We start from the raw sequence: 72,089 nt of genomic DNA on the forward strand, positions 1-72,089 counted from the left end.
GAGCCCTGCTAAGGTGGCCACTCTGTGCCTTTTCAAAAGTCATCCAATCCTAAAACATGAGATCAGCATTGCAAAAAATGTTCTGTGGTTCAGATTTAAACATCTGAGTTGCTAACCACCATTCTAGAAAGCTCCATGGAGCGCTTCCCCGCCACTTCCCTTCGCTCGCCCTAAGCTGGGCAGCTACCTGCCCTCCCCAGAATGACACTCTGGGGTGACCAAGCTAATAGAGCACCAGGCTCCCCACGGCCCACGGGTGAAAGGGAGATGGCTTGGAGGCAGAGACCCAGAATGAGGAAGTCACCCTTTTACAGATCACCTAAGGGAAAAGATAAACAGCAGTGATGAACAACCAAGACCTCGACATCCTCCATACTGACTCCTTAGCGACTCTGACACGATGCTTAAATAAGGGTATCCTGTGTCGCACTGTGTAAATCACACTCTGATTGATTGAAATAAAAGCCTTTGCCTGTGAGTGTTGCTTGGTAAATCTGTCTTAAATTAATGCCCCCCTCCCTTGTTTTTGTTACTTTGACTGTTTCGGGCCAGAGGTTCCATCCCCAGAGCAAACTGAAGCGGATTTGAAAATTCGACTGTCCTTGAAGTTTATCTGCTGGACTACATCTGTCTGGGTCGGTGAGTCGGGGTCTTACTGCAGCAGCCAGCCGGCATGTGCACGTGTTAAATGGAAAAGGACATCAGAGTCAACTTCTGTTTTTCTTTTTTTTTTGCCACATACTCTCAGAAAAATTGGGGAGACGTTCTCAAGTGCCTTTTTTTTTCAAATGGGACCTGAAGGTAAAACAGATCAGATTGTGTAACCAGGGGTCGATGCTCTGAGTGTCCGCAGGACGCGATGCAGCTGGGCTCTGCAGTGCGGTTCTGGCCCGGGCCTGTTTTCCATCCTCCTTTGACGGGATGCTGACTAATAACCCCTGGCACCGGGAGCCCCGGGCAGTACTGGGGTGGGAAAGGAGGAAGGGATTTACGGCCTTCCTCTCTGAATCTCTGCACTTTTTATGCGAGGAAGCAGGCGAGCCGATCAAGGCCAGTTCAGAGGACGGGGGACCCGCTCGATGTGCCCAGCCCCCCTATTTCCACACCCAGCTGTGACATTGCTTCATTTCGGCTGCCGGACTCCCTGTGGTGTCGGCCCGTTCGAGAGCTCCCGTTCAGAATCCGATGCCCCGCTGATGGCGACATCCACAGACCAAGCAGGTGTTAGAGCTGTTATTTCTAATTTCCGCCCCCCCCCCCCCCCCGACCCCTGTAATGGTACGACCCGGCTGACAGTGTGATCCAGGAGATGGGCCAATGGGAAACATGCCGTCCGAGAGAACAAGCCGCACTAATTACAGAGTGGGAAGTGATCGTTTCATGTGTGCTGCCAGCATTATTTAATAAAATGTCAATAGAGTCATTAATCCAATGTCTGACCCCACAATGCACTATGTTAATTCAGGTTGTACATTCATCTATCTTCCATATGCTGAACTAGTACAGGGTCAGAGTGAGTTTGGAGCCTATCCCAGGAAAGAACCCTGGATGGGATGCCAGTCCATCACACATCCTATGGCCAAGGGTGACCAGTTCACACTGGCACAAGTCCTGGTACCTAAAGCCAACACAGGGAGAGCTCCACACTTCGTGCTGGGAATCAAACCCACAACCACAGAGGTATGTGGTTACAGTACTAACCACAAAGACACCGCGATACCCCAGACTGTCCACGAGCGGCAAATAAAAAAGGAAAATACAGGATTGATGGTTTTCACAGCCTTTTATTTTACCTTCGCAGCTGACAGGCCAGAGCAGGAGGGGAAAACAGAAAAAGGCATTTCCCACAGCTAGCGCTGCAGGGAGGAAGCGTATCATCTGCGGAGCGGAGGCACCAGCGCTCTCCATAAGAGATTAATCTTCCCCCTCCGCCTTCCAAGCGCTCCGTCTCCATCTAAGGTTTCAGTCCCCGAAGGGGCGGCCTGTCCGCGGTCATCACCGGCGCCCCGCCAATGCGGCCTCCCCGGGCACCGCACATCGTTTCACCGAGGTGTCCCAGCCCTTCGTCTGAGTCATCCCTCGCATACTACACACAAAAACCATTAGCGTTACCCGACAGTGACTTTCTCCCATTAGTGAAAGTATATCAAAGACGCGAGAAAATTTGATGGCTGAACATTAGTCATTGTTCTATTAGCTATTATTCTACGACCAGCCGTTGTCGTGCCTGTTCACTGGGACCCAGCACCTGGCTTGATTCGGTTGAAGGCTGCGTATCTGATCTGACGCCCCCCCCCCCCCTGCACAAGATGCAGCCGTGATCCCGCAGCCCCACGTAGCAGCCCGGGTGGGCGCGTTAGGGGCAGGAGAGCCTGTGGCAAGCCCCCCCACTCACCGCCACTGGCGTGGCCCCGAATGAAACCAGCTGTGCGAGGAAGACAATGAGAGGGAACGGGCGATAGCTTGCGTGAAAATCTCACCACACATCTGTGTCCCATTTCGCCACAGCCTTTGTTGTTTGCCTTTTTAATGCAATAACAAGGGCGGACTCATTCCTCAGAGTGCTCGCTAGTCACCTTCACTCCCCTGTGCCCAGCACGGAGCCCCCGCACCACCCCCTCCACCCCCCCCCCCCACATACACACACACACACATTCATGTTTCTTTAGGGAGCATTTCCATTGACTCCAATGGTTACTGACTCCGAAACCTAACTTCCACATCTAAAAAACATCTCAAAAAATAAAGATGGTTTTATTACAAAATAATATAAAAATAAAATGCTGTGCCAATAATGTATATATGTCAATGTATATATGTTACTACTCACTGCATACAGTGATTGTTTTTACTTGCTTTACATTAAAAGCCGTTAAATAACAATAATAATAAGTTACAGTTTGGAGGCTGGTTTATCTGACAGCTGATTGGATGGCTGGTATCACATGAGCACAGATTGGGTTCATAAGCTATCAGCTACGATATGAAGACCTCATCCTTAGCCAGAGAGGTTGAGCTCTTCCCTAGGTATTGTGGCGATCCTCATCCACCTCGGCATGCCCCCCCCCACCCCTTACCAGCACCACCTTGACCTTTTTCCCCCATTCAGTGCGGCCCACAGAGTCCTTTCTTTTCGTTGTGCCTGGTTCTGGGAATCGAGGGTATGAAATGATGAAAATAAATATTGACTCAAGACACATCTTGGAACTAGACTATTGCCTTTGTTATTTCAGCAGGGTAACAGGGCCTAATTATTTCATTAACTGGTGTTTGTGTTTTGCAGTGCTGGCCCAGAGAGAGTACCAGTCAGGTCTGCCCCACTTGCTTGGTTTCTAATGACTGCGTCGACTTGTTATTACAGACATTCGAGGAAAGCACAGGCACTCGTGCTGTTTCATACGTCAAGCCTTGTTCGGTAATTAGCAGCAGAGGACGTGGGAGAATTTCCATTTGGGCGACCGTTCATGAATATGTTAATGAATGCTGGGAACGTTTAAAATTGATGTTGCCCGGGCCAATCCTGAAAAAATGCCAACAAGAGCGAACAGAAGGGAAATGACAGTGAGTTCAGGGTCTGCGCCCGTGTCCAGAAGGTTTTGGGTTCAGATCCCATGGCCGGCTGAGCAATCAACTACCATATTGGCTTTGAGTAAGGCCTTAACCGCAGCGCTCCCAGAATGCTGGTTGATCCTGCACTCTATCCCTAAATTTTCCTCAAAACATCTGGCAAAGAAAATGTAAAGCATCAATCTCAGCCCCCCAACAAATAATAGAGATGTAGTGATGGATTATTAACAATTGCTTTAGGTATATGTGGATGATACTATATTTCTGTGGGGTTAAGGTGACGGATAATTCCAAGTCCTGGTGATGAAATGAGTTCTTCCTACGTTATTCACCAAACGTGCCGTTTCATCATGAAAGAGTCACGCAGCAAACCAGTCGATTGGAACCTGACAACGGGCGGCACACAAAACAGACCAGTTACTTTGTTTACGCTGAGTTTAGAGACGTTCGCTCATCGCCCTTCTTCAAGCAGTAATCCGTCGGTGGAGGGTGCCTCCTGGCAGGGTACCCGCGCTCCCGTAGCCACACAAATATGACCATTGGGGCGGTGGGGGAGGCTGGCGTCAACGTGAGGTGAACATGAAAACCCGAGTGCAAACAGAGCTGCGTTTCAGAGACGGTGATGTTGCCCTGGGCGCTCGGCTTATGCCGTTTCACGGGGCACTGGGTTTGGACTAAGCGGATTCAAAGGAGAAGAGGAGGGGGAAAAGCAGACACAAATGAAAACAATGTGATCGCCTTATGAGCGCAGAGCTGCTTAGCGTGACGCGGGAGCGAGGAGCAGGGCGGAGCAGACTCCCACGCTGGAGAATGCCATTGTTTGCCTTTGAAGCGATGTGGTAATGAGCTCCCATTTAGCTGAAATTGCGTTCGTTTGGCAGATTATTAAAGAGACCCCCTCTGGAACCCTCCATTCCCTCCCTGGGCCGCCCATGAGCCCTATACACCCTGAGCAGTCGTAGGCGGAGGTCTTCCAGCAGCCAGGAGACCCAGGTTCGCATCGTACCCACAAGCTCCTGACGGCCCCTGCGGTCCAGGATCGCCCTGTCCTGCACTGCCCAGCCTCCTCATCTTCTCCCGCCTCTGCAGCTCCAGGGCTCCAAATTTGGGGTCGATAAGCCCGACTAGCTGGAAAAATTTATCAATTAGCTGCCATCCGAGCCTCCGGCCAGCAAAAGCGCTAACCGAAATGATCAGGAAAGTCCAGGAAGGACCTGATCCAGCTTTCCTCTGTGGGGCGCTCTCGGCACGATGCGCTTATTAGTGCCGAGGTGCCAGATCTTATCCTCTGCACATCTGCTACCTTTTAGCAGTGCCGGCGCTACATGGGGTCTTTACAGCACCGGCTTTCATCAGCGTCCTTGCTTAATAAAGCCGACTTTAAACAGACCGCTGCCAAGTAGGTGTAAACACGCACAAATGATTTTCCTTTTTTTTTTACCTTAAAGAACAGAAAATAGGTGACGAGGGTCTTGCCAAAACCAAACAAAAAAATGAAAACCTAATCATACAAGAAACAGCTGTTGATCAGACGATACGCCACAACGGTCTGGTAGATATGTTCAGTAGGCCTGGGGGGGTAGGTGGCTGCCCTCATGCTGGGCGAATCGCTTTCCGGGGGCGTTAATTTCAAGATGGAGCTGCACCCCCCCAGCCACCACCCGCCCCCCCACTGAGGGCTCTAAATGGGTACAAAGACCAAAAGTATGACTCAGCAGCCACGGGACAGAAAATGAGTGTGGCCTGGTCTTCAGAGGCTGGCTGCATCCTCAGCTCCTCCGGTGTCCCTCAGCAGTGTCAGTTACGCCCTAATACCCCCCCCACATCGGCACTGAATTGCCTGAGGATGCCTGCCACCAGGGGCTTGCTTTAATAACCCTCCCTGTCAGCATACTGTTAGTTTCCCCAGGAGAGGTTCCCCCATGCCCGGTTCCAGTCAGGCCTGCGGGGGCCGGCTCTTGGTACACAGCAAAGATGCTAGACAGGAGTTAGCCACTGATACCTCTTTCACACCAAGCCGGAGCTGGTGCCGGTGTGCGGCTGGAGCTCACATCGGGTCCACCGAAAACCATCTTGCATTCACATTGCACTTGGTGCTGAAAGGGTAGAACGATGACATCAGTGCTTGCGTGGTGCTGTGGGAGGGGAACTGTTCCAGAAGTGAAGACAAAAACGGAGGACTGTGCGAAAAGTGATGAACGCAAGACTTTTTTTGAATTTACTGCAAATGCTTCCATTATCTTTCAGCTTTATACGTTCATACGTTTTTGTTCCTGAGTTTAACCCAACACAGTTTATTCAAAATTTCTGAGAGTCCTGCATTCACATTTAAAAGTGATACGTGCCGAAGGCGATTTCTGTAAGTGTAAATGCGTTACTTACGTGCATTTGCTCTGCTATGACAAGGAATTACCGTGCATTTTCCTCGGAAGGCATCCGACATACACCACACGTAATTAAAGTTCATAGTCACCTTGCAAGAAAACACAACAATAACAACTTACCAGATTCCTCCACAGCGGTTCAATGTTCCAGTAACTTAGCAGTTTTGTTTCCAACAGAGTCCATATTATTTGTTTTTAGGATGGCCAGCACCATTTTTATTTAGCTCTCTTTTCAACTTAGTGTATTCTTTTTCATGTTTAAAAATTTGCTCTGTCATTCCAATAACCTCCAACTTCTCCAATTCAGTCCGCATTGCTTCATAACCTTTTGCTTTTTGCTTTGACGACTTTAACCTCGCCTCCTGACATCATGTACTTCCAACTCTGGCCCAGTAGTCCAGTCCAGGTTTATCGGCCACGCACCAATTATTTTGGGTGTGAATGTAACACCCGGGTCGGAATGTAGGCTCGGCATGGGCCTTGGCCCTGGTGTGAAAGGGCTATGGGTGTTAGCCATCAGGTATTAGTCACCAGGAATTATCTTTCAGGTGTTAGCCACCAGGCATTAGCTATTAGCCATTAGCCTCCAGGCATTAGCTATCAGGTGTTAGCCACCAGATCTTAGCCACCAGGCATTAGCTATTAGGCGTTAGCCTCCAGGCATTTGCTATTAGGTGTTAGCCTCCAGGCATTAGTTATCAGGTATTAGCCACCAGATCTTAGCCATCAGGCATTAGCTATTAGCCATTAGCCTCCAGGCATTAGCTATCAGGTGTTAGCCTCCAGGCATTAGTTATCAGGTGTTAGCCACCAGATCTTAGCCATCAGGCATTAGCTATTAGGTGTTAGCCTCCAGGCATTAGCTATCAGGTGAAAGCCACAGGGTGTGTCATAGTTGTCACCCAGGACTGAGAGGGAAGGCACGTTCAAAGCGTTCCTCCAAGCATTGGGTGAACGGCACATTGCCTTGGCGACTAGTGCAGCGTCGCCAGAAAGCATTAAGCCCGGGGCCCTGTCTTCTCTCCTCGGCTGCATTCAAGCTGGAGCGCCTCCGTCGGGGGGAGTGATAAATCACTGCTTTCCTGCAATTTGCCACGGGAGGCCGGCCGGCAAGTTGTTTAGTTAAAGGGTGGGGAGAGGGAGGCCGTGGAGGGAGCCGCTTCCTGCCAGGGCTCGGCCTCGCCGCATCGGGTTTCGCGCGCGCCCGGCACCATGCCCCACTGTTTATTTTCAGACCCCTCGCCCCACCTTGGGTGGGGACCCCCCCCCACCCTCTCTGTCTCTCTCTCCAGTATTTCATCTATGTCGGCAACCCCGCTCCAGCTATGGTGAACACCACAGTGGGAAAGCGGAGGAGTAGAGCCTTATCCCGTCAAAAGGCCGAAACACAAACCCCCTTCGCTGACACCCAGGTCAGCTCAGGCCCAATTAGCCTCAAGATCAATCCTGCAGGATCCAGTGAATTTGCTGCAGCACGAGATACATAGGATCCATGGAGGCACCATGGCTGGGTTCCCATCCAGGACTGTATGTTCTTTTAGCTTTCAATGGGAAACCTACTGGACTGAACTATGAGGCAGTAATATAATTATCATTCTAAGTGGGAAGTTTACAGGCAGAAATGTTAGTCTTGACATGATGCTGGTGTAAACAATTAGCACAGACACAGTTTATTAACTAATAATTTATTTTTTTTGTTGCTTACGATTAAAAAGTCGGTAGTTGTTGCACCGAATGGTGATGTACAGAGAGGAAATTAAAACAGGGATGCCGACAGGGGAGCGAGGTGGGACCACCCCCCCTTGGGGGTTGGAGGGGGCCGGGAAACCCCAGGTATACACAGTGCCGTATCAACGGTGTCGGGAAATCCAGGGCTGCCTGGTACCAAACAGTGGGTTCGGTATCTGTGAGGAAAAGTTCGAGACAAGTTAAGAAGAGGCGCCGAAACCAGCTGCCCCAACTTTAATCTCCGCCTCCTGCTCCCCCCCCCCCCACATCGACAGCAGCCTGGGCGCCCTACCTCTTCCTTTGTTAAGAGAAATGTTTGCTTTACAAAAAGAAATAAAAGTTAACATCGATACGTATTTACAACATCACAGACAAAAAGGGCAAAGACACGATGTACGATTTGGAGGAAAAGAAAACAACCTTAAAAATCGTAAGTGATTTGCCAAACACAGGCCACCCTGAAGCACCTACAACAACAGTACATCTGTTCTGCATATTCAATATCAGGGCATATTACAATTAACTGATCTTAAGCATGGTTGTTTCATTGTATTTCATTGTACTGCGTCTGCATCATATCTCACATACATAAGGGTAGGTAGATATATTCTAGATATCATCTTTCCACGCATATTGTCGATGCCGTAAGGTATGACGAGATCCAACGAAAGGTAAATAGGTGATTTCATTCCAAAACCGCAGATAATGAGCTCGGGTTAAGGTTCAAACTTCGCCAGACGATACACCAAGGGACTGCTTCCTTGATATGTCCGATAAGGGGGGGGGGGCACTATGTCATTCAAAGTGAAGACAAAAAAAAACCCCAAGCCAATTTGGAGCAAGACCCTTGGGCTACAGGGAGGTCGAAGAGACAAAGCGCATGTCCGTGCCGAGACGAGCTTCCAGGTGGCCTCGGAGCAGGAGACGCACATGGAGACGGAACTGAAACGCTGCCCATCTGATGTGCAGGAATACTGATGGATTTTCTTTTTGCCTTGTTGGGAGTAAAGGTGAGTCCTAAACAAAGACTGCCTACAATAGACAAAACATCAACCAGGCCTGGACTGTGCTTTCATCCATGTCCTGTAAACAATCCCTGCAAGGCTTTCCGTATTAAGGCCAGTTTCAACACAACCCAAAGGGTGAGTATTCATTGCACTCCGCTGTTATGTCACTTCTGATCCCATCGCCTGGTTTCCATTTTTTTATTTAGTCTTTTTCACATTTCAACCGTTTCTTTGATGACCTGTTATATGAACCCCAAAGTTTTAAATGTTTTTAGCTGAAGGTGCCCTGGCTGCAGAGCGCATGAATCACTTTGACCATAAAATAGTCCTGACATTCCCGTAATGTAAATTACATGTGAGAACTGCAAAGCCTGACAACTAATTTAATAGCTTCCTCTGCCCTGACATATTATGCAAACAGTATTCAAATCTGAATAAGCACGTCGGGTTTCTCTCTGTCACAATGTCATCTGTCTCTCATAATAATTTTCGAACCTTCTTTTTTTTCTTTTAAACAAGGCACGCACACCTGTGAGCATTCCCAGTATTACCAGGGAACATGTTTTTAAAAACCTCGTTAAGGCCTCAATTAAACTGCCGAGCGCTTTTTTTGGCTTCGTTTTAGTCCAAACAACAGGTGTCGCCTCTCGGCCCGTCAAGAGAAAACAAATCGGCAGCCGACACGTTTCTGTGCTTGCGCTTGGAAACGGATTTACGCCTTCGGGAGCAGAGCGGATCTGGCGTTCCAAAAATTCAGGGTGGCTCCACGTTACTGCAGTAATAAGGAACGAAAACAAATGAAAAGCGTCCGGCCTTCGTTCGTGAATGAGCAGGCACTGAATGCACCAATGAGTAAGTTTGTGTTTAATAGTCTCATTTGGAATGACCAATCAAAGACAGTGCTTTAACTCAAACTCAAGCAGACTATGCCAGCTTGGTATGCTCATGCCAGCGATGTAAGATGGCAGCTATTGTGCGATCTCTGCACAGGCCGGGGGTGACCAATGGTTAGATTTCACTTTAATGAGACTGCACCGAATGTCGGTATTGCCGAGCAGAATCAAAGGTCTTTTCCTAACGTGTTCAGTTACGTTGCAGGATGCACCAGGCTACCAGAGAGGAGCCTGAAAATTGGTCTTAGTCTCCACCATCCCCATCGGGCCACTGGGTAACATGAACTATCAGCTGTACCTTTCAATTTTTGTTTAAAACCATACTTTGACTTACATATGCTACAAGCAAGCCGGCATGAATGCCAAGCATAACACGATAATCTCATGGACAGCCATAGCAATCAGACCGTGGAGCGGCTCTGCCCTTCCACATTTTTTTGCCCGCCCCCCCGGTCACATTCGTTTCGGGAATGAAAACAAATGCTGAACGGCTCCGTCTGCTCCCGCTACTGCGTCACGAAGTGCCCGGGACCGGGAGTGTGCACCGCGACGGAGAAGCACGCTTGCGAATGGATCTGGAAGTGTGACAAGCCAAGCCACACACTCCTGCCAAAATAGTAAACAAATAGCATAAAAACGGCTTTAGGCTCACTAGTAGCTGGCTATTTTGGAACATGCATACATTCTGTTTACATTCTGTTTTTTTTTTTTTAAAAGACAACAAATTTCAGGCAAGACAAAAATAAAACTTTCAAAACAAAAAGGACTGCATTTTTCATTCAGTTTGTCCTCGTTTTCCTTTTTATCAATTCACAACAAGTTATGGATTGAAAGAAAACATTTAAAAGAAGTGGTAGCATCATCACAGCCTGTATAAAACCAAAGGCTGACTGCAAAGCCTCATTTAAGCCTCATTTGGAAACAATTTGCTTTCTTTCGTTTCCTCGTCCGCCACTGAACCTAAGCAAACGGGGCCCTGTGATGCTAAAATCCTCACACGTCCTCACGTATGTAAACACAGGCATCTGTTAAAAATGAAAAACATGAAGAGGCTGACCTGACAGGTGAAAACAATAATCAAAGACATGTACATTTTTGATCTCTCTCGTGGAAACAGCCTGACAGCCCTGTCAGTTTGCAACGTGATGTGAGTGGAAGAAGTGGGTGAAACTCAAGCAGTCAGACGAAACACAGGATCACTGGTCACATGACATTGGCGTTTCAGAGATTCTTCTGCCAAGGACAGTTTACATCAGGTACCCTTCTGGTGCAAGGGATTATGGGTTATGGGTGGGGGTAAAGTGGCTGTAGCAGCTAGAATTCAAGGAAAGAAAACACCTCCAAGCCCGCCTGTCACCTTCGTCATGTGACAAGGACAGTGGAAAATATGTAGCCAGCCCAGCAACCAGTGAATCCCAGACCTCCAGGAATTTCCTCCCATAGGCTAAACTGTGAAAGGACTTTGGGCCTGCGGTCCAATGAGGAGTCTCGCTGGCTGTGGCAGCCTGCGGCGTCTCTGCCGTCCAATCCCCAAGCAGCCGAGAGGTGTTACGGCAGCGGTGACGCCAAATCAGGCAGAAGGCAGAGGTGGCGGCACAGAATCTGTCTGGGTTTTAGCTAATGGCAGAAGAAGACTGTGTGGCTTTATACTTTCTAAGTAAAAAGTATAAATTGTGTTAAGAGGTAACCAGTCTGGGGACGAAGGGAGGGGGACAAGTTCACAATTTCTACTTTCTTTGTCAAGGACGGGGGGAATGGCATGAACTCTCATCTACACGTTGTACCCTTTTTAACGGTCCCTTTTCAAGGCAGACCAATAAAAAAAAAAGTCACACGCGAATGAAAAACAACAGGAAACGGCGGGAAATAGTACAATATACACAAAGTGGTCCTTAAAGGGGCATAACACATGCAGTCTTTGTATGTGTGCCGTTCCCGGGCATGCTGCATCCTGCAAGGTGTCAGGAGCTCCGAAGGGGGCGCTCTCCCGTCACGCCTTGTTACACTTCCCCTTCTTCTCCTTGCGCTGGAACTTTCGCAGTCGTCGCGTCCATGCGTCCCTCCACTGGATGACCAGGCTGTTCTTGTCAGCCAGCAGGCCGGTCCGCTCCGACCCGCTGTTGTTGGTACCCATCACCAGGAAGCGTTGGCTCATCTGGATTTTGGGACACTTGCAGCCCAGGTCCTTCATATGGATCCAGAGGAAGTTGTCGCCCCGCTTCAGCGGTTCCCCACGGCTCTTGTAGACCGACGCCACATTGACAGAGAACTTGGCCCAGTCGCCCACGGTCTCCATGTCCAAAACGTTCACTTGCACAGCTTTGGGGAGACAAGTCGCATGTTAGACGCGACAGAGGTTTTGTCTACTTAATCTGCTCTCTTGAAGAGCCGGCATCAGTTTTAGACAGGAAAAGAAAAAGACACACTTGCTCTATCAGGACGCATCATCTGTTTCACCGCAGACACTCTGAGGCACGTGATTTCAGCTGCAATGACGTCACCCGCGCCTCCGAAGCCGGGCAACTCACCATAATCCTTCTTGCAGTACTTCTTCATGTTGATCTTCAGGTTTCCCTTTACAGGCTTGCAGTACGACTCACAGTCTACAAAGAAACACAAGAGTTTTAGCATTAAGCAAGTTCACCTGAGTCCAGCGGCCTCAATCTGTCAGGAGCAATATATAAAAAAACAAACTAACTATACACAAAACAATTATTATCACCCTATTAATCATCGGCAGCTGATTTCTGACAAAGTCACTTACAAATGGTTCAGGAACTGCGCATACTTATGGAAGAACCAATATTGCATTATTTGAATTACAGACATAGAGAGGAGGGGGCTGGTAATTCAGGGACGGTTATGCAGACAGGGGTATTATAGTTTCTGAAGTAGCACAAATTTGGAAGCATTCACGATGAAAATTCAGCAGCACGTCAGATGCGATTCGACGCTGGACTGCTACGGTGCTGGCATCTGAAGCAGAAACCCGACCAGCGGAACCCACATGTACCAGCATCTCTGTGACAGCTTCCATATTCTTTCCCACACTCCACTTCCCATCAGGCACCTGGGGATAGACGTAGCTGCTCACAGACGCGCAGGACAAAGTGATTCCTCACCATGGCCATGCCACTCACTCGATGACATCATGAAGTCACACTGCTGTATCAGCCTTCCCGGCCAATTTTTCCTGTCACGGAGGTCACAGGCTCGTTACAGGAATGTTAAATGAATTGCAGCTGCCATCCCAGACCTCATTCATACCGGGGCTCGATGACATCACATGTGTGCTTTCTTTCGGGTCCGTCCAGCACAGCCCTCTAACAGTATAATAGAGCCTGTGTACCATAGGCAGATGGATGTGCCCACGTTCTAAGTAATGGAGCGAGAGCTTCCACTCGCTTGTGGCAGTCAGAGCAGCACCTGTCATCTGCAGAGGGGTGGAGGACGAGAGGGAGGAAACCGTCGGTTTGGCCAGCGAGCGTTGGGCCCAGACCGAGCCAGCAACAAATCACATTTCGGGCCAGAACCAAACCGGAGGGAAACAGACTTGTGGAAAGTGATGAAGGAATCTGCTTTGCAGTTGGCACTCTCTTCTCGAGAGGAACAAAAAAACAGTCAACGGGAAGAGGCGGAGCTTATTGACTTGCTCAAGAGAATGGGGCCGCTGACCGGGTGAAAGGAGAGCAAGCCAAGGTGGGAGCATGCACGCCCCCCCCCCCCCAACTGCATACCCCTGTGACGGCACCCAGGACCGGGGGCAGACAGCTCCATCAGGGAGCTAGATTCTTACAGGGCAACAAATGCAGAATATGCAGCAAGGGCCAAGCCTTGCAGTGCAGGCAAAGGCAGAAACAGCAGCTGAAAGGGGTTTTTTATGGAAACCCCACAAGGGTATATATACGGTAATAGCCATTATGTCATTGGCCAGCTTTTTAGGCCACACAGTTCTGGTGTTATACCATCATCACAGTAGCTGTCATGACATCAGAGGTAAAAGATGCCCATTAAATGGTTTTAATGCATGTACTTTGTTATTATTAAGAAATATGAGCCATTTTTCTCTAAGGTGGCACAGTCATACTTCACATAGCTAGCACACAGAGAATTCTTATACCAAGCACACTATGTTTTTAGCAAAACGAACATTAAAGGAATATGAGGCCTATTAATTTCTTATTAATATTTTTCCCTACAAAATAAATAGAAGAATAGATCCCTCTTAAGCTTCATTTTTTCTAGTAACAGGAGAAATGAGGCTTTGAAACCCATAATGTGTGGGATTACCGTTTCCTGTCAATCACCAGCTCAATTAATCCTAAGGAATCCTGTCAAGTTACCCAAAGGTTAAACAACCAGTGACTGACAGTGCAAGATAATCCCGCCCACCATGGGAGCCCAACCTGCATTCGTCCAATCACTTCATATTTCATTGGTTTGTGATTCAGCTGAACACCAAACAACAAGAGGCCCCTCCCGGTAATCCATTATGTAACCTTCCGTTCACGAATCTCTGAACCAAAAAAAATTACGTTAATCACATTTTAAAGACACGCACAGATAAACCTATATTCAGCAACTTTTCAAATTTTAATTATACTTCCCATTCACACATTAATGCACTTGACTGGAATGTCAATGTTAAATGATGGTACTTTCTCATAATCCAACCCTGAGACAATCTCTTTGAGACAGGAAGGTCAAACACGCCATAGAAATGGGGAGAGTGAATTATGAGAATGGGTGGCTTTGACGGCTTCGGCAAACTCTGATTTCCCTTGGGTACCGGAGGGGGTGTCGCGGAGGGAGAGTCATCTGTACCGAATTAAAATTCACAAAAGGATTGCAAGCTATCTGCCCGGCCCTCCGTCCATCCGTCGCTGGCATCCGACCACCTAGCTAAGATCAGGGCACTTCGGATCGTACCACTGAGCTCATGCTGAGTTAAGGTGACGTACTCCCTGGATGCACCGCCGGCCCGATTGCAAGGCTTCGGTCAATCATCCTGACACCTACTTGAAAGGGCTTGTTGTTGTGTACTGACCAGTCCTCGAGTCGCTTATAGCTCTTTCAAAATGAAATCATTCAGGAGTCTGGTCAAAGGGGCAGTTTCGAGTTCCAAACCCAACCAAATAAAAGGGACTGCTCACACAGAAAGTCCTTTTTTCCACTATTAAGAAACAAAATGTTTTCTCGTCCCGAGGTGCAGAACGGCCCTTCTCGTTTCAACGTCGATCTCTAAAGGAGAGAGTGGGCTGGGGGGGGGAGGGGGGAGACGCTGAGAGGGGGAAAAAAAAAGCCATAAAAATGTCAGGGGGACTTGGCTGTATATCAGAGCGACACCGTTTTCTTGGCGGTAACCGAAGAGAGGACAGGCCAGCTTTTCATGGCGTTCAGGACGTTTCTGGGGATAAATGGCCCAATCTCCTTCACTGAGCCCAGAGGACCACGGCGAGGCTAAGCATGGCTCTCTAGTCCTCTCCTGGGCATCCAGGAAGGTGAATAAAAACTCTGCAGTTCAACGATGCAGTTCAGAGAAGAGCATTTTTTATTTTGTCTCCTTCGTTCGCTGGCTGTCCACTTCTGAATGTAGCCGGGAGGACCCAGGGCACTGTTTCCTGCGCTGAAAGGAAGGCCGTGGCAGCGTGCCTCTCCGCGTGAAATGCTTTAAATGTAAAATATCTGCCGGAAAGGGCAATTAGTGAGCTCAGCACCGCCGCGGAGGTTGCCCGGCAATGCTGCCGCACCGTTGGCCACCCGCCAACCCGTATTTTCCCATGAAGACCCGCTTACTGACGGCCAATCACCTGGAAAGTCTAATGAATCAGCCAGTGACCCAAAAAGCAGGGCTGCCGAAAGCAGGACGCGACCACTGAGGGATCTCCGGTTTCTGCCTTTTCGTCTCCACCGGGGAGGAACTGCGAACCGCGCCCCAAGCGCCTGTGAAGGAATCACCCCAAATCCAGAAATCCGACGTGGAGCCAGGGGTTGGAAAGGCACCTCAAGTCCCATGGCTGGTACCAGACGCCCCCACGGAGGGGGCGGTACTCGAAAAAGGCTGGGGGTCAGTGTACCTATTTCACAGGTGCAGAGGCCTGTCCGCCACACAAATGCAGAGGAAGTTAGTTCCTGTGCAGACGGCACCAGGAATAATCACGCGTGAAATCCCGCCATCACCAGCTTCCTGGAGTAGGATACTTGGAGCAGACTGGGAATATCCGGTGATAAAACAAAAGGAAACTGGAACCAGCAAAATTCAAGAACCTATAAAGCAGAACTACTAACCTAAAAGCTGAACTACTGCCCTTCACCACACACTTTGATTGACAGCCCTCCTTCATGCTGGCTCTGCAGAGGCACAACATGCAGGCATCCGTCGCCATGACATCCTCAGGCAGATCTGCTCTCATGTGTGAACCTGGTGCCTCAAACAGCCTCCAAGAGGTGCTCATCTGACAGGGCAACCTACGTGTGACCCTGGGAGCATCTGTTCACTCCACTTAAACCATCTATTAAGTAGGTAAGCACTTAAACACCACTTCAGACTGACGACAGCAGCCTATGCCACTGGTTTTGGCAGCTCGCAGAAGCATGGGGGATTGGGGGGGGGGGGGGGGGGGGGGGCCTCTGACCTGCTGGTTCTTCTGTGCTGCTGACCACTGCGGTTGGGTTCACCACCGGGATTTCTGACAGGAGAAGGAGAGAGAAAGTTAACAGCAATTAGCAAAAACAAACAGAGAATATTAAAGCCAGCACCCCCATCAGGAGTTATTACAGTGACGCGCAAGGGGGGGTGGGGAATGAGGGGGCGGGGCTTGCATGCAGTCCCTGCAGTAATTGCCCAATCACATCACAGTGCCTGCAGCTGTGTCCAGTGATGCTGCACTTTCCTCCTGCCAAACATCATTCATATATCCAACCCTATGGAAAACAAGTCACTAAACACATTACACAGCCCACGTCTAGTGGACACTCCAATACCAGAGTGAAGGCACGCACCTCATACCAACGCTAACCACCCATCTTACAACAGTGCGAGATTTACTACTTTTGCCGGGGGCGGCGTGTTGAGCTTCTCATGGTGAAAAACCACGGAAATGGCAAAGCCGAGAAAGGGGGTTGAATAGACCCCGCATCCCGCAACACCAGTGGAGGACACACGGCTAAGCGACTGGCTCCACTGTAACACGGAAAACCTTTGGCATCCGTATGTCAGGGAGCCGTGCAGGACGGCGCTCTCGGTAACCACTGCAGCCACGCTGATGTCTGGAGGCCTAAAGACACGATGCAAGAAAACCAACATACACATCAACACGCGGACACAAGGCTAAAATGCCGGCAAGCAGAACCCACAGGTTTAGCATGTTACAGCTTTACAGCTGCTTGACAGCAGAACTGCCGTTTAATTTGTGCGGACAATGGAGCACTGGCTCAGTGTGCAAGTAACAGCTGATTTCCTGGAAAAATATCTACCCATAGGCACCCCCCCCCTCCCCCACCAATCCCTACAACAGTAGCAAAGTCCCTTCAAAACACAGACGTCTGCCAAAAGCCAGCTCCCTCCCTTGCAGCAAATTGCGTGGCTATACCCATCTAAAGTGCACTCAGACTGTAACCCCCCCCCCACCACCACCACATGCAATGTTCCTCAACAGATTGCGAGTTCCCGACCCTCCTGGATGTCTCTGTTCAGAGGGCAGGGGAGTTAAACCCAGCCTGGCCCACGTCATGTGGCACCTGGGAACCCTTTGGCAATGCCACCTACCCGCCTGCCTTGCCTCCACCTCAATGCTTAGATCTCACCACTGAGTCGCAAGAAAGGCATGGACACCCGGGTCCCGACTGGTGGGTGGGGGATGGGGTGACGTCTCGTGAATGCGCCCTAGCCCAGGGTCCTCCGGCGCTCCTGGAATTTGTCGCGCCGTGTAACCGCGGTGAGTCCCCGCCCCCCCAGGCCTCCGCCATCTGCCTCAAGTGAGGTGGAGATGGCAAGCACAGCATCCATCATGCGGCACAGCGTGCAGACAAGCTGCTCACCCTCCTGTGGTCCGTCTGTGAGGACCAGGGGGCAGCTCCCAAACCTGGCCCCTCCACAGCCCGCACTTGCCCCTCAACACGGGGGCAAGGCATACAGACCCTACCTCTGTAGCTGGGGGGTGTACGACTGAAATAATGCGCCTTTTTCTCTTAGCTTCGCTGAAATTACAACTGCGAGAGACTTTACCTCTGGGACAGAGAACAGAAATTGCTGCCCGGAGCAAGTCAGCTTAACGTAGAGTGGCACTGGAACAGTCTGACGAGAACCCGAAAACAATGCGGGGCAGGGGTGGATCTAAGGGGTGGTCATGACCCCCCCTAGTAAATAAGTGACCACCCCTGAACAAAAAATAAAAGCGAAATATGAAGCATTTAATCCTGTAAACTAGAGCTGCCCAACCTGTCGATTAGTCTCCAACTTGATCGCGAGATGTTTAATAGATATTGTTCCCCCCACCCCAGGAAAAATATTACCCCATTGCTACCCCAGTAAAATTCCTGGATCTAGTGTGGTCACCCCATTGTACAAAGTCTGGCTATGCCCCTGATAGGGGAACAAGAAACAGGAATGCTTACGGTCTATAGACAGGAGGAGCTGGTGGATCCTTGGACACGCATGGTGTCAGTCAATTCTGCTGAACATACCCCCCTCATTCCCTTAGCATTACCACACAATGACAGAAAAGCAAAAGAGACGCATAACATCCTTTGGTTTACATTTACAAACCAAACATGTCATTGTTTGGTTTCTGGGTATCTACATCAGATGTGACGCTGTTTTCTATTTTAACCAAAAACTCAAAACCAGAGCCAGCTTAGCAAGGCGGCCTGCCTAGTGTAGAAGTGAGGGGCAGTCCGACTCACTGATGCAGGGGGCCACGGGAGAGCGACTCTGCTGGTAGCCCTTGGCGCAGCGGTTGCAGGTGATGCCCGTCACGCCGTCCTTGCAGGGGCACTGACCCGTCGTTTGGTTACACGTCTTACCAGCAGCGCCCACTGGGTGGCAGTCACAAGCTGGAGGGAGAGAAAATAAATAATGGTTTAACACATACTTGATTAATTATACCATTTGACCTTCTCATGTATTCCTTCCTGATTAGATTTAAAATTTAATGAAAAAAGAAATCTTAATGTAATACCTGCATTGGTCAAAAACCCGTTAAGCTCACTGTAATTGATTTCTTGTTCTCTGACATCGGTATTCATCCTTTAGTATTTCAGAGGCTCTTTTTGGCTGCAGCGACCAGCCACCTCCATGCAAACTCACTTCTTTAATCCTCTGTCTGCCTACACATCTAACTACCCCTCCTTCCAGCAATGAAGCACCAGAGCCCCTTTTTGGATGCTTTCAATATGTAATTACGGTAAGATTTCGTTAAACAGTGACTGGAAATAAGACTAGAAGATTTTAAGGGCTGGGAAACAAACTCCCCTTCCCGCCCAAACGGATAAACAAATACATTTAAAAAAACAAAAAAAGAAACTGAGAACGGGCACCGTCCAGGCTATCAGCAGCGCCTTTCGTAAGAGGCGGCGGACGGACCGACGCGTCTGCATTCCTGTGCCTCGGTTCCCTGCACCATCAAAGTAAACAGCACTAAATCTCCTCATCCCTGCTCTGCCCGGTGAGTAAATATAGAGCTCTGGATGCCCTCACACATGTATCCCTGCAGCACATGTTCACAACACATGAGCAAGGCGCTGAAACCCAGAGCCGATTATTTGTGACGATGTTCTTAAGTTCAATTTTTATTTCTCAGTAAACTGGAATCATATGCATTACTATGAACAATGCGAACAGTGTCTATTACAGCGAGCCGATATGCAACAATTGCATTATGGTTAGAAAAAAAAACATCCACGTTGCGTACGACTGCATATCAAGCGGTAATACTCCGTTCCTTGTAAAATTTATCAACGCCATCGAGCGCCACTGGTTTCCCCGGTTGCAAGGTTTCAATTTTCGAACAATTTGATCTCATCTCGATAGCTAGGGAAAAACGGAAAGAAAAACATGCGACTGCCTGAAATATCGATATTTTATGGTGATGAGCGGTCAGCTGGAATCGGCCTGCGAGGCTCGTCCAGATGGATTCAGATCAGGCCACGGAGTACGCAGCGAATAAAAACAATATATTTGAAAAATAAACAGTAAGAAGATAGGATCATGTTTAAAAAATGTCTCTATCAGATCTGGCACTGTGAATGTTCGTTAATGCACAACAACTGGGAACAGCGCAGAAGCAGTTTATTCCCCCTTGTTTGAGACTAATTTAGTAGAAAACAACCCCTTTCCATGCTGAAATTACAAAGGTAAACAGGCGTATTTTACGGTAACGCGATAGACCTAATTATTCAGCATCCTAAAGAGCAGAAACTATCCTTTGGGAAAATACCAGTAACTCAACTACGCTAATAAAACAATTGTTCATTTCTGGGTCTTGATTTTGTCAGGCTTAATTGTGTTTTATTGCTGTTCATAATTCCCCCCTAAGGCCATCACAACCTTTTGATAAAACAAACAGGAGGCTGTCCTCTTATTTACTCTCTCATTTACTTTTTTATCTTAATCAACTTGACTTCTAATGCTTTATATACTTTAGATATCTTTGCTGCCACTGTAATTTAAACAAAGTTTAGTTGTTTTAATTACAATAACAATAAATATGTCTATCTATATCTAGAATATTTCAATTTATTATTTAACAATTATTATAATAATCTTTCTGTGTCTTGAACCAGAAATCATAAAATGAGGAATCTGCACCCTTAACTACCAAATTATTCTGCAATAATTTGTTTTTAGATGCTGTCTGCAAAAACCATGCTCTGTTAGACAGATTTCCAGCACCTGGCTAGAAACTTTGAGCTTTGTATTTTTCCCTTGACTGTTGTTTGGGGCTGTTGGCACGTCTGCTGAACTTCTTTGATTGGAAGTGGGGGTGGGGGGGGGGGGGGATGGGTGCAGGAGCCTGAAGGTCAGAGGTCTCTGCACAAAGCACCAGTCTGCATGTGTGACTCAGTTCCCATCCCTCACATTGCTGAGGGAACAACTGCATTGCCCCTGTGGCCAGGTGCTGGGGGGTGTACCCATTTGGAAATGTCTGACATTCCTCTTCCAAGCGTTCCTTCACGCTCCCAGATGTGCTAACGAACTGCAGCTGATCAGGCCCCTAAAACCTGCTCTTTGAAGTCACTGAGGTCATCGTATGGGTGGGGGGTGGCGAAAGAAACGGAAGCAAGGGGTCCAAATCACCCCCGTACCTCCACCTCAGTTATAAAAAGTACAAAATGAGATCGCTACCTGGCTCATCCGCGGTGGTGCAAACTGGCCCTTAAACCAGTTTGATCAGCTTGCTGTGGATCTGTCAGCTGTAAACGTAGACATGGTCTCTTTTATGAAGGACTCTCAAATACCAATAATGGAGTACTGAATTATAAACTTCCTGTCATTTGAGCTTTCCCATAAAGGCAGCTCTTCTGCTTCCTGAGACCTGTGTAGGCCTGTGTTGTAGCATTAAGTCAATCCCATTGTGTTATTTTTGCACAACCCCACCAAGAAAACACAACTGGATCATAACTGGTTACATATCTGTTTGCCCGTTTGTGTGTAAACAGTCTGTGTTAATCCTTAAAGAGAAGCAGGATACTTAATTCATTCACGCTTTTGACATTTGATTGAAACTGTAATCTGCTATGAGCCACGTATTCATTACCCTGGAATCGCAAACACGCTCCTCCCACACCGCATAGCTGACTGCATTCCCAGATGTTGCAACAGTGCTTGATGAGACGGTTAATGCTTTCACCAGCGCAGATTGAAACCGGAGATGCGGCTCTATCTTATCTCTCAGAACAACAACATCCCTTCTCACCCTAAGACACCCCAAAATACTACTGTTTCTCGCTGTATTTCAAACTAGGCAAGATGCTAATGTATAATGAAAACAAATACGGCTTTATCTCCATAACAAAAAGAGACAGCCGAGGACTCCTGCGGGGGGAAAGCAGTTGCATAAACGTTGCTCCACTAAAATGAATTTAAGCATCACTGTAGAGTTGCTTCCTAGGGTAGAAAATCATGGTAAGAAGTCATGGGGAGCCCATGCATCCACTAGTGTACTAACAAAAGAAAAGTATGATATCCACAAAGATCTTGTCGCGAGACAATTATGGTGTATATTTCATATATAACACTCCATATAGCATGCTTAGACAGTGAACACATAATATGCAAATATAACTATCGGTAGGAAGATGTTGCACAAATTTATTCAGATGGACTTGTCTACATCCCATGTTCATCTGTGTTTCAAAATTCCAGGAAGGGAAAGTGGGTAAAGTGAACAGTGAAGGTTATGACACAGAGACTGTAAAGATCGCTCCTGGGGCATGCCCCCCCATTGGCATACTATTCTCTGGAACCAAAGAGTCAGCATAGAGCCTTTGTTGGCATGGAACTGGAAAACCATCATCCTGCCAGCACAGCTGATTTATTTTGCCGGGAGAATGACAGACGAGTCACACGACATTGTTTTTATGTCATCCCCCCTGGTGCCTAAAAGCATGACGTTTGAAGTTTTATGTCAAGGAGGCTTAGGGCAGTTAAAAAGCAGTAAAAATAAAAAAGGGTCGTGGATCTTGATGAGTTTTCAAGACTGTAGAGCTAGTGCCGCGTCGGGCAGTTCAGGGACACCTCTGCTCTGTTGCTGGAGAGACGCAGGCAGAGGTGCCATGGACGAGGAGGAGAAACGAGTGCCAACCAGCACCGAACAAGGGCAAAGCACAGAAAGTACATGGGGGCCTGAGGTTTATTTTAGGGGCAAATAAATGTAGACAAGGATGAGGGACCTGAGGTTGAGAATAGAAAGCCAGAGGGGGCACGTGGAAAGAAAAGTCTCGAAGAAGCAATAAACTTTGCACAGAGAAGTCATTCCACCACGCGTGCAAGAAATTCAAGCTCCTGCTTAAACGTTCTTGTGGTGTGTCGGGTGCATCTTATCATGGAATAACGCGCCAAAATGTACAGCAGGCTCTGCAGTTTCCTTAAACTTCCACAATTTTTTGTACAGGAAAAAATTTAACTTTTCAGTTCTTTCTACTTGTCCGCTCCACCCCCAAACCTACCAAGAAAGCTTTACTCTCTGACCTGCTGCCAAGCCTATTGTTTTTCTTACAGACCACTGATCACATGTTGCCTTCCAGTGCACATTAAAGGAGTGGCAAGTAACGATGGAAGAAGCTACGCTTTAGAGAGCATTAATCATGCACTGACAATACTGATTTAACCCAACAAGAAGCAGACAGTTATCGATATTCTTAACCACTATAGCTTTTGCGTTCTTAAAATTTCCTTAATGATGACAAGCACTTGATAATTTGCAGAGCATATGAAAAATCCACTCGCTGTGGAATTTCAAAGCATGATCTTGTACCATCACCAAAGATCATGAAGATTTAAAAAAGAAAAAATGGTTAAAGAACTCCTGAACTTTTAAAATCAAAACCTTCTTGTTGGGGCAACTTCCAGGAAAACAGCATTTGTAACCTTGAGCATGGAACTCAATGTGAATGACGTTGGCAAGTGTCCATCCATCCACAGTTCCTCTATACCGCTTATCCGATACAGAGCTGTGGTGAGCTTGGAGACTATCCCAAGAAATACTAGGGAAAGGAAGGAGGACACTCAGAATGAGATACTCAGCAAGTATCCAACTCAATAAATGCATATGAAGTCCACCAAAGGCAACAGAAAGCTTGGGATAACTTGCATCTTCTGATGAGCAGCTCTGTGCATGTGCAAGGGCTGCATCAGATACCCTGGCTCGCTCAACCCGTCTGCCCCAGGGCAAAACGATGGCAATTACATTCCACCACCGCAATCAGGGCCGGACAATGACACGGCTCAGGCTCAAATCGTTCAAGACCAACCTCTCCTTGAACAGTGTTTTGCTACTTTATTTTCCCAGTGATGGGAAAAACAGGACTGCAGGATTTCTGAGAAGAGCACATTATCTACACAGCTATGCGCTCTTGGCCTCATTTGAGAGCAATTCACTGCATCACAAAATGAGACGTCCAACTAAATGGAAAAAAGACCGCTTTAGGTATATAGCTCTTAACTCGAATTCGCTTTTGTAAACTAATTAGTAAGTCACAGTGAACACTTTGCTATTTTAATAACTGCAGGGTCCCTTGTTGCTTACTAAGTTTTATCAAAGCTTGGCAAAAGGAAAAAGAATAACAGAGGTAGGCTTTTGGGGCAAAGGAACGGGATTTTGGAAAAGGTTTTAATGGAGTAGAGGAGAATATGGGGGATGTTTGTAAGAAGATAATTTTACTTTGGTCGCACTTCCTTCAAACATGTTCTCATCTCAACATTTTATAACAAGGGCTTAGACTGGGCCGGCTTCGTGTGTCTCTCAATGGACAACACTGGCTCCAGCCTGATATTTCATCTCTCTGTTTATACTCTGGGATCACCTTATGTTCTCCCCCCCCCAATACACTTTACATGTGTTTCACTTTAGAAGAAGCTGTCCCAAGTTGGACTCGCTTTAAACACACGGAGGCTTCTACGTTGCCCCGGATGGCGGACGTCTGTTTGATTTGCACTCTGGCAGTTTCTCAGAAAACTTGTGTACACGCCAAACTCGGGGTGGAAAGCTGGCCCTGCGCCTTCCGAGAACACGAGCATCACGTTGCGCTTCTCCCTTATGCAAGCGCAGGTTAGGAGCTCTAAATCTCTCCTCCTGGGGAGGGACGTGACCTGAAAGTACAAAATCTTGACAGGTAGAGCAGGGTCATGTATAGTTACTATTTTACTGCTAGTTTTACTCCAGGATCATACGCTTTTCCAGTTGGAAACCAGTTAACATCACAAGAAAATAAATTCTTTAATTTGAATAATCTTCTTAGTAGTTTAATGGCTTTATAGCCATTCTGCATACTGAGGTAGTTCCCCTGCCCAACCTCTGCTTGCATATCTCTCCTATTTATGGTATTTCTATCTTTTTGGCAAAATATCTTTTAGGCTTCAAATCCTGCCTCTGGTCTGTGTGTAGAGTTTGCTCATCATCCCTGTGTTACATGGGTCTCTTGCAGGTACTTTGATTTCCTCCCACAGTTCATGAAGTAATGTTAACTGGTGTCTCTACATTGGCCATAGTGTGTGAGTACATGTACAGTACCAGTCAAAAGCTTGGACACACCAAGCCACCTACAAAGGAGAGTGATATTGTGCCCCCCCCCCCCCGGCCTAAATTGACCAGAGAGTGAAGTAAAAGCAGCCAGTATTTGTGGGACCTCCTTCAGGACAGCTGGACGAACATCCCAGGAGGCCACCTCATGAAACTGGTGTAGGGGAGACCATAGGGTCAACCAGTCCCTGGAGCAACTGGAGTTAAGGGCCCAAATGGTGGGATCACTCTGCCAAACATGGATTTGAACTAGCAATCTTCTGAGTCCTGACCATTATATTACTATTTTTTTGGTCAGTACATAATTCTATATATGTTATTCTATAGTTTTGATGTCTTTATTTTAAAATATAGAGGACAGTACAAATAAAGCTTTCTATGGAGACGTGCGTCCAGACTTTGCTGGTACTGTATATGAATTGTGATGGACTGGCATCCAGTCTAGCGTGTACCCCAGTCTTGTGCCCTATGCTACCGGGGATAAGCTGCAGGCCCCCTGTGATCCTCACCAGGATAAGTGGTTAGAAGATGGATGGATGAATGGATTGATTTCCATCTTTTCAGAACCATAAAATATAAACAAAAGCATAACTGTCAGGCTCAGTCTTTTATTCCTGCTGTGCCATCCAGGATCTCAAAGTACCTCAAAGTAAATGAGCGACAGGGCCTGTGACCATGGCTTTGAAATACCTGCAGGAGATACGGAGGTGTGATGGGGACCAGATGGGGAGCCGAGCGCTCAAACCATCTATCAACGTCTCGCCTGTCCATTAAACGGCGGCGCTTGGAGTGTGAGAAGAGCAGCTTCATGGCAGCTCCACCGTGGAGGTCTGATTCGAAGCAGGTTTACCCACCGCACTTCCCAGGAAACACCTGTATTTTATTGCCATTATTCCATTTCAGACACTAAGCCGGCCGATTTGCGGACCCCTGTCGCAAGCGGGCCGAGAAATGTCAGGACGCGGGGAACGGGCGGCGGACTGGGTTTCAGGGAACCATGGGCCGGACGAGACTTGAAAGAGATGAACTGAACATAACAAGAGCCCATATCAATCAACATGCCGGCTGTTAAGTCTGACTTCTATTGCCGCAGGATTTTCATTTCCTACACATCCGGACTTTTGAAGGCGAGGTGATAAAGTTTTATTACCACCGAGGCAAGACTGACCGCTGCATTTGTCGGCTTTGATAAAAACAAATAACCTCGTCCCGGTCTGTCCAGCAAGTGTCAGAGGCCGGTAGTATCTGGAATTCATTACGTGCCATGGTGACGGGCGTGTCTAATTGGAGTGCTCCGTCTAAAAACATTGCGCTGTTGCAGACGCCGAGTTGAACAAACAGAACGGTGGGAGTACAGAAGCAGCATTTTTTTTCACCGTGCGACCTGGTGCCTCTGAAGATCTGTAATTCCAGAGCTTTAAAAAGGAGAACTGACAAGAGAAGAGATCAACAAAACATATTTGAAACCTTTCGTCCATCAAGATAAGAGGACAAGTACTTAATAACCCGATTATCTGGACAATTCCAACGTGCCGGCAGGTCCGACCGTCTGTCCGGAGGTGTGAATGGATGCGTAAACTGCAACGTTGACTTGAGAAGTAGAGATAAGGAAGAGTTTGAAGGAATGTTTATTCTGATGGAAGCCGTTTGCTTTCAGTCATAATCATGACCGTTCGCTACGCCTGACCATTCCAGTTAGACTTCCCAGCTTCCTCCACTGCTGTACCCCTTGCTTGCGGTCTTCCACAGACCCTAATGTACAAAGTCACATAAGCCCCCTTCTGCTGTTGATTTGGAAAGGCAACAACTGGATATTTCCCAGAGGCAACAGTGAACTGACAGGAAACTTGTGTTGCTTTTTGCATGAGTTGGGGGGAGAGAAAGGGGGTAAAAAAAGTCTTAACTGGGACACATTGCTGCATACTTGCTGCGTATCTGCAGCATTATGCAGTCTGCAAATACAATTCTCTCATAACAAACAGAGTGTAATCAACTTGTAATTTAATTTAACATATGGTAAACAGCTTTCAGAGAAAAGTAATCAGTGGAAACTCTTTTAGCCAATAAGTACAGAATATGCTAAAGTAATATGCTAAATCAATAATTTTGTATTGTATATTTTGTATAGACTATAGTATTGATTTAGGGCGAACATTCTTTTTCTCCTTTAAGTTAAGGTCACTGTAAAAAAAAATTAGTTTCAATTTAAATATCACTGTTTAAAAAAGTTAATCACACTGACAGATGTGATTCGGGCCGCAAAAAGTGTTTACATTTAGATCATAAACATAGAGATGATTTTACACTCTGCAGGACTTTAAATTCCATTTCAAACAGCATATACTACTTGTGATGTTACAGCATGACGTTTGTGATAAAACAGAGCTGACGTTCTCGTCACACAACTTCCCTCGACACAAATGACACTGTCTGGCGATGCAGAAAGAAAACCTAATTATTTTGTCTTTAGCTATTTAACGCCAAAATGTAATGTCTATTCACACCAGCTTCAGGATGATATCACTGTAGCAGACATTCCACATGCTTTTACCTAAACCTTAAAAGAGATAGCAGACCATACCTTTGCAAGCCTTGCGGTGGTTGATGGGCCGGGAGAGGTCCCTGTAGAAGCCCTCCTTGCAGTAGTGGCAGTGACGACCAGCGGTGTTGTGTCGGCAGTTCATGCACACTCCCCCGCTCTTCCTCCCGGACAGTTTGTACAGCTCCATGTTGAAGCGGCAGCGGCGGGCGTGAAGATTACAGTTGCAAGCTGAGGAGGCAAGAAAAGGGGAAAGAACGTGTAAAAAATGGCTTTCTTGCACCTCTTCAAGAAGCGTCTCTGCCCAGTGGAAATTATGCTATGTGTCTGGGACAAACTTTAATTTTGAAAAGCCGCGTGATAGCTTTTAAATTTGTACATGTTTTAACATGGCTTAATTGGTTTAATTAAGACATCAATCTAAATGGAATCTTTCATGGAAAAACCATATCTGAATTCATCTATATTGCTGGACCCATATGTACACATATTAGGTAGGTATTACCAAAGGTATTAGTACTTTGACTGTGACCTAAGAGTAAAAAAAGGAAAGGAATTAGACCAAATGACCATTTTATCAGATCTTCATCTCTGCAATTTATGCTAGGAGTGGGATATTAAAAACACGTACATTTTCTGACAGGATGAATTTTTAAATGCATCAAGTCCCTAAGAGTGCCAGGTTGGAGTTGGAAAGACAGCTGCTGGACACATTTCTATGGATGCCTTCACAGTGACAGAGTGGGGTCCGAACAGGACAAATCACAGCCAGGGGAAATCTAAATATCAGGTGTCTCTTAACCTGTATAGCATTTGCTGTGATTTCTCCATACCCCACAATACAGAAAGCAGATCCATCTCTTACCACCAAGAGCACAGAAGAGCAATGCTCAGCACAAAGGTGTACATTTTTAATCAGGATGTCTGCAGTCATGTTCATTTAGAAAGCAAACCCATTCGGGGCTTTTGCCATTGTCTGCCTTAGGGCATCTCTTTGTAAATCCCTGACCTCCAAACCCACAATCAGATTTCAGGCAGTTCTGATCATTCATCTGATGTGCGGATCAAACAAAATCTTCAGCTTCTTAGCCAGCCTCCCCTCCATCCAGACAAAAATGAACATTTTCTATATTCCTACATCTTTTCTTTTATTTAGGGAGAAATTAACTGGGCTGACAACTACTTTTACATGAAGGTTCCCTAGGAGACCCCACTCTGACCCACTTGTGCTCATCATATACCAAAGAGCTCAGTCAGGAATAAATGCTTCTCATCTAAAATTACCCTGCTATACAATGTACATTTATGATAATTTATAATTAAGAGGACATTCATTAGATTCAGAACTATTACGGTTTGGAGAGTGAAACCACCCAAATATTCACAAAGCTGCACATGCATAGTAAATGCATATATTTACATTGTAAATATTAATATCTCTAGTTGGCAACACATTGCTTCTATCTCTCACCCCACTGCTGACAAATATGCAGAATGCATACTGCAGTCCCCTTCCTATGTCCAGAGAATTCATAGTATTCTTAAGGTGCTACGACTGCAGTAAGAAACATCTGCTCTGTGTTTCCAGTTGCTGTCTGTAGTTTGCCTGAGCGCAGTGGAATTACTCGTGGCTAATTTCGCGTTACAATAAACCTTATCTGAATAATGAAGTGTTTTTTTCTTTGCCATTCGATCCAACATAGATCAGTCTATGGCACGGCATATTGCAGATGGACCGTGTTATCCATCTGCTTTCCCTTCACACCCTGGCCATATGCCCACCACATGGCAATCACCTTCAGGTTCGTGGCCTCACCGATCTGACAAATCAGCAGGAAGAGCCTGATAGACCCATGCCTTGTGGAATCAAAAAAACCTCTAAGCACCCACCCAACAGAAAAAACATAATAGAAAGAGCAAAGTGGAAATCTACAATGATTAGAGTGAAAAAGTCCGCACTCCCGCTGTGAGAGACAAATTGAAACTCTCACAAGTATAGTGGCTGTATTCCTTAAGGCTTTAGTTCCTCTAGATAGCAGGATACGTGTGATTCGTGTTTCATAGAATATTCTAATCCTCTGCTTGAAGCCACATTTATGATAACAATAAAGAAAAATGTGTTAAATGTTATTGTTTTCAGAGAAAAGGTCTGTTTCAAAGCATTAATGGTTCCCGATCCAACCACCTGACTGACAAGTCGTAGACTCCATAATAAACGTATCGCACACGATTACATCTGATTATTATTACAAAGGCAATTTGTCTGGAATTCTCCACTTAATGAAAACCTTTTTTTTTTCTAATCCTCCTCGGAGAGAAGCCATTTTCCTACAATAAGTCGCCAGTTCTGTTCCGGCGGGTTCTGGCGTCGACCCCGTTAGCCTTAGCTGCAGTCTGCTTCAGTCTAATTAATGACAGGCTCTTGACACACGGAAGCCCGTTTACAAACGCAGAAATCGGAAAAGCATAAAGCGTGCTTCTACCTTACGAGTTTTTCCCGTTGCTTCGGAACGAAATGCTGATCAGAGAAAGGAGCCGTCAAATAGATAACAAAACGGCAGCTGAGCTCAATGCTGATCTGTATGGAGTATTAAAGTCGAGCCCAAATCTGTTATTTCCTCAGCTTCCGTTCAGCGACATCCCCTAATCATTTGTAAGCTTTAGTCTGTCTTGAAAATTCTTGTTTGAGTTTCTCTACCTCTGACAGAGTCCTGTTACTGCATTTAACAAGGTACCAGTGCGTGGGGCAGGGTGTTGGGGAAGGGGGGGGGGGGTGGGGGACTGATTAAACACCTCAAACCAAGGCACAGCTGTGAGCACTTTTGTCTAACACACTAATAATGGACACAGGAGAGAGTGATCACTCAATTAGCACCCACACAGAATTAGCACTTTCGTTTAGACTTTCGGACTTGTGAGACCATCACCATTCGGCTGGTAATTTGCTGCGTGAGGCACCAGCGTGGTGTACTTGTTCGCTGACCTCGGCTTTCCATTGAAACCAGAATAAATGAACAATGAAAATGACAAGAGTTCCGTGGGTTGAAGTTGCTGCTTTGAGCCATTTGATTTATCCCCTTGCAAGAGCTTTGGCCAGTGGCCTCAACCAATCAGAGACCAAGAGGCATTTCTGTGATCCGTCAGTGACCCAAGAAACGCCTTAACCTGCATCAGAGCCTATTATACTTTTTCCACCTTTTTGAGGGCTCGGAGGGGGAGGGGGGCACGTGAAGGAAAAGGAAATAAAAGGGGGCCGTTAACTGCAGCTCCGTGGCACTGGAGGATTTTCTGCAGCACATGGCATGTTTATGAGTTTGTTTTGAAGCGCTGCACACAATTCCCCTTAATTCGTCTCAGCGGGGATAACTGCGTCTCAGCAAGGCCATTTTTAAATTCATTAACACATCAAAGGCGAATGGGAGATTTCTGAAAATGCTCTGTAATTGTTATCTGTTGGAGAGACCCAGGGGTTCGAAGAAGTAGAGTGGTGGGGGGGGGGGGGGTATTATAACTCCTGGCCAGCACATTTTATAGGTCATCGCCACCATCGTTCGCACTTGGCAAACAAACAAAGAACGAGGACACAGCAAATTAACTGCTGATTGAAATAACAAGTGAATGGGCCAGAAAGAATCAATTAATTGATTCTGGATCGGCACTGGGTCACGGCACATAATGAGCAAAAATAATTCCACCCTATTGTGACCCCATATTTTGCGCAGAAACAAGGCAAAAGGAGTATTTCAAGACAAATATTTTCATAATGATTATTTGGGTATCATGTTTATGCCAAGGATGTAGAGGGAGATGCCGAGCTGGACTCTCCAGAGATACCCGTCTTCCCACTTTTCATAGCAGGCTTTAATTGGTACCACTCTGAATCTTTCGGCTTTCCCCATTGATTCATTACCACATCAAACCCTTATTAAAATATTTCTTTCTATCCAGTTTTTCATATTATTTTGGAGACACTTACTGGAACTAGGTTTTAAGGGATGCAGTTGTTTTGCAAACGAGTAAAATTTGTGGGAGTATGAGTATGAACCAGAAAGGTGGGGGTGTCTCTTTGCTATTTTCACATGCAAATATGCAGCCTAAGACTGATTTCATGTTGTATGCAAGCTACATTGTTTCAGAAAATCCCCTGTTTTTAACACCTGCCCATAAAATTTCACAGTTTTAGCAGACACCATGCAGACAGTTTGTCCTTCATTTTTCTTTGTATTACATGGTGCTTTTTTCTTGCATGGGTAATGAGTAAGGTCTGCGCATTGCATGGGTAATGAGTAAGGTCTGCTCATTGCATGGGGCTATTTTGACCAAAATCCACGTCTGCAGTCCTAAAATAGACTTATGAGGTCCACAAGTTGGAGCATTTTGCCAATAAAGACGGAACAAGAGGGGGACCTCTGCCCTCATCACCGGAGATTTTCACGTCTGTCTGAGTCTGGTGCTCTCAGCCAGCCTCCCCTGGACACAGGAGCACAGGATAGTGCTCTGCCAAGCCCAGAAGCCACCTGCTCAGGACCTAGCCTATAATTGTCCCATGGATCCAGCCAAGTGAGTGCTGGCTACTGCGGGACAGAGAGGGCCCTCTGTTCAACTTCACCCAGCATGCTGAGTCATGCTTTGAAGAAGGACGTAAAGGCAGGAGACACCTATTTCTCATGTTCACTTTGTATTGCAGCAACTAGGGCAGTGTTCCCTTGGTCTACCTCACCTACCTAACTCTTGAGTTTGAACCTCAAGAGCAGGTTTTGACAAGATTATGCTTCAGGGTGGCCTCATGTCAGCATGAACCTTCCTAAGCCCTGAATTTCACGCTCCGCTTCCTCATCAACAGGCCATGCTGTCATCATCGTCATCATCATTGTCATCATAATCATCTACATTCATAACCTCTTTGGTGACACAATTCTGCGCCAAACAAAATGTGGGACGTTCAGGTTCTCCATTAGTCTTGACTTCACTTGTGACCTGATGCCTCCTCACCAGGCATGTCCGAGGATTCTGGCCATGAAATCAATCAGGGGGGAATTCCACAGACGGACGTCAAGCCATCCCCGCAATAACAGGGTGATTAGGAAATGAACTACTAGAGGACATTGGGATAAGGATGATACTGCGATGGGTTCACACTATCACTTTGGCTACTCTCCGTAACAGCTAAGCACCAGATGGCAGGAACCTGAGAGAGCAGGGGGGCTATGAGGAGCTCCTGACCTCATGGTGGGTTTACAGTTTCCTTTATATATGACGAAAAAATTGTCCATATAAGAAACCGTATTATACGGGGCCCCTTTGAGCAGACTGTCTCAGCTAGACTTAAAAAGTCTAAGATGACAATTTTGAGACACCATTCGGAGAAATGTGTGTTTTTTTTAAATGATATCCTCAGAATTTAGTATAATTCACATCAATGTTGATCTTATAGACAGAAGTGAAAATAGCAGCAGTTATTGTGACACTTTTAAATACAAAATATCCTGTCTAAAACTCATCATATTGCATTGAACTTTTAGTTAGCAAAAAAGTCAGCTGTTAATGTAATTCAGTAAAAAAAATATATTTTTTGTTTGCAAAAATTGTTTTTTGCAGCTCTGAGATAAACATTTTTGCGAATCTTAATATTTTCTATACAAAAAAAAGCTAAAAGAACTGCTTGTGATTTCACAGGAGATGCTTGTACACAACACAATTAATTCTAGAAGCACAGAATCCACCTTTTACATATTACTTTACACAGAGAATAATTCATACTGAAACGGGGTAAATGATTCAACTCAGCGAAAGGTCAAAAGGTTGCCGGTTGCTCTAAGGTGGCATCGGATTCGTCTACCTTTTCCTCTCTGAGATGTGCCTCCCTCCCACATCCTGCCCCCCAGGGAGCACAGATCTCTCGGGCTTCCCTTCTCGTGTCTCTGCAGCCTGGGTGGCATCTGAGCGCTCCACTTCAGAGCAAGGACAGTAGTGGGCGGGGGAGGGGAGATCAAATGACGTTCGGATCGCTGAACAATCCCACCCATACGTGATGTCAACTGATTGCTACTAACTCCGTGCTAAGAAAACCTAGACTGTTATAAATTAAAATGAAAACACATCACGCTTAAACACCGAAAATGACCAAGTCATCAAAGCATGGGTAAGTTTGCTGATGGGTGTTCACGTTCGAGGTTTCTGAGCACTACCCTTCAACGTTACGAATAAAACTCTACAGATGACATAAGACAATAACTACACACCCCCCACAATCAGCTGGTAATAAACAGCATGCACCCGCCCTCACCAGAGTCTCAAAGGACACTGAGAAACACATTTGTCCTTGTATATGGATGAGAATTTGGTGGGTTTTAAAACCACATGTCTGAATTCACCACAGAAACCACCAAGGGTGACTGAAGGCTCAAGCCTGGGTTTATTCAAGCTGTATTCAAGTACCTCTACCACTGGGGGTTGCTAAAAACATCACTCACTGATGCATCCCACCATCAGAAACTGATGAAGTGACCAACCACTGACTCGTAACAACCTCTTGTATGGCTGCTAAAACCAAGGCTGGTGGAGAAAGATCTCATGGCGTAAAGCTGGGAAGAAATGAAAATGTGGAACGGGGTTGATGGCTCCCTATGGATCTGTCCTGTATATGAGTTACCATTTGCCTAAAAAACCTTCAGTACTCAAGATTAGTTTCATCTGTTCAACATCTTCTCCAGCGTCTATCCCATGCTGCGGACGTCACCCGATGCTGTCTGCCTGTCTGTTCCCTGTTGTTCTGTCACCAGTGCCCCTTTCGCCCTGATTATTACCCACGATGCTTTTGTTTTAAAGGCTAAACTGGTACCCTAGACAATAGAGACTACTTAATTACAGACATTACAAAAAAATACAAAAAAAAACAACAACTTTTGGAAGAATTCCTTACTAATTCAAACTTGGAGTACCAAAGTAACTTTGGGAATGGTAAATTTGATGATATTTTTAAGAATGCCACATAAAAAAAAATAAAACAAAGGATTTACCCGTCAACTATGGCAATGTGGAGTCATTCTCATCTACAGCCCAGATTAAATTACACAAAAGTGCAACAATGACGTGCCTGCCGCTGTACTGATTGCAAACATGTGGCGCACAGAGACGGCGGTAGTGTGGCCGCGGGCACGCCAGGCATTCAGTGTGCGCTGGCACAGTGATGAAGCATGTGAGCTGTGACTGTCAGCCATGCCCATAACATCCATCTACATTTGGGACTAAGCTTATCCCACCGAATGCCAGGTCCGAAGACGTTGCCATTACTACGTCTAACGTGTAGAAAAAACAAAGTGGTTTTTCCTTTTGGTACGAGGAATCTTGGATGCGTGCAGAGGAGCGTGCCAGGCAGCGATTACACTTTGCCCGTTTGCCAGGTTAAGCAATCCCAGCCCGTACGGTCTAGCAGGGGGCGTTGGTTTGAACTTGAGACGTGTGAACTTGCAAGAGAAGAATCCAAAGCAAACAACACAAAAAAGTCTAAAACATGCAGGATTTATCTGCTATGACCTCCCCGTTAGCCTTCCATCTCATCCATCTGAACACGGGGATCATCTTCACCCCCCATCGGCCCACTACTGACCCAACACCACTGTTCTCCTCATTTTTGCTGTTACTCCCTAAGAGGCACCATCTCAGTTGCTCTTGGAATAACATTCCTCAAATGTTTATTGTTCATAAATGCTAGTTTTTTCCTTTTTAATTACTGTCTGTTATAGGTTTACGCAATTAACCTTGTGTCTAAAAAAAGTTTATATATATATATATATATATATATAATGTGTGTGTGTGTGTGTGTGTGTGTGTGTGTGTGTGTGTGTATGTGTAGATCACAGCACAATTTGTAATTTCACTTTCCAAACTCAGTTTATGGGTGTGCGTCTGAATTATATATATATATATGTATATTTTTTTTGTAAACTGCAGCCTGGTTCTTCTCTTCACAGATGAAGGCCTCTTCCTTGCTTTATGGGACTTCAGTCCTGCTTCTAGTAGCCTGATACCGACTGTCCTAGCAGTGCACTTCACACCTGCATTTAATGTTTCTCATTCCTTTTGAAGGCCATCCTACGATTCATGAGAAACTGTTGGATAAGGTCACGGTCATCTCTAGCATTAGAAAGTTCCTTCTGCCCTTTACCTGGCTGGTTTCTGGTTGTTCCCATTGTCTCCAGCTTCACCTTATTCTTGTGTCCTGCTGTCTTAGAAATTTAGCCTTCTGCCTGCCAGCTGAACCAGGATTAAACCAGGATTTAAAAATGCAGGTTTAAAAATATAGTGGTCTCTTAATTTTTTCCACGGCTGTATATGTGTGTGTGTGTGTGTGTGTGTGTGTGTGTAAACATGCAGGTTAAGTGATGAGTGACAGCAGCAAGACAAAGAAAATACTTCTAGAAAATCAGCTGATTCCATTACAGTGCCATCTACAGTTAAATCCAGAAAAGTTTGCTCTGGGCAGGAGACTGAGCAGAACACAGAAAAATAAAGCACGACATCATCGCGCTGGCCTTGAACCGGCTGATTGTATTACACCCTGGCACAAAGAACGTGACCTCTCGATGATTTCCGGAGCGAGGATGAAATCGTTAAGGGAGAGAAAACGCAGACTTCTTTGTGCCCCCTCCTTTTTTGAGACCCGTGGAATGGAACCGCTTTCTGAAAGTGGGGGTTTCATTTGAAAGTATAATTGTCATCTGTCTGAGACCAATCCTCAAGCCTTGTATCTGGAATGAGGCCACTCCGAGGATGGGGCCCGGACGCACTGCGAATTTGCAAGGGGCGGCACTCAGCCTGATGTTCGCTGACCTCCCCCCGATCCACCGACGGTCCGGGTGGCTGGATCCCAGTGGATTCACCACCGGCACTCCGCCTCCTCTGTGCCCCAAAACCCAGCCGCTCTCCCCGGCAGCCCATCTGTCATCCCTCTTTTAATTCCAACTGATTGTTTCCCAAACAGAGGCTTCGCATTGACCCCTCCATACACGGACCCCACGAGTTGCCGCCCTGAAAGCCCACAGTCGGCTGTCTTTTTTTAATCAATAGCGGGGAAAAAAAAGAGACAACAGAAAAGTAAAAACGCCAACAAAAGATTTCACAATAAAAGCCTCCATGTGTATCAGGCACCAGAGCATATTCCTCAATGGCCAGCAGTCACTCAGAGAAAAGGACCAAACCCTGCTGCACGAGGATGAGGGGTATTTCAAAGTCTCATCAAATTTAGAGAAGACTCTTAACGATTAATAAGTGAAATATTACCCATTCCTCTCTATAGATACAGCGTGTCCTGAAAGCCAATCTCAGACTGGAGATGACCTGGTCAAGATGATTAAAATGAGCCACATATTTACCACACATTCTAAGCTAGTGAGCTCATTCCAGCTCATTTAAAGAAATGAGCTGTGCCTGGATTTTAAATCCTCCGTTAATCTTCACACCGCAGGTTTACGCTAAAAGTAGTTTGAGCAGGTCAGCTAATGAAGGGAGACGGCAAAGCCTCAGCCTGTTCACATCTGGCATTTGGAACCATCCAGAACAGATGATTGGAGAGCCTTTCTTACTCATTCACGAAACACAGGATATGAAATGCAGAAAATACACCTTTGCCCTTTCCACATGTGTTCTTTTGACCATGTTTTCCTTATCTTTAACTTTTTATTTACCATCGAGTCCATGTACAGATCAGGATGAGCTTCTCTGTGTATCGGTTCTGTTCTTGAGACCCACTCTCCACTTCCCCCCCATGACCGCTGGGATTCCAAAGGTCTGCTGAAACCGTTTGAAATTCGTCGGTGTATTGTTTTTCGGACAGGCTGATTTTTAAATGATTAAAGTATACGTTACTGGAGAATACGCCCGTCATGCATCTGTCACTATGCCTCGCTGATGAGGAACGTCCATCGCTCCCCATGTCTGTTATCCACTCCTGATGACAAATAACAGAACAAAACGGCTAATGGGATATTAATAGCCGCGTACACTTCAAACCTGACCTTGCGCACAGAGCAGGCCCTGTGTCAGGGAGTCTTCAGCAAGACACGGGTGGGGGGGGGGGAGACAGAGGTGATGACTAGGGACCTCCTACCCCAGCTGCCCCCATGAAGCTCAGCCACTCTTGGGCTTCTTTCAGACAGCTTAGCCCTGTCAGCACTCCACAGTCGATGACAACCAACCCCCAGCCCTAACCCTCATACCCATAATGCCTAGTGTGCTGTGGTACAACGTGTAGGCACACCGATTACTTAGTATTACAATTTTTAAAAGTCAGGCTACAATCGCCATATCATAACCTCTCCCTACTTTAATTCCGCAGATTTGTTCCCCTGACGTGGGTCCCCAGGCAGGTCCTGCTCCTGCTCATGTGGGGACACCACCACCCCACCCCACCCCCCCATCAGCATGACATAATGACATTTGCCTTGGCACAGCCCAGTATACCCCATGTCACACGAAAGTACGCCCTTCGCACAGGGAGGGAGAGACCTTCAATAATTGCCCACAAGATATTTTTTCAGCAAGAACGGTAGTCCTGTGAGGATATGGGGCGCTGGGGTAAGAGTAGGGCTGGGCGGGGGGTGACAGAGCAGACGCAATCCCCTGCCAGAGCTTGCCTACCCTCCCCTAACCCTACCCCTAACCCTCCCCTAACCCTAACCCTCCACTAAACCTAACCCTCCACTAAACCTAACCCTCCCCTAACCCTCCACTAAACCTAACCCTCCCCCTAACCTTCCCCTGACTCTATCACTCTCCATCTCTTTCACCAGGTCTGCCGCTTTTTTGTGCTAAATATGATTACAGTCCCGCATACCAGCAATTACAAGACATAGAAAAATAAACACTCTTCCTTATTTTTTAATTTTTTGGGTCATTTTCTTTCATTAAGGTTAAAAAAAAGACAGGGGCTTTTAAAAGTCATGCTCTGTCCATCAGAAACAAATTCAAAATTGAGTGCATTTTAATTGAACCCTTTTCTGCACATTTAGGTCCAAACCAAAAGGATTCGGGATTTTTAAAAAAATAGTTTGGAACTGTAGGAATATAATGCATCAAAATTCAAATTCCTTCTGACGCAGGCAAAGATGCCAGGTGCTTTTTCTCAAACATACCTTATCATGTATCGTTGTGATTATTTGCAATAGTAATCTGTCATGTTACAAAAACTGCCATAATTTCACTTGGATGGCTTTCAGGACACGTCTGGAATATTATTTCTTATCTGGAGGTCAAAGGCAGTCATAGCCAAAATAACATTCTTGGACACCTAAGCGCTAAACATTTTTCCAGCGACAATAGCTTATGGTGTCCACTGTTTAGACTTGTTCATTGAGGCTTAATATCATAAAGTGGATCGTCATGGCAACACTGTCTGTTTTAAAAATGAACTCGTTGTTAACGGCCGTAAACATGCCTGTCCTCGCGGCTGTTTTGTAGAGTGTCCCTGGTGGAAATCGGTACTAGGAGAATCCCAGAAAATCGCATAATTCTCTATGACAGTGAGAAAGTCACCAAAGTGGAGAGAAGTGAGGATAGGCCGCCTAGCTGTACATAACCTCAGCCCCCCCTAACCATCCCCCTTCCTCTGAAGAAAATGCATTTTTTTTGTTTTGATGCCAGTTTCATCTTGTTCTCCCTATTTTCCTTGCCTTTACAATTATATCCCTTAACAAACAGGTGCAAATGAAACTGCTCACAGAATGATTCTGCAATGCTCACTTCCAGAACCCTCCGTGGCTCCCTCCTCCGACAGGTACCCTCTTCAATTAGGTACTCGAATGTTTACAAAGCTCATTTTCACAAAGAAAATCCTGTCTGGTCTCAAATGCTTTTGGCCAGATTCGTCAGAAATAAATTCCCTCTCATAAGTTCCAACAGTGTTAAAAAACACTGAGGGATCAATAATTGGAAAACAAAAGCAAAAGTTTCCTTCAAAGGCTCCCTGTCAGAGACAATCCAAATGAAGAAAAAATTAATGTGCCACAAAAGTGTTACGGGGATTAGCGGCAGTAATATGGAACAGATAAGGGTTATTTACTCATGATAAATCATCCTGTCATAGGAATCTTGTTCTCCAGTATGAAAAAGAGAGAAAAACACAGTTCCATAAACAAGTATCAGTCTTGCACAATACAGAAGGAAGAAAAAGAAAAACACAATAGCGCATCTTCAAACTTCCATTTAAACTTTCCGTGAATTCAATGGTTTGGCCTGTCCATTGTGATGTCAGAAAGGTTCTGCCAATCAGGGCCCAGAGCCCATCTCTCACCATTCAGCAGCCTTTCATAGGGGCGAGAGAAAGATCGGCCACCTAAGCACGGCTGACAGGTTACATTCAGAGACAGCGCTTGAGCGAGAGCCGCGGCACGGGCGATTATGCCACCGTTGCTGCCGCCGCTGCCACGCATCAGGACCCGGGATGAACTTGACCCAGATCCCTCATTATCAATTCTGAGCCTCATTCAGCCGCTTGTCAGGGGCAGATAATAATTCCTTCAGTCAAGCGGGGGCAGAATGGGCTGTGGTGCAGAGGTGACGGGGGAGAGGCAGAGACAGCTGTTTGTATTTACAGCCCATTATGTTTCTAGGGGGCTTGACCCCCTTTTCTTTCTCCCAAACATTTATGACAATATCTCTTTCCATCCTGGAGTTTAACGAGGATGCCGCGTGTTCCTGGTGATCGTGAGATCAGCTCTCATATGACAATCAAGGACAAACACCCCACATCCCCCCCCCCATTCACTTTTAAGTAGTTCAACAGCAGAGTCCTGTCACTATCTAGCACCCTTAAAGCCCAGTATAGCTCTGCCTTGCTGCGGATTACTGACCTCGTGTTTAATCAGGCGCATGATTGGATATAAATACACAGGAGCCCACCAGCAGAGCTGGCCACGGGCTGCACAGGGGTGCTTAGAAGCTTAGATGCAAGTACCTAAAAAACTATCAAATCAACTGGAACAGCAACATTAGCAAGTCGTGTGTAAATGATAATGAAACAGATTACTTTTTTTTCTCATTGTTTTATCAGGCAAGAAAACTTTTATAAGGTTCATAAAGTGCCCCCTGTTATACAAAAAACAAATGTATTAATCTGTTTACTTTTTTGCTGACTTCAGACCAAGACCAGCAAGCTATGGCTGCTCCTGCTACCGCTGGTTTAAAGAATTCAAACCTATGAGAGAGAGATGTGCATGGAGAAGTGGGGCCCCAGCACTAAAGGAGAGAGAAAGGCAGACTCACGCAGACATTCGTTGGCCTCCCGTGCTGTGGCCCTTTGCCAAGGCCGGTCATAGTGGAAGGGTTTGCATCGGTCGCACTCGGGGCCCTCAGTGTTGTGCTTGCAGTCGCAGACCAGCTTGCCCTCCTTATCCTTCAGACAGCGCGAGGCATGCCCATTGCACTTACAGCGCCCACCCACCTGGAAGTCTCCCACCGCATAAAAGTACACCGGCATGGGTGAGGATGGAGCCGCAGGGTCCTCCTCCCGGCCGGCCCCGGCCAGGTCGCGGGGTAGCTGTGGGCGGCTGAATACCACGCGGATATCGGTCAGGGTCACCCAGTCCTGCAGGACAGGGCTGTTGTCGAAGTCCTTTCCGGACGGACGGCCGTCCAGGGTGCTGAAGGCAATAAGGCCTCCGGAGAGGGGATAGAGGTCGGTGTGTCCGTCTGTGCACAGAGCCTCCTGCTCGTTCTGCTTTGTGATCACTGCCTTGTTGGGCCGATTGTACATGCGCCGGCATTGTGAGGAATAGAACTGGTACGGCGTCCAGGTCTTGCCATAATCCATGCTCTTGTAGATGGCCAGGGACTCAGGCCGCGGCGAGCAGAACTGGAGGCTAACATAGGTGATCTCAAACTTCTTGCCCAAGGACAGTGTTAGCGTGACATTGTGCGGAGAGGTGTGCAGGTTCTCTGACTGCCAGCAAGTGAGGTTGTGAGCCGAGTTGAGGTCGGTGAGGTAGGAGGCGGGATGGGCCCGGCGCGGGTCCGCGGCGTCGCAGATCTGGCAGGTGCGCACGGCGGGCTTCTCCTCACGCTCCACCACGCTGCAGGAGCGAGATGGCGGCCGGCCACACGTGCTGGACACCTGCACCTCCTTCCCGAATGCGGCATTAATGAACTCAGGAATGCACCTCCGGGCGACACCGCTCTCCTCGTAGCAGGGATCTGCGGGGCTCTGCTGGATTGCGAACGGGTTGCTACTGGATGCCGCTGCTGCCGCCAGGGTGAGGAGGCAGGTGCCCAGCAGACATCTCCAAGCGGCGCTCATTCTGCTGCTCGGGCCTCAGGGCGAGAGCGCGTCCTGGTGAGCTTCACCTCCGAGTCTGTGAGCAGAAGCAAAGAGTGCTTGGCTTTAAAAGACACGCAAGAAATTGTAATTGTTATGTTGACAGGAAGAAGCTCTGAGAGCTGAGTCTTGTTGACAGCATTTCATGATAAAAGACAAGATGGGTGGCAACTCTCTGTAAATATAAATTAATGTAAAACACCATTCGCAATGGAAAAGCCCCTAATCGGAAACAAGCAGCGTGTCTCTGGGGTTGTGATGATCAGTGAAGGTGAAGATACTTCGGAAGTGGTGTTTATGCTGTTTGGCAATATGTGCAAGAAATGTGACGGTCATCATTATGTGTCTCCTTAGAAGTAAAGCCAGGAAAAGTGCAGGCAACAGTGTGAATTACTGTTAGCCAAGTTGTTCAGCAGCATTTTCTGTGTGATGATTGTGATAATGATGATGGACAGCGTGCTGGTGTGCCTGGATGCCCTTGTGTCACAAACCTTACGATAGCTTTGCAATCAGGTCAATGATGGCAAAAAGGAAATAGCCTTCAGTAGGGTACAGATGAATCATTTGGTGCTGAGGAGTGCACAGGGAGGATCCTGTAATGTAGAGCATGACAAGAAGAGCATTAAAATGTCATAAACAAAATGCTGAGGGCAAGAAATGATCCCTAGTTGGCTCTGTGTCTGAGGAATGGGTTTATGTGGGCATATGACAGCATGGGGTTGAGTAGCGCATCTGGACACATGCGAGTCAGCAGGTCTATAGCGCATCCAGACTCAAAGTCATCCTCCATCCGCAGAGTCACCCGCTAGGGTGATCATCGCCTCCAGCAAGCGCATTTAAAGTAGCCCATTTAAAATATTAGGCTGAACTTTTATCAAAACGCATTTAGCATCAGCAAAATGGAGTAAGAATCAGGTCAAGGCGCCCGTCACGCCTGCCCGCAGTTCCCTCACATCTGATACCCAGTCATGCTCATTTTTTTTTCCAGATCGGAAATAACCTTCTCCTGTTTTTTTCGGGAGGAGCAATTTTAGTTCTGAGCCATGGCCGGCTACGTGCCGCTAACACATAGCTAGCCTGCTCCAGTGCGGCCAAAAGGCACTCAGCCACTGGCTGAAGCGGGACTGCGGAAACAGCACACTCTGTGCTGCAATGAGAGACGTTAGGGGTGGCTGGCTGGCCTCCTGGTGAATGTCAATGACGCCGCCCATTCAGCACCTCAATTCAAATCTCTGTGTGGGATTCCAGTCAGGCGCGTACCTCTCCAGAGCTGTAGAGAAGTCACAAGATAATCCAGGTCTGTGTGAGATCCGGGCCTCAGCCTGCCAGCGCGCTTTACAAAAAGCTAAATAAAAACCAAGGGTCGGAAAACAAGAAGCTTATGGTATTCACAGCACACTCTGCCATAGCCAACTGTCTAACAGGGCAAAATGGATCCTCCCCCATTGGAGTCTGCCCTTCTGAGGACGTAATTAGGAAAATCTGACCTGAAATTAGCAGTAACAAACTGACACTCGGCGCTGGCAGCCCCACCTCCTGATGATACGTTTCACGCTTCGAGGCACCAGTGACATTTCTGCAAATGTCTTCAACTCATGGCACCAAACAACTGCCTGCATACTGTGCTGAGTTTGCCGAGGGCAACGCACTCTGGCAGTTAAGCACCCATCTTGGAAAATGGGTCCTGGGATGGAAAAGGTGAGCGGAGGAGGTTAAGACCCATTTAACACCCCTGGCACGGTACCCCTCCCTCGCACTGCAGGGCCATTTTCACACGACAGGTTTAATGATAATCAGCCTTGGTGGAACGAGCCCTAAAAATACACTTCAGAGGACCTAGTGCCGATCACACAGCAGAGCGGCTCCTAATTGGGGAATGCAGCACTCCCCCCCGGCCCACCCCGTGTCCCTGTATCGTGGATAACGCCAAGGACCAGCCCCCACCCCCCCCAGCTCTCATCACTTCTTGCTCACTTCCCAGGTTGTCAGAAGTAGCCCCATTCTGGGAACACATCGATGGGCCAAGCCCCCACCCCTCCTGGTCCCACTTCTAAGTATTTACTAAAACCACAATGAGCAACCCTATTATGCAGCACCTCACTCCTCCACTCTGCCCCCCCCTCCTAGAATCAGACTCTTACCATTTCTCTCCCTCTTGTGCCTGCCCTTCTTTTTTGGAACAAAGGCAGGCCATCAAGGGTGCCCTGCCACTTCAAAAGCGAAAGTAAGTTCTCTTTCTTTCATTCTTTCTTTTTTATTGGGCCCAAACATAGCTACTGTCAAAGCAGAGGAGAATGGTCCCATTTGGCCGGCCAACAGCAATCCCCCCCCGCCCACCACCCGACAGTGCACAACACCGCCTCTGAAGCCATTCTCCACCACAATGCGTGCGTGTGTGTGTATGTGTGTGTGTGTGTGTGTGTGTGTGTGTGTGTGTGTGTGCATTCACGCAAAGTGGGAGGTGGCCCGGCGGGTAGGCTTCAGGGTGTCCTGTGAGCCTCCAGAGCCTTGTGCGAAGACCTGCCACAGCCGGGCCAGGACACGGGAGTCAGAGATACCGGCTTGCAGAGGACCCCGCTGATATAATTAGCAACTAATTAGCATTCCCCAAGCTTCCATCAGCACTGCCTTAATGAGCGGCAGAGGAGAAAGGGAGAGGAGAGGGAAAGAGGAGGGGAATCAAATGTGTGTGTGTGTGTGTGTGTGTGGATGCATGTGTTGGGGGTGGGTGTGAGGAATAAGCAGAGCGGGGAAAACAGAGACTGACGGAGCTCAAAGACAACAGGAGTGGCCTTCAACTGGCCATCTATGCCCAAATATGGAGAGCTATACACAACCGTCCGCATGTTATTCCTTACTGCCCCCGAGGGTCTGTTCCTGTCATCAACGTGTAAACAGACCAAAATCCCAACACCACTGTTTAATACCACTTTTACAGCCCCCCCCCCCCCCCCCCACCACCACCAAGAAAAAATATGTTAATAGTGTCAAAGTGGGAAAGTCCAGAAGAAGCAATAGAAAATATGTAAACAATCAAAAAACTAGAGGAACTCCAGACAACAAATCTTACGACAAAAAGCTGACATTTTAAATGTTCTGTGTGCCCAGACTTTGATACATAAATCAGGTTTACCGTGCCAGTGTGTCATTTCCGAAATCTTAATGTTTCCATGGCTGCTCAGGGGAATGAGACCTGATAGGACAGTAAGGAGCCTTTCACTTTGGGGGGGGGGCATGAGGTTTGCTCCTCGGAAAGCTGGAGAAGCAGCTGGATTGCTCCCGATTAGCGGTTCCAAGCTTCGGTGATGAATCCCTCTCTGGTCTCATCCCAGAAACGATATTTGAGGGCAAACCAGACACAAAAAAGGGAAAGGCAGAGCCGTGAACGTGGATGGCTACCAGGAACACCCACTTCTGCTCTTTGTCAGCCATGTTACAGTGTCTCCTGACCTCACAGGCAGTGCACTGGAAATGCGGGGGAAGGGCTGCGATTTTAGTCGTCGTTTTTTTGGATGGTTAAATATTTGGTCTTATGACCATAGTTACATTTTTTAAAAATTAAACATACTTTCATCTCTATTGATCATACCTTGATCTGTGGGTATATCACTCTGATAAATAGTGTAAAACTGAAATGATTTTTAAGGAAACACTGAACTCCAGCAGCAAAACTTTATGTATTTATAGCACGTTTTGCACATGCTTGCATACTGTCTTCAAAACATTACAATTGCATTCAAAACAGAATTACTGTAATGTGTTGCTTTTCTGTAGTGAAAACTATTGAAATATCTGGAAAATCTGAAGAAAGTATAGATAGAATAAAGAAAAATGAGACCAAAGACATTTGATTGCCACTTCAGCTGAATATCCATGCAGCTGTTTTGTTACCTTCCATAAAAAGGGAACCTCTTCGGAAACACCAATAATGGAAAATGCTTCTTAGCAATTGTAAAAAACTGTAAATGTGAGGAAATTAAAGATCACATCCCTGGTTTTCAGTTCTACTGATTCTTAAGTCATTTGAATTTATAAGAGCTTTTCACTGTCTGGATTGATATTACAGGTATTTTGTCAGATCCTTATGTTTAGCTAACACTCATGTCTATGCCTGTAAAAACCAAATATTTTGACGGATGGCCAGGACAGTGAAGCTAACTGGCTCCATATAGACGACCATATAGGCAAACGATTTCCAAACATTTTGAAAGTTATCTGAGTTCTTCTGGGTATCGAGTGCACTCCACTTGGGACTCAGCTGGGGGGGGTGGCAGGGACAGAGGGAGGGTGGTCTTGACGGACAAATTCCGAGAACGTTTTTTCAGCTTTGCCTGTCACCAGGAGATCATCCCACGTTGCCCTTCTTTTCTTTCAGGGTGTTTTTTTGGCTTTTTTCCGCCTTTCATAGTTAAGAGATTAAAATAACAAGGGGTGCTGAGAAGCGTTCCCTGGGTTGGGAGAGGAGCAGAGAGAGAGGGAAGACAGACAGCTTGAGGAACCCCACACCCTGTCCTAAGATTTCGGATTGTGGCAGCAGGAAGTGCGCCCCCCCCCCCCCTCCATAATTGGATCCTCTCTTTGTTGATCTGACCAGCTGAACCTGTGTGAACGCTAGTCCGAGCCCCCCCACTGTTCTAAGGTCCCATGTAATCCCAGGTTGAGCTATAATCAGCTTTAGCAGGCACTAGGAGGTTCGACCAAAGACCATCAGCAACCAGATGAAATTAATTTATCCCTTTCGCTGTCAAGTCCAAACGGAACTCTGCACCGAACCAGGTATCTGGTTACAAGAATGTTGTCAATACATTTCAATATCTCTCTTTTCAGCTTATAAGTAATTGAATACATCCACTGTCTAAACCCTGCATATAGGTCGTAAGTTCTGTAACTATCTTATACAAAAGGCAGTGACTTATCCAGCTGCTGTAATTATTGGTTCATGCTCACACAAAACATCCTCCATGCCAACCTGCTGCACCCCGTTACCTCTGATGCATTTTCTAAAGCCTCCAGATGGATAAACGAAATCTCCATTGACTGGCAAACTCCTCAGGTAATAAAGGCCAAGGGTCAGCTGGCTCAAACCCAGCCTGGGGACAGTGGGACCGACACCAACTGCCAGGAGGAAGGCAGGGACACCGTGGTCACAGCCCAAGGGGGCGTAAGCCGCAGGATCAGAGACAGGCTGACACCCTCAAAAGCTTAAAACCTGGCGCTGAAGTTTCCTTCCTCGGCGTGTATTCCGAGAAACTTGCTTTCCACGCCGGAAGCATATCTGCAGATACTTGGTGCGTCACCGAGCTTGGTGTAAACTTCAAGCAGGCCCGACCCGCGAGGAGTGTGAAGGCAGCCAGCCCGCCAGATGTGCTGTCCCTGGCCCGTCTTCCACTGCGCTGTGATCCCACACACTCACACACGCCACTGTGTGCTGTTAGGCAGCGTCACAAACCCTAGACTCATTAAAATACTTTCTGCGCTCCGCTCTTCCTGCTCCGACGGGGAGAACGCCCATGCAAAAAATGCGGCGGCTCCCCCAACCCATTTCCCCAGCTCCCAATTCCAGTGCCGAGGAAGGTATGGGAACTCCTCAGACACGTCTGGGACAACCGAGAAGATGAGCTTCCAGGTGACACATGAACGTGCTGAACGGGCAGCAGAAAACATTATAAACCCAACAGATGGGGTAGCGCACCAAGATTATCTTGGATTCAAGTACGCAAATTAAAAATAGGAGAAACAGCCAAAACGCTAATATTTAACACATTTAGATTAACCAAATAAACCAGAAAGTAAATTACATGCAACAGAAAGAAAGGGTTTGGGCTGTCTGCCATGCAAACCTCTTAGCATAGTTACTTGTAAATCTGTTATCTGCTACAACACTAAATAATGACACTCTTCAGGATGTTTCCTGAAAAAAACACTGAGGCCTGTTTGTCGATGGAAACGCCACAAAGACCCGTCACCTGATGATACTGGGTAAGAGTCACATGGAAACACATCGCAGGTTGACAATCCTAAATTAACATACAGCCATGTGACCTAATGCGATCTGGTACACAGGAAACTCCCTCAGTAAAACACTTAATTCTATACTTTGACAGTAATTCTAATCCATAGTGTAAATCAGGGTAAGTATTCATTTATTTCAGTAGCAATTCAATGTAGGCTTTGAGGAAAGTCTTGGTTGCATTTATATCAATATAAAATTACAGAACGCAAGAGGTCTCTATTTGCCTAGTAATATCAGAGCATACCAAGGACACAGCTACACTACATTAAGGTACAAAATGTGACTTCAAATTTCAAGAAATTTTGGAATTCATAAGAAAAGTGGCCCAAACCAGGGAGAGGTAAGAAAGAGGTAATGTCACAATGCAAGGAATGATACAAACCAGGTTATTTCTCTATGTGGACTCTTCTGATCTCTGTATCAATGACACTCGAGATTAAACCATCTAACAAAAATAAACATAAAATTTTGCAATGATGTAAACATGCCAAGCATTGAGCGGCACAAATGACTGATTGTGACCACAGAAGGAATTCAGCACCATGGATAGATCCTGAAGAAAGGAACGTGTTGGTCAGTTCTCTTGGGTGGATGGTTGCCGAAAACACACAGCATACTGCGACACTGCAGAAACGCAACTCAGAGAGAGGCCTGCACCGCCATATTCCTTTCACACTAACAGGAAGCCGGAACATAGCCAACTAGACTTTCAACTCTTCATGATTTGAGCCACCCTTCACATTTTTACTGAAGAGAATATATTTTGCAATAGATCAGTAACTACACTGATTTATGAAGCATGTGTGCATCCAGTCATTTTGCTTGCATAAGTGCAAAGTTACATCACCATAAGATGACAGAAGTATAGCCGTTGTTGGGAATGTCAAATGCCTCTTGATGTCTCAGCTTTAACGTTTCCAATCACCACGCAAAATGAAAACAAGCCTCAGGAGCCCAGCAATCTTTTCCCTTATGTTGACTCCCTTCCCTTCAAATCATGACTTTCATGTCATCCATTCTTGCTGGTTATGTGGGACTCCCTCTCCAGAAGAGGTTTTGCAAGTGGGAAGCGGGTTTGACCATGGAGTAGGGGCCTCCACGGCCAGGTGTTTCCGATGTAAATCAGCGAAAGTGGCTCACCAGGCCCTGCTCCTTTTCGCATTCCCTTTGCCCCCGAAGGGCTCCGGCTCGGTGCTGCGGTAGGCAGCCTGTGGTTTCTGCAGCACTCCAACAGGAAGGGTGCATTTTCCATTGCACAAGTGTGTCGCGAGCAGCGAGGCTCGGGCCGCTTTGAACTCCGGGGGAAACCGCAAATCATTTTATTAAGCTCTCAAATACCGACGGGCATTACTGAGCGTGCCAGGACTTTTCAAAAGAAGCTGGACTCCTTAACCCCCCCTCCAGCATTTTCTGCTGTGTTCAATTGAGCCGACTTAGCAAGCCAAACGGAAACGGTACTTTCCCGATCTGAAAGTGACGCCGTATTCACAGTCTCCAGGCGACCATGGCAACTGGGCAGACATATTTCCTATTTATCCGGATTGGTAATTGTGTGCATAAACTGGCCGGGAATTGTAGTCACACCCTTTGGAAACCAAGAACTGGATTATGTTCACAACCTGTTACTAGCATTCCATGTCCAGTGTGTGCTGAAGCCAGAGGAAGGGAAACGACGGGTCTGTGGTCGGGTGCGAGTCTGAAGCAAGTGTGACAAATGAGGCAGCCAGAATGCCAACGGAGGAGGAGGGGGGAACGCAAAGGAGAGTAAAGAGAAACATCCCAGCTCTGTGTGTGCCACCCCAGAGAGGAATAACAACCCCTGGTGGGGTGGAGAGTAAGGACTGAAGGAAAGGGTGTCCAGCCAGGGAACATGCAACCTGGGTATCCTGCGTATCCTCAGCATCTGGAGGAAATCTGAGAAGATGACACATGCACTTAGCCAAGCCCGGAACCACTGGTGACTGGGATGAGGCATCCCGGCACAGATTTCACAGGAAGCGACCTTCTGCAAGGTTCAGCGATGACTAATGATGATTAGCTAAAAAAAAAAAAATAGACTCCTTCACAGACAATAAGCCGCACACTGATCTCAGACAGAAAGTGGCACTTGTCATTCAAACCTACCGCAGTCGATTACGCACAGTGTGACTGAGTAATAGCCCTCACGGTGCCGAGAATGCCTAAAGTGTAAGGAAACTCCCATTAATTAAAGTACTTCAGCCTTCCAGTTAGTTATGACCTGATTATATCAATTTACTTTTCATCACAAACCATCATTTTATGGTCAAACTATAGAATTCAGTACAACATAATATCACTGAAGCTTTTCAAAAGGCCCCCAATTTAAAAAAACTATTAATTCCTAATAGAAAGTCAAGGGGGCAGTGAAGGCAGGTGGGAGTGTAGAGGATTTAGAGTAAAAAAAAATTAAAGAATAATTTACATGAGGTGATGTTTCCCGTTCTGTGTGTGTGCCAAAGAAACAGGGAGAAGCCTTTTGTTTCAAAAAGGGGCAATGACCTGCTCCACCACAGAAGGTGGGGGGGGCACAGTGGGGGGGAGGATTTCCCGTGCCCCCGTCACCTGCTCGGGTCTGCTAAAGGCTCCTTCGTCCGACAGGGGCATCATTACGGCTCGGCTGGGCGACAGGAGAGGTGCTCCCCTGTCCCTAAACGCTCACAAAGCCGGTCAGATCATCTCACCGCCGCTCGGCGCTCAGAGGTAGCGACAGACGGCGAGGAGAGGAGCAGAAGCGGAGGCCACGCCGGGCTGAGCCTCCCCCGGGGCTCGGGGCACAAAGCGGAGAGGCACGGGCACGCCGCAGCTGATTATTACGAACCGCATGGGAAGGCAAGGGCGTCGGCCTGCATCTGACACGTCTGCCACTAATGAGGGATTTCGGTCAGGAAATAAAAGAACGTATCAATTAATCAGCTGGGATCTATTTTACGAATCAGCCTGTCTCCGAAGGTGATTCCTTGTGCCGCAGACGCCCCATTCTTGGGGTGTGATAGCAGAGGACTGACTCAGTACAAAGGCTGATGTTACCGCACCTGTTTCGGTCCCGCTGATGGCGCACAGCACAAACGCCATATCGGCAGGGAAACTAACGAGCAGAGGCGTAGGAAGAACGCAAGCCATCCCTCCCCATTGTCAAGGGGTGTGTTCCAGGGGGGAAAAAAAACAACATATCTCATTTCTTTGTTGTCAAGACCAGTATAATTAACTGAAGCACAACTTGCGATTTTGCAGAAGGTACAATTTGCAGTAAATTGAAGAATCCATACACCAAAATATTTGTTCATTCATCAAAATATTTCTCATGAGCCCCTGCACTCAGGCCCAAGTGAATCTTTTTTCTGGCCTATCACTGTTGTCCATTTGTAAATATAAATATCTGATCTGACAGTTGTAGGTTACCACCAGACAGCCACAGAAATAAATAAATATGTGCCTGAAATAAAAATCTGATATAGCGCTATTGGTTTCCATTTTCATTTCAAACACTAATGTGGGACTGGCTCCAATATAAATTACAGGTGTAGTAACAGATTATTAAAATAATCTCTCCGGCTCGAAATTCACTGAGTAAATTCCCTAGTCTTCCACTGAACGAGTAGTTCGGGGATCTCATTAACAATTCCCTTTCTAACAGGTTAATACCAGTCATAGGGGGTTAATTTAGTCCTTGAGTCGATTAATTATACTAAGATTAATTACACAAAGTAATTGTTCAAACCTGGGATTGCTTTTTACGTGTCATTGATTGTCAAAAAATAGAAAAAGATATCAAATTATCTTATCGCACTATTTTTTTCTATTAAACTACATTACTGGATAATTGTACTTCTAACTGGGCAAGGTGAAAAAAGTATATAGTACCGAACATATCATTTCTTTTTAAAATTAAAAGTAACGACATGATTCCTAGAAATAAAAAAAATGCTTTGAAAATAAAATCCGTGTATTGCATAACAGAACAAATCAGTTATTGTTTTTATAAGATGAAAAACATTCCATTGTCTTATCCTTGCGTTTTGTCCTTTTTTATTCTTTTTCATTCAGTGTTTGTTGGCATATTTATCCAGCTAATGTGCAGTGAAATCATATGTTCAAATCCGGCGAAACAAGCTCGGCATGCCGACAAGTCAAACACAAGAGATTGAGAAATTCTGCCTTCGTAGCTTCGGCAAATTAATAGTAGGAGCCGCAAGGTGTTGCTTTGTTTGGCACGGCTCTCTGGGTCTACAAGGAATAATTACAAAAACACATACTGGACGCTGAGTGATCCAACTCAGTCGGGAGATTTTTACGCTAAGCTTTTACTCCCCTCAACATGAAAACCAAGTTAACGGGACATTTCTTAAGTTTATACCCCGCTTTCGGGATTATAGGTTACACCTGCCCTCCTTGCCCGTAAGATCACTACGAGTCGTGCAAGTTATATGCGACGCGCAATTACAGCAGCGCAATTGTAAAGATTAAATAAATAATGTTGTAAGAACACGAAAAAGCGACGTTTTCGCCAGTATTGCCGCGTACAGGTCAATCACCGACAGTTTCATTTAGTGTACGTGAAGATACACATTTAGTTGCTTTTCCTAGGAAAATATGGCTTTAATATCTTCATGGATAAAATGCTGTTCAGATGGTCTCTTTATAACCTGAACAGGACACCTTCATTTTTAAAGTTTGTGTGATCGTACACGTTTCTAAATAAATGCATGTTTTATGTCTAACACCGTGCTACGCACGTCAAAAAACTATTTTCTTTTAACATGTAACAATGCACTTCCACGGTTAATACAGACTTATGCCAATTAATATAAAATCAAGTCAGCAGTTATTTTGTTTGCCAAAATTAACTCGCAATGACAGACGCTTAAAATAAAACGTTTTCCTAACCCATTAAATTATTTCCAGTTTACAATAACAGACACGGTAATGGGAACGCGTGTGGAAACTTACCAATGATGTGTCAATTCCTAAAATAAAACTCCTTTTAAGAAAAAAAATAATTTCAAAAGAGACAATCCAGCCACTGGAATCTAAAAACTGAAAATATAATGTAATCGTAAAAATAAAATAAAATCACCCAAACGATGAAAAGTGTTTTTTTTTCTCTCCCTGTTTTACTTGTGTATGTCACAATTAGTATAGCTCTGCCGGCAAGTTTAGGCAGTAAAAGCACAGTTTACAGCCCTTACTGCATTTACTGCTCCACGCTGATATCTGTCTTAGGCGACGCGGACGAAGCAATAAGGTGAGAAACTGCGCTCGGCTGCTGCGTTTAAAGCGAGTATGAAAGCCCCAATAGATCCATAGGTTGAAAAGCGGGCGAAGGATACTCCCCATTAAAATCAATTCCAGACTTTGAAAACATTGCTCACAAGAGCCCCGTGGCTCATAGTCGAAACCGCACAGAACGAGAGAGAGAGAGAGAGACGGAGGGAGAGAGAGAGAGAAAGGTGGGGGCGATTCACAACTTTACCATCGAGTCCATATTAATTCAATTAACATCAAAACAGCGCTTGGATCTTGTATCCTTTCCGTGCCGTCTTGGGAGATAAAAAAGAATGCCTGAAATAATGAATAAAACCTAGATAAAAGTGAAATTTATAAACATGTTAGAAAGGAAAGCGACCTACTGGAATATTTATATTTATAGATATGTAGTCTGTGTTATTGTAGTAACAGGGAAACCACAGTTTCTCTCCCCCCACCTCCCCCAAAAAGTTACAAAAAATCGTGGAGATGTGATCGCGGTAAAAACGACAGACGAGGTAGATGGTGTTTTCACTGGCAGCCATATGGCACTCGTAAAGAGGGCACGAAACACGGCACTTGTTGAAACGGAGTATATGGCGCTTAGAGGCACGGAGAGACTTTAAGGCCGACCTGATTCATATTACATACTTTAAAAAAATATAAATTGGCTTCTGCATATGAAATGCACGCAGGGGTATGACTCGACAGGCATTAATGGGGCCACAAATGATTAAATGATTTTTTTTCCTCCATACTGTTGTGTGTCTTGAAAACATTAAGGGTAAATAAAATTATTTACAATTCAGCCTCACAAATTCACACATTTTGAAGTATTACATGAGTAATGTACACCCTTAGGATTCGTGCCACTTGCTACGCTTTGAACCCTGCTTTTAAAGAGCAGATTTACAGGAGACTTAGATGCATTAGGTCATTTTGACCCTACACAGTAGACTGCTTCTCAAATACTGTACGCATCTAAATAAGCGAGAAGAGAGAAGGCAAATGTGGGCAGGCAGCGGCAGCTGGAAGGCATTAAAAGGACAGCACCGTAGGAATCAGAAACACCCAGCAAGTAAATGAAAAGGCAAATCATAAATATAAAGCTGAAGTTAATGCACAGTTCAGCTGTAAGTGGCCTGAATGAGACAAGAAAATCTGTTTCTTGTCTCTTTGAATTATTGTCCCCCCCCCCCCCCCCCCCCCGCCCCCCCCATTCTGTCGCATTCAGTTTAAGGGCAGAACAGATTTTAACGCCGCCGATTGTGGAGGTGGCAGAGCAAAAACCTCGCTATCAATCTCAACACCTCCTCTATATCATGCACAAGGGACATAACACATTCCTGCCTTCATCCTCTTAACTCCCCCCTCAAAATTTCATACCATCTATCCTGGGTGTGTGTTTTTGAGGGGCCGTACATAGTGCTGGCTTCCCTTGACTCCATTTTAAGAAGATCAACATTCTTGCTGTATTTACTGCTCAAATTGCTCACTTGGGATCGGACCTTAAATGGAAAATATCGCAAGTGCTGAGCGATTCCTCTCCTCCATGTTGTCCACCAGCAGGAACTGGGGCCACATTTAGGTTCATTAATTACCTCAGCATTGCTGGCTTTGATCCCTACATTATCAGAGGCGAACCAACAAGAAAAAGGTGTGTGGCCCTTGTACACACAAACACATGCCGAGTGCATGTATGAGAGGAGTGGAAGAGCAGAGGGGGCTTGGGGGAGGGAGCGAGCGCTCGCTGCCCGCAGCCCACCTGCCTGCTTGCTAAATTACGGCCCCGTGCTCAACGCTGGAGATTCGCTCAGAGGAGGAGGCCTGGATTTCACGCCGAGCACCGTAATCCACCGACAACACAGGAGTTATGGGATCGACAACAACGGATTTCCCGGCGGTCTGGGGACTCCTAATTCACGTCTCGGCTTTCGCTCTGCCCTCTCTGCCTCTGTCTGTGGTTACAAAAAAAAAAAAACAGGAGAATATGCCCATCTTTCATTTTCATTCAGATCCCAGATCTCACACAGCTCTCCTTCATTCTTAGCAAAACTGCGTTCAGTGCTCCTCGGCTATGACAACTTATGACCTATTCATCATATAACCGCAGCATCTGAGATCCAAATGCATCCCACTGAGACGTGATGGGCAAGTGAGTCCTGCACAGATGGATTTAGGTCACTGTGCACTTCATCGCTGCAAATGCAGCATATCTACGCCAAAAACCTTCCGTCTTAGGTGGAAGTCCTGTGCTTTTGGGAGTCTCATGCTCCCTTTTCCTGTAAAAGCATCTTGTTTGTGCCTGAATGCTGGGATCGCTCACAATAATTGAAACCTTGTTTCTGCATGAATCATTAATGAATGTTACGTGTTATGCAAGCACATGGCGGGGGTGGGGGGGTCATCTTCGCCTTAAAAATTCAGAGGCCCAGTAGCCTGTGGGGAGACACCAGCCCGCGCTGCAGGAGCACTGTACAGATCGACGTGGCGCCTCCTCCTGGCCCCTCCTGGCTGTGCCACGCCCCCTCATGCCATCCAAAGTCTCGTCGGGGGTCACCTGCTAGAGCTCGACAGAAGGGACCCTCTCCTCCAGCGCCACGGCAACCGTCCTCATGGTAGCCTGGAGCCACCAGCAAACCGCATCGCTCTGAAGGTAATTGCATAAATCCATAAATAACGACCTGATCCAAATTCCATGCTTTGTGGACTTCCCCTCCTTCACACACCTGACGCAAGTACACACTCTGCCCACTTCAGTCTCCCGCCCTTACACCGCTCTGCTTTGCCAGCAAGATAAATGGCAGCGGTCACCCTACGCCTGACGCATCCCGCTAAATTAGCTCCATCCATCACGGTGGCGCAGGAGATTCTCAGCCTCCTTTTATCTTTCCAGGGGAAGCGCTCCAGTGGAGCGCACAGTCCACACATCCACGCGCTGCCAGCAGGTGCCCCCCCCCCCTCCCCGTGTACCGCCATTGCCCAAGCTCACGGGGGCCTCATCTTGCTTCCCAAAAAGCTAGGTACCAGTCTCTCCCGGTGCGTGTCCCGCCGCGGGCAAAACAGAGGTCAGTCACTCTGGGGAAAAAAAAACAGGATGAAACAACCACATGCGTCTGGACATGCTAACACTCGCACATGCAGTTGCAGACAAACAGGCCCTCGCTCGTTCGCTCGTTCGCTCCCGCCGTGTGAGGCTGACACTGTGCTGGGGCGCGCCTCACTGCCAGATAATAGCCGTGTTGTGGGAGGGGGGCAGTAACTCCCCCCACTAGCCGGTGGTACCTGTGCGTGCTACAGGCTCAGGATGCCTGCCATGGAATTTTCTGGCAAGATCCCCAGATCCCAGTTTTGTATAGTTTTCACAACTGCAGACAAAGCAACGGAATACAAAACAGCATGTAACATGTAATAAAAAAAATCTTTTATCTATTTTTCTGCAAATGTATGATAAATCTGTAAAAGCAGCTCATGTACACATGATGTATGTATATATAGTGTATAAACTGTATGTATATGTATGTATATATGATGCATACTCATATGTCTGAGATTCACCGGCATAATGACTGTCAACATGGTATTAACACCTCAGTAGTGACATGGCCGTCCGCCATGCTGATCTCTGCATGCTGAAACCGCTCTGTTAGTCACATTTGTATGCATTTACAGTGAGGATTCTCTGAAATAACTTAACACACAACCCCCCCCTCTCCTGGCCACCACTTAGTCCAGCCCAACCATTGATCAATTGCATTATAAATCCGCTCTAGGTAAGGACTGATGGGGGGGGTAAGTGAGATGAATCTATGTCGCTGGAGCAGTGCCCGGGGCACGAACAGACTGTTAAACACATCTGAACAGTCGAGAAAGGTCACTGTAATAAACAGGTACGGTCTGAATGCAATTTAGTTTGAGAAAAGACAAGTTAATTATAAACCAGGTTAATGGGGGGAAAAATCATACTGAATTCACAACCAGCAAAACTGCATGTGTATACTGACCAGAGAAGTAATTAAAAAGGTCTAATATACACACTGATCATGATTAAGCAACATGCAATTATTGTGTAACATGTAATACACCGTATAAAAGTCAGTTTTGAAAAAAGCTGCATTTTATAAAATGCTAATACATATGCATTTCAAGTTCTAATCCCTTAAATCCGGATTGAAAGTCCAGGGTTCCTAGGCACATCTCCACAGATTATCGCTTTAATTACAAGTGGGGACAGATTAGGCTAAGGCAGAAAAAGAAAGAGGCTTCACACACTCACTTGCCGTCACAGAAACTTCAAGCTGAGCAATCTGCTGTCCTTTTGTGTTACTGCGCTTGGTTTTACTGAATTGGTTTAAGTAAACAAGCTCCAGGCGATGTCTAAAAGGGCGCTTGTGTGGCGCCTGGGTTCCCCGCCGCGGACGGCCCTCGCGTAAACGCCGGCGACCGGCTCTCGGCCCGCTTCATCTTTGGCTGCTCCGCCGCATTCGGAGGCATGCCGCGCTGCTTTGTGCGGGGAATTCCGTGGGTAGAGCTTCCCTGGGTGGAGTGTGCCCTCTTGTGACCACACTGGGGACCTTCTGCACGGCTGTGAGACAGCCTGCCAAAACTGACCCATTCTGGCTACGGCCCGCTGACGGACACCGTGCTGAGAGTGCAAGACTGCACTGTCCTCAGTGCATTGTTTTGAGGCGGTCGCTATTAGAAAGAAATTAAATAATAGATCATCCTGTACTATAGGTTGTAATTTAGGGTTATAATTTTAGATATCGCTATGAAAAATAAAGGATGACCAAGCATAATTATCATTCGGAGGGAGAATATGTAGGTGCTGCAACTTATGGTTTGTCAGTTGACCCGAACAATATTATTTTACACACGTGGGGTAGGATGGCCAGGAGAGCTGATGTGCAGCAAGTCATGAGCATCTGAAGTTTTAACGAAGAGCAAACTAGCATCGCAGGGATCAGATGACAAATAAAAATCACAATACAAATTTTAGGCTGGAGTTCTCTGTAATTTAAGGGAAATAATCCAAAATACAGATTATTAAATCAAACTGGGTTATGGAACAACAGAGTGCCTGATGCTTTAGAAGATGTTGTACAACACAGCTTGGAAAGAGGTTTCATTGAGCAAGCTGTGGAAAATACCTTATAATCAATGGGACAAAATACTAGATAAATGCTGAAAAATCTTAAAAACAACAGCAGCATTGAATAGATTGTTATGGACTGCCATAATGTAATGCACTGGCATCCCATCCAGGGTGTACCGCAGCCTCGTGCCCTATAATGGACTGGCATCCCATCCAGGGTGTACCGCAGCCTCGTGCCCTATAATGGACTGGTATCCCATCCAGGGTGTACCCCAGCCTCGTGCCCTATAATGGACTGGTATCCCATCCAGGGTGTACCCCAGCCTCGTGCCCTATAATGGACTGGTATCCCATCCAGGGTGTACCCCAGCCTCGTGCCCTGCTATGGACTGGTATCCCATCCAGGGTGTACTTTGTATGGTGTGTATATGTGGGGTGGAAGATGGATAGATGAAAAAATATATAATTAATCATAAATATTATAAATCTTAAATAAATTTATAAATATATAATTAATCAGCTAGGGTTGTGATGCAGTACAAAACATTATCCACACATATCTTCATCTTCAAACTGCTTACCCTGTACAGGTTCACAGAAAACAAACATTTTTTTTTATTAATATGAAGGCATGCTTCTTAACATGTCCTTTCAATACAAGGTGTTATGCCTATGGATCAGGCCATTTTGATTTTAAATCACTATACAGTACTATACAGTATGGCACTGTAGCCTTACATTTCCTGAATGTTTTCCAAAGAAGAACTATGCCAGTCTCTGCAGCACTTTCATCAGAGATGTTCGTCCAGCTGGTGAGACACTGAGCCTCCAGCCCTGATTGCTGCCGTTTTCTTTGCGCACATGCAGAAGAGAAACCCCCGCTGTCCAGACGGGCTGGTGGTCTCCCGGGCGGTGCCTGCAATGAATCGGTGACCAGAACCATAACAGGATTATCTGGTTGTTAGCTTTGTGTAAACTTCAGAATATTTAAGTAATTTAATTAGCTTTCATGTCGCAACGCTGTTACGATGAGAAGAGAGACCTCAACCACACCTAAACGATTCTGCATTTATAGCAGTGCAGACAGCGTGACTAGCAGATGTGCTGTGTAATAACCCCAAAAACCTCCAGCATCTCTACGATCCGTGTCGTTTTATTTTAATGTAACTAAAAGGCACGCAAACAAGCAATGGGCTATAAACCAGATATTACAGGTTTCTTAAAGTCCTGCCTATCACAGGTTGCACAAAATGTCTTTTAGGAAATTGACGTTTTCTCTGGGGAAAGCAACAATAGATGTTTTTCATCAGAGAGGAATAACGACAACGAACAATGGAAAGGTAGCTTCACAGGGGAATGACAAAGCAGCGGAGTCCCAGGGAAAAAGAGCTGGAGTGATTTTTTTATTGCATTGCTGTTTGGGAGAATGTTTCATAAGATTCCTCAGTCTCTCCCAGGGTTTTCCTGCAATGCATCTTTGTCCGACATGCGTTTGCCTTTCGTTATGGCTGACAGAAGGCTCGAGGCCGGCTGCCCACTGACTCGCGGTTCCCCCATCAGGTTAGATGATGGTTTAACCTGAAGCTCTCGCTTTCAGCCACAGGACAGTGAGAAAAAGAGATGGGCAGTGGAATCTCATTGGCTGCATCCCGACTAAAGTTGATGCCTTCCATCCTGCTCTCCTAGAGGAATCCCCTTAAAAATCGCCAGGCTCATGCCTGTTTCGGCTGGTTAAAATAAAAGAAAAGAAAAAAAAACTAAACAAAATGATAATTGGCGGAGCCAGAGAGAGCAGCTGCAGAAATACATTCCTTTCCATGCATATCTGCCGTTTATATTAGACAAAACGCATGAGCAGTCCTTAGCGTCAGTGCGTTTAACTTTCTGACTGACTCATCTGAAGACGGGAGATCATTCTGGTAGCATCACATACACACTCACTCACACACGGGTACCCACACACTGGCTCAGGCCCTGGGAACAGAGTTCAAAAGCTTTCTCATAAATCAGAGTGGAAAAACACTTAATGATGGCTTTTCCCTTTGCGGTCGGGCCTCGCTCTCATGTGGCCGAGGCCCCTACATCACCACGGATGGGGGAGGGGGGAACGGAATCACTTTGGCTATTGTGCCACCCAGAAACCAGGTAGGTCGATTCCTGCACAATGATTCAACGCCCCTGACGACAGGGTAGCCATGGCGACCTGGATCACTTGACGCACGCACCTATCCAAAGGGCCAGCCAGGTATTCCACAGCAGGAAGGGAGAGGCAGTCATGAGCCTGGAGTCTCCTGGACTTCCCGACATGTCTGAGGAATGAATCCAGGGTGGGGCTGGGGGGTGGGTTTGGCAGGGCTTCTTCCACGTGTCACGCAGCTGCCCTGAGTTCCTGCATCCGCGGGATGGTTACTGTGAAAGATGGGTGGCTCAGGGTGAGCCAGGGGGGTTACAGCGTCACATCGGGGCAGGGCGCCCCTGCGCGGGATCCCGCCGCTGCCTCCTGGAGGAAGGGCGAGGTATTCAGGTGCAATTCTTGCTGTATTTATACGTTCATTTGCGAGGAATTTCGGAGCTATTATGCTGAAGTGCTCCCATCTGGAGTTGCTTTGCCAGTTCCCACCGGAGTCTGGCTGAGCCCAGATTTAGCGTGACATTAGACACAGCGCGACTGCGCCCCAGTGGGATCGACCCACGCTGGGTCCCCCGGATATGGGGCTGTCCCGTCAGGCAGCCACGTCTCTACTGCAGGCACGTTGTCTGGCACGCTCCATTACCCTATACTGCCGCCGTCAGCACACAAGGTCGCAGGACACAAGGGCATGTGCTAATTAACAGGCAGACGTAGCGGCAGTTCACAGTGTCACAGTGTCAGAGGCAGTAAGGTGCCTCCATTACCATAAAGATAATGAGATGTGGCACTGGGAAACTGGAGGAGAATTTCAAACTGGTGACTCGGGCGATGGTATGACAATTAATGGCAAGGTAATTAACAAGTATCCCTTCGGTAAACATCCATCCTTCGTCCAAGGTGTTCGCTGTAGAAAGAGCCAGAGACTCTTGGTATCCCCAGGAGCTGGGACATGTCTGCCTGAGTCTCAGCCAAGCCATTCAGTGTAACTGTCTGAAGGCTCATCATCTCGACATCCGCACATGTCAAAAAGCCAGATGAGCTACCTCAGCCTTCATGGAATTGACACTCCAGAGACAGCTCTTCCCACCAGAGGGCAGCATTGGTCCAGGGCACAGCTCTGAGCCACACTTACTCTGCACAGTGACAGTAGAGCTTCTCATTCCAGAAAAAGATCAGCAGGTGATAAGGTTAAAATAGAGCCAATAAAACTAGACCAACTAATCTATAAATGTAAGTAATGAAGCAAGCAGCAGGATCAATTTAGATGAAGTATTAAGGCCCCATGCACTTATAAATGCACACATATATATATATATATATATATATATATATATATATATATATATATATATATATATATATTCTATCAACTCATTCTTTCCTTGCTAGAGTGAAAGGTGCTGCAATACAACTGCAACTAAGCTGAACCAACCAGTCCAAAGTTTTGAGGGTGGCACTGCACTGATCGGAGGAGCAGCTGATGGCTGATCACGCCCTTCCAGTAGCACCAGTGCTCTCACATCAAGCAGAAAAGATGCAGCAGAAAACATACATCTAGTCAACAAATGCTTATATTGACAAGGATTTCAAAAAACGCCACAACAGAACAATCCTTGTCTACATTCATCTTTCGCAGACCATCTTTTTTGGTTCATCAAGCTGCATGAAGGTCAAACTATACATTTTTTTGGACTGAGGATTCATGCTTATTTTTCCATTGTAATGTTTGATTTATTGAGCCCATCCCCGCACCCCACAGTGTGTGTTTGGTTTGTTAGTTGGACAGCAGCACCTTCTTATCGCAGCAGCCTGACAACAGTGAAAAGGGAGGGGCTCAAATAATTAGTCAACAAAGTGCTTTTGAGTGGTTCTGAACTTCTGGGCTCGTCCACTTAATAGTGACTCTTTAATGGGATCATAACCTGCCCATTTAAATAGACCAGTACAATCAGCAAAGGATATCTTTATCTAGGGGGGTCAGGAGCCTCTAACTTACAAAAACAGGAAAGGCCACCGAGTCTTTGAAGATGCTCAGCAGAACGGCACAGAAAATCATTAGCTGTTGAGTGCTACGACATGGCTGGGGCAAGCGGCCTCCAAACCCTAATCCCTTAAAACAACCAGTGCCTGTTGAGGGATGTCTATATGCAGCGATCTATGCTCAAAAGCCTCCGAACTGCAACACACGCCTCCCATTCCCTAAATCTCTTCAGCTCCACACACTTCCCCGAGCATCCCCCTTCACACGGCTCCCATTTGCCATCCGAGTGACCGTCTCATAATTGGCCGATTCCTGGGGGGGGGGGGGGGGGGAGGCGGGCAGCTCCAGGTCTGTCGAGGCACCTTGATTAATTCCTGAGGACAAAGGACGTCAGCCTCCCCGTCGGCCACTGACACTAATAAATCCGACGGCTTCCTCTAAGGTGTTCGGAGGTTACTCCAGGAATGCCCCCGCCTATTGTGCGTGGATCTGTTTTTGGTAACCTGCCACCGGCATGCCGGCCCCCTCTGCACTCAGTCCCCTTCCCGGCACCCCCCCCCCCACCCTCCTCACTATGTGCCCTTGTCTCTGGCTCTGAAAAGACCACCTCCGTTGAATAAGACAGACAGCCCGGCGTCAGTACATCAGGTCCAGCAGCCTATGTCAGGCCGGACACAATGGGACCAGTTATTTTCACCTGTTCAGCCCCCTCTTTGTGCCAGGGGGGAAAAAAATAGAAGGAAGTGCTGCACACTTTCCCTTTCTTTTTGTCCTCCTCTCAGGAGTGCAGTGAATGCGGAATAATTTCCCACAATGCAACCGAAAGGCAAAGTTGAGTCCATGCACGCTCTGCCTCCTAAACGCTTCACTGCAGGTCTGAAGGAAAGCTGAAGCAAAGCTTCAAGGCGCAAGCAATTAGCTGGGTGGAAGTGAAATTTCTATTGTGGGAAAAATGAAAGGGAGCAAATTAAACGACACGTCTCTGGCACTCCCTTTAAATCCAGAAGCTTGCAGTTTGTGAGGTTTTGCAGCCGTCTGTGCTGCACGTTGCCAGAATTAATGGCTGTTGCAAAACTCAAGGCACTGGCCATGTCGAGGCAGGCTAACCCAAGACATAGCAATCTGCAAGCAGGAACCGAAAGAGTCTCTTTACACTAGTATAAATTACACAAAACTTAGAAGAATTCTGTCCCGGGAAATGTTTTTAAATTAAGACACACTTCTAATAACATAGATCAATTTGGATACATTTTTGAAAACCCATATTGTACAATTTAAAATTTATCTCAAATGGTTATTGAAAATGGCATAGCCTGTGAGCCTGAACGAGACAAGCTGCTGAAAGATAGATGGAAGGAATTATTTAAATCTGAAAGATGCAGTTAGGAGACATTTGAAGTAAAACTTGGAAAACATCCTAGCACTGATGTATGTTAAGATGCCGTGGATTTTCTACTTTTACGTTTTTTTTGTGCACTACTGTGGTATATTTGTCTTTAATGGAATTTGTTTACCAGTGATACCTTTATTAATAAGCTACTCACAATTATCTGATTGGCAGCTACACTCTGCAGGTCTAATTAAAGCTTTGGTATTTAATGACATAGAGGTTTAAGAAATCTAAGCTAAGCTGTTACATGTGAATACCTGATATATGTATGATCAGTCCTGATGCTATTTTGAGTAAATCAAAGCAAAAAAGAATGTTGTTACTATATAAAATATCTTCAGAACGACATACTGAAATGTAAATTAGCACAACCCTATTAAGACACGGAGCGCAGGCAGGTGTGAAACCGGAGTGGTAACCATGGAGACCACATTTCATGAATACATGGCTAGTCCAAGGGCTAATAAACATTTCCGCCCCTTTTCACACAAGACCAATTAAGAGTCTTTATTCACTTTTGTCGGTTTCATCGGTTTCATTCCCCTCACTACATTCTCCATTCATAAGGCAATGAGATGTTAACAGAAACCTTTTTAATTTCCTTATTTTTGATAGGATCTGTGCACAGTTTTAAATAACTCGGCCAGTGTTGTTTTAATTACCTTGCACATATTTGGCTAATGATTTTAAAGAAAGGGTGTAAAGAGGGGGTATAAAAGGTGCTATTACACCACTGCTCCCCCCCCCGCCCCAATTTCAACGAGTTCTGTAGACAGACTGAAAGGCAAACTTAGGCAGATTAACACTTCAGCTACAGGTGATGAGTGACTGGTTAACAGTCTAACTACTAGCTAGACTTTGCACGCTTTTTAAAAGTTATGCAGCTGGGAAGAGGTAGGTGCTGCTTTCTCAGCCATCTCTTGCATGTCACAAGCATGCATGTCATGGCGCATGTCTGCAGTAAAGGATGCGCAGCACTGAGATACCAGGCTCCCATGCGTGCAGACTCAGGAGCATCGACTGCGCCACGTCTGTCGAGAAGCCAACCAGGCAGAAAGTTGCAAGGGTGGCTAGGGAGTGACCCTATTTTGAAAGGCATCCACAGACCACTGGGCAGCCGTCAGTGGACCACACACCCCCGCTCAGACACCCCCAAACCGCAGCCAAAGGCAGGGCGGAATTCATAGGGAGCCAATCAGATGGCGTTCAAGATCGTAGCCCACGACTATGTTAATCACTGTGTGCTCTATTGCATCTAATACCCTGTCATCATCAATAATTTCCTTTCTACTGAGTCCTGCTTCATACATGCTGTTATTTCACATCAAATTCGGTGGCTATGTATCCCGTGTTCAGAGTTCAGATCACATGTGATCGGGTGACAGGAGATGAGTCAAGTGAGTAGAGCAGGACACGGATCAAGACAACCATGGCAGCATCTTGCCAGAATTATCTGCATGTTTTACCGACAAATCACAGATATTCGTTTTAACTGATAGAGATGGCTGACGGAGTTTTTAAAGATAAGTCTGGAATGTTTTTAGATGCTCCATTTCAGCTATAAATATTCAAATCTGCATTATTTTGAAGTTATCTAAAGTGGCATGCGCTGAAAAGTAACACTGTTTACTGTATTGTATTATTGCATAACAAACCATATCTACCAATCTAGGAACTCTTAGTCAGGGCCACAGGAAGGCAGATATATAAAGAATAAATCCTGCAGGAGATGATATCCATACGGCAAAAATGTAGATAAAGTGCTGCTGGTTGCAGGGAAATGCTATCAACACGCCACTGAAAGAACAGAGTGCATTAAGCTAATGTATACATCAGGCCATTGTACCAATCCCTGGCGTGCATCTTCTTGCTAACACACAGATCTGTCGAACTGATCCAATCAGACTGAAGCACTTTATGCACTCCTTTTAATTTGAAAAGAGCGAAACAAAAACTCTTTCAAGCTTTTGCCTTGAATTTCAACAGTAATGGGGGGGAGAAAAGTGGCAAAACCCTTTATTTCAAAAAGTTGGCACGTCAAAGCCAGAGGAAGAACAAAGACGGAATTTTCCAAGTCAGCAACATAGGTCAGTGCAGAAACACCTTCTGCGAGATGTTAACTGGTAGGGTACAAAGATTTCTCTCCTGTCTGATGAGCATGTGGTTCGAGTTTTTGAAGTGTTTTTGATCTCAGGACGAGGTTGAACTCCATTACGTATCAAACGCCTTTGTTTACTGTAGCTGAAACATTTGCCAGAGTGACACCCTTGACATAACTAATAGCTTAAGAGACAAAAGCTGACGCTGGCATATTACGCTCATTATGAAAAGCGTTTCCGTTTCAACGATCTTCAAAAGTCATTTTTTTTTTGTAATACATGAACAACAGGAACAAGACCCATGAAATAAGAAAATACAGGTAAGGCAGGAGATCACAGTAGCCGGACAACACCATATGCAAACTAATCAGAAGGGCATGAGTTGATTCCCCTGGCAAAAACATTGCTTTGACATTCTGTACCAACCGCAGTGTAGGTGGTTTTCTATGCATGTTTTTTATGTATGAAAATATTATTTGCATGTTTATACCAATTATCGCTCATTCATGTGTATTACCTGTCAATATATGGTTTGTAAGAGCAGTGGAATCTTCACATAGGCAACACATACATTATGTGTAAATAAAGAACTGAATGTGTGAGTGTTACAGTAAGTATAACTGAACTGATACACTTTGCATACATTTCACTATAGGAAACCGTTAAAAAGTCTCCAGCTCACTCAGTAAGCACTGTGGAGTGGTGTGCAACCCAGCAGGCTAAGGCTCTGTGCCTGCAATCAGAATGTTGCTGGTTCATATCCCAGGCTTGGCAAACCGCCATTGAGCCATTGAGCATAAGGAGGGTTGTTCCATCGTGGGACGCTAAGTGATACGAGCGCATAAGTGGGGGCTGGAGGTTGCTGAGTAACTGGAAGACACACATGCAGCCTTTACTGGGACACAACAAGAACCAGATCTGTGCCCACAGCTGTATAAAGGAAGCTACCAAATGCACCACTATGTTACACACAAATATGATAATCATTGATTATATAGAGCCCACTATAGAGAATGCCAATACCCCACTATAATGACCTTTTTCCTTATCTCCTAATTACAATTCCATTCTGAAGGGGATTAGCTTCTCACCCGTTTTCAACAGGTATTAGTGATGCCAATTAATTAATCGCAGTCCAAAGTCCATTTATTAGTCCATTTATTCTGAATGTGTCCAAGGCATTTAATCCTTCGATGATGTTTCATTTGACCGAATATATAGTAGCGACACAAAATGAGAAGTTAACACGTTTTTTTTTTTTAAAGCACCTGTTTTCGTTCAGTGATTCTGCGACTTTCCCGCCTGGGAAAATGAGAGCACACGTTTAGGATCAGACTTCATTTAAATATAATTCCAAGTAGGATAAAAGCTTGTCGCACCCGATTGCAGATCAAAACCCTTTTGCGGTTGTGTTGGGCGAGATTGCCCCGGGTCGCTTACAAACCTAAGTCAGAACCACACACGTTTGATCTATTTGTTCCACCTGAAGAACACAGTGTGCAGAAAATTACATAAGACGTTCGTAATTATGCAATAAACTAAATCCATTGGCCTGATTATGAACACGCACACGTCTCTTCTTTTTTTCTCACAATAAGTCTGCTCCGTGTTATAAAGCAGAAGATAGGAACAACTGAGCTTGGGTTCGTACATAGTCTGTAAAGCACTAAGAAATGTGGCGTATACGATGCTGGTCAAGGTGCTGAGCACTGAATAACTGCACAGGTTATTCAAAACGCAGACCTTAATTCGCAGCTCTGTATTGCAGCATTCAAACCGCAATGACAGGTGCATTATATTTGCCTTTGTCTTTCTTCAAAAAAGTAATCGTTCGCGCAAGGAACTGGAGGCTAGTCTTGCCATGGCGGAACATAGGCCTACCCCCACCCCCCCCCCCCCCCCCCCCGGAACGCCACAATGGCGTGAGGAATTTCAATGAGGACTTTCTTTCTCATTAACTGCAGTCGTTAATCCTGGTTAATACTATATCTACTTGCATCAGTCTATGTGGTTACAAAATAAAAACTGCTCATTTCAGCATTACTTTATTTGATTTTGCATAAATTTCCACTGTCGACATGTTTAAGCAGCACATAAAACGCAAGCCGAATCGTTTGATAAATCAACGAACTTGTAAACTGATCTATAAATAAAACGCGCCGATCTGACTATAGGCTACTTGTAGGACATCATAGAGCTCTTCGTTTTTTAAAAACCTATGGTTTAAGATATTCACGTAGCATATGAAATATTAACATGTTCCTTTTCAGAGAAGTCATGAACGTTTAGCTTAGTCAAGTTAGTGGTTACATTATTGGCATCCTTGCAGTCTGGAAAGAAAGGAATTCGGGCATTTATTTTGCTGCGTACTGTCTCGCCGGATATTCCTGGCAAGAAAAGGATTAACAGAAATTGCTCCAAGTGTTTGATGCGATGAATCAAAAGAGGGTGAACCGGTGTGATTTTTTTAAAGGCACTTCACGGGTTAAGGGTCTCGATTTAGAAGCGGACCATAGAGTTGCACTCAAAGGTCGTCTGTATCACCGTGAGCTAAACCCTGCAATAAAACGGCGATCTCTAGGGAGCATGAAAATAGTTTATTAACAGTTCGTCGTCCCCCAGGCACGCAGGGCAGTAACACAAGATGCAATGCGTACCGAGATCAAATGAAAACATACGATTAAATAAAACATAATAAGCTAATAAAAACGGGTTCTTCTCCAGTTGGGTATCTAAGCGCCCCTTTCACACGCTGCTGATAGTTATACGCCAGGCTGAACTTGAAAAGGTTACTGTGTTTCCCAAGTGCTCCATTCTGTCCAGTGGAGAGGGGGCGGCTGAGCGGCGCCTGGGAGTCAGTGCGGAGCGTCCAAAACCCCGAGACACCATCAGGCGAGGCAGACAGCGAGGAAAGCGCCCCCCTCCCCGATTGGCACGCTTCCTTTTTCCTTAAACAAATCCCTCCAGTTTTTTGCTGTCATAAATACCACACAGCAAGTGACAAAACCAATAACGATCACAAGCCATAGGAACAGAATCGCTAAAACACGCGCATGCCATTAAATGCGCTTGAAATGAATTCTTAACTGCCGCTAAATGACGTTGATCCCTGTAAAATAACTAACGTATTTTTAAGGAACAATTAAAGCTCAATTTAAGTAGAGTCCCTGCTGGAATGAAGTCATGCACTGTTTCCATTTCTAGCAAACCAGTTGCGCCCTTGTTTTGAATAACATTTTAATTGCCCATTTCTCTTCTTACAGACTAGAACTACCCCTCGCTCGGTTTTTAAATTAACATTATCCACTGACGTCGTTGTTATAGGCTAGCCATTGTTTTATTTATCCAAACCGTGTTTTCGGTGCATGAAATCGTCTCTGTATTCTGTGCCGTGTGCAGAGTAACGAGATGGATAGCGCGTATATATATATATATATATATATATATATATATATATATATATATATATATATATATATATATATATATATATATATATATCAGAACATATGGGTCACTGCAACTATTTCATTTGTAAAATATACCGAGTGACGTTGCATTCAGGACACACGTTCGGCTGAGAGATGTTGGTTGCTTCAAGGCTGCACAGTGATTCGGTTTCTGTGTGTGCACTGTCCGCAAAAGCCTTCATCGGGCATCACGAGCTGAAACCTTAAACACTTACCTTGATTTTAACAGCCCCTTCAGTATCAGCATCAACCCCCCCCCCCCCGGCACCACCACCCCCCCCACCCGCCGCTCTTTGAGGCAAACACAAACAAGTTAAGCAACTAGTTTGACAGAAGTAACGTTTAAAAGATAGACTTTATTGCTAAAACGTGTAATTACATTTACACTGATATGTTTCGTTTTTTATTTTAGAAATATTCAAGTAGACATCTCCCATAATTACTGGTATACTCTATTTTCCTTATGTTCTATAGTCACAATCGTTAAAATAATAAATACATTGTACAGATTTGTTTAAACTTTCTACAATACTATACGTATTCCAAAAGCTGAGTTCACGCCTTTATATATTTTTATCCTCAACTTTTCAATTATTATTATTATTATTAATATTAATATCATACAAAAAAACTAGGCAGCATTTTGCAGTGAAAGATCAGTCAGCATCAATGTCCTGTTGAAACAAAAACTTCTCGGAGACGTTTACGCATGTCCAACTTCAGTTTTTCATAAAAATAAAAGCTCTTCTTTCTGAAGTGCTTACGTTCCCCCAAAACACGTTTCAGGGCTGAAATAAAATATGGTCCTGTTCATTTAAAAAAAATAGCTGCTTTTTAATCATAAATATGTACAATGTTGGTATCTTAATTAAAATGCTATATATAAAAATAGATTCGCCACCATGCTCTCAGATATGACACGATAGCCCATCTCTTGTTTTTTTTTTTTTTTTTTTTTTTTTTTTGAAAGTTAACAGTGCAATAGAAACCGTATTTCCAGTCTGTTTCCCCTAACCCTTCCCTTAGAAAACTCAACAAGAGCACTTGCATTCCGAAATGACTGGGTATTGCACCGGTATCCACGTACAATATTTCTGTTTTAAAAATCCTTGGCAATACCACCTGAGGAAAGTCTTGGTGATTGACTTGACGGGCTTACAAAACATGCCTTCTGGGAAGGAACAAGAGCGCTCATTGAAGCAGTTGCCTTCCTTGATGTAGCGTGGCCAGAACCTCACTCCCAGGTCCTTCCAGGTGTACACTACCGGACAGTACGTGTATGTCCACAGCCACTGGAGAAATTTCCTGCGGGCCTTCTTGCCAACTTTTACCCGCCTTCCGTATGGAGTCTCGGAGAGATCCAGCTTTTTGATTTCCATGGGCATCGGTCCTGGCAGCCGTTTCGGCGGCTCAGGGGTGGACAGATTCACCAGCAAGGGATGGGTGATCGACATGTAGCTGGGGTCGAAGTTGCTGCCGAGCTTTTTCCGCAAAGTTCTCTCGGCGAGGTCCTGCTCCCGGGGATCATACTCTGGGTCCGGGTCTTCCTTGAGATCGGGCACCGGGAGGTGCTCGCTGGGCGAAGGACGCAGGCGGAAAAAATGCTGAGATACACCAAGATGGATGGACACGAAGACGTAGACGAGGAGCGCCTGGGAAAAGCCCATATTTCTCTTCTGATTGTACTTCTTTACAAGGTTATTTTCACAGATACTGTTCACTTTGAAATGTGAAGCCTATGGGTTTCATAAATAGTCGATGTTAAAGCACCGGCAAGACGATACTTTTAATAGACCATGCCGGGTTTGAATGTCATGTAGCAAAGGGGTTTCTGTTTAGGGATCCCTAGACTTGCAATATTCTTCTGACTTTTCTGTTGCTCACTATTGCAAGTCTTTCATAGAGGGAATTTCCTCCCTGCAGAGATATTAACATCGAAAAACCCTCCTTCTTCGCCGATCCCGTTCTTGCCTCTTTCTTTACTATTTTTCTGCAAAATTCACATTGGGTTTCTGATGGTCGTCATGGTTACTTAGAGACTCTAAGCCACGACAAATTGTCTAGACTGGATGACAGAGGCTGGCGCGAGTGTCGCCTGGAATGAAGCGATCTATAGATCCGTGTTGCCCGGAAAGAAATAGGGGAAAAAAATTAGATCCAAAATGTTCTAAAACGAGATCAGTTTAAAAAGTAAAATAACGCAGCTTCGAGTTTTAAATACGACTTAGTCAAGCTTATCTTTACCGTAGTGATGCAGAGTTCAGGACTGTGAGATTCCAAAAATGAAAGCAAAATCCATTTGCTGAAAAGTAACGTTTAGCAGCTTCTAGTCTGGACGCTTGTGAAGTACCGATATCCCAAAGTTCAGCTTCCTTCAGAAATTGCGTTAGGGAATAGTCTTTCTTAGTACTTACATTGGTTCCCTTGGAATCGTCAGTACAATTTAGGATAACCATTCCATGTTTGAACTACACAGTAAAATTCGGTCCAAATGAAAGGGGGAAAAATCACTTCTTTTTTTCCAAAGAAAACGTACATTCCGCGAAGAGACAAACAATAAATTTGTCTTTCAAAGCGATGAAACGTCTTCAAGTCAACAGGTTTCGCGCTGCCTTGAAATATTTCTTAATTCAAACTGATTTCTACGCAGTCCATTTTAGACACAAGCTGTCACCTAACTTTACTTTTCTCAGATACAACTCTTTTTTTGACCCTTCTCTTTTTCAATAACTTGAAATTCTTCCAATAAACTGCTAGTCATGCCATCAGTGCATGGCAAGACGGCAATCCGAATTGAGCAGTCTCTGGCCGGTAAGTTTTTTGTCGCAGTCCCCCGGGAGAGCTTCTGTCCCCTTGGTAGCTAGTACAGTATCCCCTGTTACAGGAACCCCTGTTTGAGACACTTTGGCTCCGGAGAGTCCCTTTTTGCTTAGGCACACTGTGTGATCGTGTGTGTCTGTTGCGAGCAGAGCTCAATCCC

General features: G+C 46.0%; 2 protein-coding genes across 4 annotated transcripts in view; both read right to left on the reverse strand.

Annotated features, from left to right (window-relative positions):
• Positions 1 to 7,620: 7,620 nt before the first annotated feature.
• Positions 7,621 to 57,299, reverse strand: ntn2 (netrin 2). 3 transcript variants are annotated; one of them, XM_049014783.1, is made up of 8 exons: positions 52,647 to 53,100; positions 42,157 to 42,258; positions 40,618 to 41,702; positions 27,400 to 27,588; positions 18,484 to 18,633; positions 16,215 to 16,268; positions 12,108 to 12,182; positions 7,621 to 11,898 (listed from the first exon to the last, which is right to left on the reverse strand). In XM_049014783.1, exons 3-8 carry the CDS (start codon positions 41,645 to 41,647, stop codon positions 11,570 to 11,572), a joined length of 1,827 nt encoding a protein of 608 aa, XP_048870740.1. In that variant the 5' UTR covers positions 41,648 to 41,702; positions 42,157 to 42,258; positions 52,647 to 53,100; the 3' UTR covers positions 7,621 to 11,569. The 3 variants fall into 3 exon arrangements, with proteins under 3 accessions (XP_048870740.1, XP_048870743.1, XP_048870741.1); XM_049014786.1 differs by lacking the exons at positions 42,157 to 42,258; positions 52,647 to 53,100 and adding an exon at positions 57,220 to 57,299; XM_049014784.1 differs by lacking the exon at positions 42,157 to 42,258.
• Positions 57,300 to 69,445: 12,146 nt separating this feature from the next.
• nog2 (noggin 2) overlaps positions 69,446 to 72,089 on the reverse strand; it is a 2,658-nt gene continuing 14 nt past the window's right edge. Inside the window, exon 1 of the mRNA XM_049015513.1 lies at positions 69,446 to 72,089. This exon is cut by the window's right edge and continues 14 nt beyond it. Within this exon, the coding sequence (XP_048871470.1) occupies positions 70,141 to 70,776 (636 nt within the window). The 5' untranslated portion in view covers positions 70,777 to 72,089 and the 3' untranslated portion in view covers positions 69,446 to 70,140.

The sequence above is a fragment of the Brienomyrus brachyistius genome, chromosome 5, assembly GCF_023856365.1.
Source record: "Brienomyrus brachyistius isolate T26 chromosome 5, BBRACH_0.4, whole genome shotgun sequence".
NCBI lineage: Eukaryota > Metazoa > Chordata > Actinopteri > Osteoglossiformes > Mormyridae > Brienomyrus > Brienomyrus brachyistius.

Bases quoted from the DNA above. Each gene is read 5' to 3' on its own strand.
- ntn2 (XM_049014786.1), bottom strand. From the start codon at position 41,647: ATGAGCGCCGCTTGGAGATGTCTGCTGGGCACCTGCCTCCTCACCCTG. The intron at 16,269-18,483 runs GTGAGTCGGACT...TTCTCCTGTCAG, and splicing joins TCCCGTGGCCCCCTGCATCA to AAATCCCGGTGGTGAACCCA. The intron at 12,183-16,214 runs GTCAGAGGCCCC...GTTTCTTTGTAG, and splicing joins CAGCACAGAAGAACCAGCAG to ACTGTGAGTCGTACTGCAAG.